The sequence below is a fragment of the Capra hircus genome, chromosome 20 (assembly GCF_001704415.2).
Source record: "Capra hircus breed San Clemente chromosome 20, ASM170441v1, whole genome shotgun sequence".
In the NCBI taxonomy this organism is placed as follows: Eukaryota; Metazoa; Chordata; class Mammalia; order Artiodactyla; family Bovidae; genus Capra; species Capra hircus.
Genome location: NC_030827.1, coordinates 22674903 through 22746991, shown reverse-complemented (window position 1 = coordinate 22746991; position 72089 = coordinate 22674903).

Genomic DNA, 72089 nt, shown 5'->3' with positions numbered 1-72089 from the left:
GTAACCACATGAGCCACAGAAATTCAACCAAAGTTCAGGAGACCCAAGAGGAAATCACCAAGCAAGGTGGGTGAGAAGAGGCTGAAATGTCCTCCAAAATTTCCTCCAGAAATGATGGCAATCAGCCAGCATTTCTGACTGATAAATGATATGCAAAAAACAAGGATCCAAGATTTTCTCATATCTCTTTTTTTCCTTGGACTTTGTAACAACTATCCCCTCGGAGCTCTATGGGCCACAGGAGCATAAAAAAATGTTTATCCACTGAAAGGAGTAAGGGAAATGATTAAAAATTTCCCCAAAGTTCAAACCTGTCCAGAAACTTCCTGTTTCTAAAATATGGTTTGGGAAGCACTTCTTGATACTTTAATGGGGGGAAATCTGCTATTTGGCTGTAGAAACGTGGTACAGTTTGACTTTGGAGTTAAGCCAAAAGTTCTCAACACAGCTTCATTTTAGAACCATACAAGAAAGTTTAAATGCTGACACCAGGATCCAATCCCAGGCTACCAATTAAATCAGAATTTGTGGGACTGGAGTTGAGGCCTATGTAAGTAGGTAGGTTAAACACGTATATGTGAGTTTTCTAAGTTTCCCAACTAGGTCCAGGGGTGAGAATTTGCTGAGTTAAGCCCAGAGTTAAACCCTGGCTCCCCATCTCCTAAACTGCGTGACTACAGACACATTATTTCTTCTGTAGGCCTGTTTCTTCATCTGTAAAGTGGGGGTTACAATAGTATAATAGATTGAATTATGCATGTAGAGGACTTAGCCTAAAACTCGATAGGCCATGTCAAGTCCATCTCTCTATACAGTAATGTCACTGCAGCCCCCTGCAGAGTAGGTCTGCATTGGAAAAAAGAATCAACAGGTGCTAGAAGAGTTCATTAAGAGAAGTGCCACATTAAAAGAAGTGCCACTTTCTCTTATCTGGCCCATCCACTGGGCTTATGAATTCCTGGAAGAAAGCAAGTGTCTTGAAATAGCCACTTAAAATGATTGCATTAAAAAGAATTCTGCACTGAGGAAAAGAAAAAAATTTGCACCTCTTCTCTTCACTGGCAATCATACAGGAAGATGATGAAAAGGCTACCACGCCCTGCTGCTGTGGACACTGGCCAATCTGTTACAAATGTCATAGGCAGTAAACAGCCTAACACAAAATATGCAAAAAAGCAAGGACCCGTGTTCACCTGGCACCAAGCGCGACCAGTGAGGCTCCACTGACAGCAGGCCAGGATTTCCAGAAGATGACAACTTTGTATGCTTGTCTCCACCACTACATTTGGATCCCTGGAGCTGGGGACTGTATTTTTTAAGAATGGTGCTATTGTGTGTTATTTATGCTTAGTTGCTTAGTCTTGTCCAATTCTTTTTGACCCTTTGGACTGTAGCCTGTCAGGGTTTTCTGTCCATGGGATTTTTCAGGCAAGAATACTGGAGTGAGGTGCCATTTCCTGCTCTAGGGGATCTTCCCAACCCAGGGATCAAACTCAAGTTTCCTGGGTCTCCTGCATTGCAGGAGCAGATTCTTTACCCAGTGAGCCATCAGGGAAGCCCAAGCTACCACTAATTGAATCCCTTCCAAGTACTAGGCATATATACATATACATAATTAAATATTTATAGCATTAGGAGGCACTTCTATCCCCGACTGTGAAGAGGAAAAACCTAAGGCTTAGGAAGAGGAATGACTTTTCCAATTCACATAAATAAAGAGGGTGCCAAATCAAAATCAAAATATGTGTCTGGCCTTTAAGATTTTTTTATCTCAGGCCTAAAAAAGTGCCTGGCATACAGAACACCTTAATGTTTGATGAATGAAGCAAGTTGTGTTTGATTTTTTGTTTTTGTTTTTGTTTTTTTTTCCAGAAGAAAAGCAAAAGAACTCAAAGTCAGAACTCACATCATCTTCATAACCTCTACCAGCCTTTATTGAGTTCTTCTGAAACACAGTCAGGAATAAACCCTCCTTAGGGGCAGCTATGGGATTTTTAATCAACCTAAGAAAAATTAGGATTAGTGACTCATAATATTATTTGAAATGTGAAGATAAAATTCACACATGCCTACCTGTCTTATCTCCCCAACTTGATTGTAAGCTCCTGAAAATAGAATTATGTATAATACACTGTGCATTATCCCACAAGCCTAAGCAGAAATATGTGTCATCCTTGGGAAATGTTCAAGGGCTGACTAAAATCCTACTGTGAACTTGGCCTCCTCTCAACATTTTTATTCATGTGGAATCAAATTAGAATGAGCACCCAGGATAGCCTAGAAGAGGAGAAATCACAAATGGCAGCATGAGGCATGCATGTAAAGAGCAGAGCAGCCCTCCCAACCTCTAAGCTGTCATGTGGTAGAAATTTTAATCAATTCCATGTCTAAATGTCTAGTCATCTCAAGCACACCTCACAAAGCACCCCCATCCCCACCCCCAGCCTTCTCTTTTGCTGTCTCTGAAAATCCATCTTTGGTTAAGACGGTTCTCCTGATACAATAGTGCAGTTCAGTTCAGTTTAGTCACTCAGTTGTGTCTGACTCTTTGCGACCCCAGGGACTGCAGTACACCAGGCTTCCCTGTCCATCACCAACTCCCGGAGCAAGGGGCAAGGGGCAAGGGGCAGGAAAAGGAAGCAGGCTATAGTCCATGAACATAGACAAACTTGGAAGCATTGGTCACAGAGAATTTAAACTTAAAGCTCTTTAGAAAGTACAGAGTTAAGCTTCCAATTTCACAGACAAGCAAACTAAGACTTCACATAGAGAACTGATGGCCACACAACCAACAAGTGCCAAGGTTAGAACTTAAGCCCTGGATCCTGGCTCCCAATCCTTGTTCTTTTGACTTCCTTAGGTTATCTCTTTAAAGAGTGAGTACGGGAAGAGCCTACGGGATGACTGCGAAGAGTTGAGAGGCTGTCCAGAAGTTGGATTGGTGAGGATGGTGAGGACAAAGAAGCCTAAGTTACTACAGAAGTGGGTCCAGCATGGCCCTCCTGCGGCCAAGATTTCCCCTGCACACACAAGGTCAGATTAAGGGTCATTAACTGCTCACTTCAAGAAGAGGTATTTCTGACCATGTGACCCTCACTTTTTTAGCTACTTAGAGCACAGAGTAAGCAGACCAATCAAGTCAGGAAAACCTAAGAATTCAAATTTTCAGGAAATGGAGGCCTCCTTTTCCATATAATCAAATCTAGAGAGAAAGATAATAGTTCTTGAACGCTGAACTTCTCAATCAGGAAAAGATATTTATGGTACCAACACACTATCAGGTCTTCTTTACAGCCTCATAGCAAGAAAAAAGAAAACCAAATTACTCATGTGAAAATGTGAGATCAATAGCTTCATAAACCTGAAAAGATAATAGCTGCACAGATTATCCAGAAGAAAAAGAAAGGGTTTTTTTTTTTTCCTTAAGCTTCAGCTACTTAAATCTTTTCTTTATGAAGTTATATTCAATTTAGATCTTTCTTATATTGTCCCAGAATAGACTTCCCTGGTAAGCTGTGCCATATTGGGATGAGTCTTACTTTAACAAATTTCCTCTTTTTTAATTTTATTTTTTAAATATTTATTTTCTTGGCTTTGCCAGGTCTTAGTTGTGGCAGGCAGGATCTTCAGCTGCAGCATATGAACCCTAAGCTGTGGCATGTGGGATCTAGTTCTCTGACTAGGGATCAAACTCAGGCCACCCCCAGCACTGGAAGTGTGGAGTCTTAGCCACTGGGCCACCAGGGGAATCCCAACAAATTTCTTCTAACTAGCTAACATACTTCTCAAGGTAGTTCATTGCCAACACTCTCCTCTCTTAAAGAGTGGATGGATAGTAGGTCCTCAGCCTCTTCATAGGCTTTGCTTCTCATGATGTGCTGCCTTGCTGCTGAGCCATCAGTCTTCTGATAAAGCTAGGCCTGAAGGCACCTGATAAAACCAAGCATATGGCCAGAGTGGTTGGCCTGATTTGCTGCTGTGAGTGCACCCAACTGCTGCTATTTTAGAGGGGAATGAATATCCAAGATGAAGCCCTTGTTACTACCTGCCTGATCTTGAAAGATCTTGGCCAGCCACATGTTTTCTTGCTTTTCCAGCAAGACCAGCTTTCATAAATGATCTTGTAATTTTTATCTTCTGGCGCCACAGCTGTCAAACTTTGCAGCATGAATCCATTCATGTTGCAAGAGCCATAATGCACCCAGTGAAGCTGGCATTGACCCCTGAACCCATCCATCACAGGTGAACTTCATGCCTTGGCATTCAGTTGTAACACACTCACTCAAATCAAATCCTTCTGACATCTCTTCAGAGTCATCCAGTGAAAAATCAGCTTGTGCAGTGGTCCCACTCAGAGCATTCCTACTGGAACAGGAATTTAGGAACTCTCAAATCATGTTCATAGAGGTGTTCTTTGATAGATAAGAAAGACCCACATCCAGAATGAGGGAAGCTGGTTCTTTCAGCTAATGGCATTTTTATAACATCAAGAGAAGGCAGAATATTTTGGATTTGAGGCCAAACTCTTTAAACACTATAGATTCTTTTTGTACATACTTTTACTTATGTTCATTTTTTATAGACGGTTTTGTTGTGTTTTGAGTTTAAGCCATGATAAATGACCCTTCTTGTGTTTTTCTTCCATAGATTACATCAATATTAGGCACTTACTATGTGTGAGGCTTTTTGCTTAGAGTTTTAAAAACAAAAATTTATCTTTTGGGATCAGACTCTTGGTCTTTCTAAGCAAATGCTCTATCTCTATGGTTCCTCCAAAGGGGCAAAGAGTATGTGTGTGTGTGGGCAGGGTGGGTGGGGGGGGGGTGTGCTGAGGGAAGGGAGGTGGTGCAGGACAACCTTAGAGACAGCATTTTCAGAGAAAGACCTGGAAACTCCTTTAGAGAACTCTATGCTATTACTGTCCTATTTTGAATCTAGTCATTTTGCCCTGTTGCACATCAACAACAGAGGGCTTCACATATATGCCACACTTTCTTTAATTGTTTAGAGTCTATCCTCTTATAAGTTTCAAAATAGCGCTTTGGTGATGTGTCCATGTACACATTATTCGAACCTGTCAGATGTTACAGACCATTCTTTCACTAGATATTCCACACTGTGCTCTTTTCTCTGACTGTCATTTTGGGTCTCAAAGGCTGGTTTTTAATCAACAACCCTGGTGGTGCCATTGATACTGAGTTCCTCCATGTGCCCTCACCTGCCTCTTTACTGGGCACAGAAGTAAATGCCACGGGTTTTGCAGTCCTATTCAACCACCACCAACCATGGGATATCTTGTACTGTCATTTATCTTTTGAAAGGATGATCTCAGTCTCTATCTAGATGGGGGAGATGACCAACATGCCCACCTTCCAAGAAGAAAGTCCAGTTCTCCTACCTCTATGAATGCTTATTCCCTAACTCAAGCCCCATGCCATTGTTCTTGATGGTCAAAATGCTAAGTGTTTCCCAGACGTGGACTGCCCTTTCCTCCCTCAAATACTGTGTGTCAAACTCTCAAATCTGAAACCTCCAGAAATATCTCCCTTAGAAAAAACAATTGAAGACCTAGAATATTGTTTTCATTGAGAAGAAGTTAAATTTTTATCTGGACCATCAACTTCATCTTAGATAAGGACACTGAATTCTTCCTGAAAGGACCTTGCATAAAATCTCCAGAGAGTGTTTGGAAATGGGCTCTTAATCTTTGATGGACTTAAATACCTTGGCAAAAAATGTGGAGATGAAAAAAGTTCTAGGCCTTTTTCCTTTACTAAGACTTTACTGGATTATAACGCCAATAAACAAAACCACTATCTGTATGGATGGATTGTTCTTCCAAAGATCTCAAAGTGGAATGCAACTAGGGGAATTTTTTTTCTAGATTTTTAATTCAGGAGCTAATACTGTGGTGATTGGAGAGAAAGAAACACATATGCCTGCAATTCCCTAGTACTGTACAGTGGACCAAACAGCTTCTTTAGGAGTCTTTTTTCTTATAAACACAAGCATTTGATAAACTTATGGCAAAATCCTCCCTTTTAAATTCAAATCAATGGATGGGGGGAAAAGTAGATGATTAACTAACTAAATAGCTAACTAATGGGTTTTAGGACCAGAATCTTATTGGAAGGATTCAGGAAAGAGTTCTTATATATGAAGTTGTACTCAACAATTTCACAATGAGAGTCCAGAGTGATTTTTCAAAACCTCTACATACCACTGTAGTTTTAGAATACATTCTGGTTAGCAGTAATAAAATTTGGTAAACATTTTGGAAAGCAATTGGAAACATGTATCAAGAGCCCTAAAAATATTCATGCAACCTGACTCAGCAATTTTACTTCTGAGAATCCATCATTAGGAAATTAAGCAAAATACAAATAAAATTTTTTTATTACAGAAATATTTACAGAGCCAAAAAGTAGAAAAATTCCCAATGTCTATTAACAAGGAAATGCCAGTAATATATGGTACAAGCGCTCAACTGTCATTACTAAATGTCACAGTTGTAAAGTTTTTAATTCCATGCAAAAATCCTTTTGATGAAATGTTAAATAAAAAGAGCAGGGTGCAAAGCAAGTGTGTGTGTGTGTTGCCCAACACTGCATATGCATATAAACAGACTTGAAGAAGATATAACAAACTAAATAATATTTACACAATATTTACAAGTAGGATTTCTTTCATCTTTATTATACATTTCTACATTTCCTAAATATTCTCCCATTAAAGTGTGATTCTCCTAAGAAATTTTATTTTAAAAAATCAAAGAAAAGAGTAAACTCAAACAGATGATAAAAAGTATGCAAAGGTTAAGTCACAGCTATTGCTTCATGATTCTGTACTTATTTTATTAAATACAGAAATAAATGTAGGGGTGAAGGAATATCTCTATTTGATTTTCAGAATCCACTTGAAGCTATCCCCAGGGAATTATAGAAGCTGTGACCGAATCCACTGTTCTCCACATACAGTGAAGAAAATTATCAACACACCTAGAATAGCAAGTCTGTCCAGCATCGAGCACAGACCATGCTGTCCACCTGAGCTAATGAGCCACAGTATTAACAAAGAAGTTATTGCTTCAGTTCAGTAAACTTTTAACAAGAATCTACTATGCTTATACTAGGCTGGACTTCCCTGCTACTTAGACAGTAGGAAAGAGCAGACATGAGATCCCCCTCAGTAATCTGTAAGTGAGACAGACAGGTAACTCAACACAGGTGAGCTAAGGGCAGCAGCTGACGAAATGATGTGGGAATACAGAGAAGAAATTGGCACTCCTTCATGGCAGTGCGTTTTGTCCATACCTAGGCAACTAGGTAAAAACAACCCATTTATTCAGTGAAATATCTTTTTCCCATTTATGGAAACTAATATTCTGCAACCATGAGAATATTATGCTTTTACTGTGTTGTGTAATATTTTTCTAACATTTTTATAGGTTTTACAAGGACTTACTTTATCTACATATTCACATGAATCCTCAACAGATTCCTTTTAATAAAGGTGAGAACATGTTCCATGTCACCAACTGAGGGACAAGGACAAGACTAAGCCAAGGTTTCCACTGAGTCGTTCTTCTTCTCATTGTTGAATGCCTCTCTGGAAAACAAAGACAGAATGGAAGCCTATTCAAAAGTTTTGTGAATACTTTTCATTTAGGGAACTTTCCTATTGAGGCAATTAGTCTATAAAATCATAAAGCAATTTCTGAGTCTTGATTAAAAAATAAAGCCACAGTTAGGGTCAGTCGGGAAGAATCAGAAGGTTATTCTAAAGCAAACCTACATCTTCCATCTTGAGATTCTGACTTCCTCTGCTTCCTGACAGTCTCCAGCCTTGGGGAGTGTAGAAGGGGAGGGAACTTGGGAAAGCTGGTCTTAATCTGTCTAAGGAGCAGGAAAAGAGCAATGAAAGCTGTCAAAGATCTAGAGTATCATACTCATGTGTCACCTTCTTTTCCCACTTTCCGCTCTTTTCTCATGAACAAATATATTAACACACACACATATATATACATACGTGGAATCTAGAAAGATGGTACTGATGAACCTGTTAGCAGGGCAGCAGTGGAGAAGCAGACATAGAAAGCAGACTTATGGACATGGGCGAGGGGGAAGGAGGAGAGGATGGGGTGAATGGAGAGAGTAGCATGGAAGCATATACACTGCCATACGTAAAATAGACAGCCAGTGGAAATTTGCTGTATGACTCAGGGAACTCAAACTGGGGCTCTGTAACAACCTAGAGGCTTGGGGAAGGGTGGAAGGTGGGAGGGAGGTTCCAGAGGGAGGGGGACATATGTATACCTATGGCTAATTCATGTTGATATATGGTGGAAACCAAGCCACTATTGTAAAGCAATTATCATTAAATTAAAAATAAATAAATAAGAAAAAATAACTGTCAGTTTAGACACAATGAGATTGAAAAGACTCAGTCTATTGAGGAGATGACATTCTAATAAGATAAATCTCAGTTTGTGTAAGAAGCCTTGCAGATCTGTACCCACAAGTACAACAGGACACGACATTCTAAGACACCCACATATTTACTGTTCATAACTGTGTCCTTAAAGGCTTTTGAAAAGGAAGATAGATCTGGTTTGAGCTGAGGCAAAACATCATGTTTATATTAAGTGGAAGTAAAAAATGCTTTATTTAATTCTGGTTGCAAATCAAAGATTCTAAAGGTCTAGCCTTGGTTTCAAGCTAAGCCAATTTCTGTCATTTTAATGATGCACTTTAGGAAATGGGGGGGGAGGGGAATGGAGTAAAAAGGAGGGCTTTCGTCAGTATAAACACAAGTAAGATTGTGTTGCTTGAACAGGGTTCACTGTGTCAAAATCTGCCCTAAATATTTTAATTCTCTGTGTGTTTGAATGTCTGGGTGGTCTGAGCTCGTAAAGTGGCCTCAGTGAAGACACAGTCCCTCTTCCATTTCTCAGAGTTGTGAGCAGGCGCTCACTAGCCATGTTGTATAAATGACATAATGGCTAGATAAACCTTAGTGATTCTGCCCAGTAATTACTTTAAAACAGCCCAATTAGCTTTCTCTCATGTTTAGTTAAAACCATGCCCTTGGAAAGGTCATGTGAAAGACTCAGAAGAAATTAGCAAAGTATTTGATGAAGCCCCAGTTCCCAGAAAGCTACAGAACCTCCAGAACTGAAACCACTCCCTCCTCTCTTGAAACCATGCGTGGAGCTTTATCCACCAAAACATTGCTACCTGGTCAGCCCCAGAGCTAACACAGCACTGTGAAAGGAGGTATAATGATCAGAAAATCCAAAGAGCAATCATTAAGTCTCTATCATGCCAACAAATATAGCCACCCTTGCCTGAGTCTCACACAACCTCAGAGAGGGCCAAGGATTTTCACATCCTGCCCAGGCACAAGCATCAGCATCAGCCTCTGCAACTGCTTTATCCCTGAGCTCCATTTCCAGCCCAGGACGTCGCTCAGTGCCTGGTTTCTTCACTATCTCTCTGTTGTTCTTCCGCATCAGACCCTCCAGAGGGGTCTCTAGGCAAGGAAAGCATGTCCACTCTTCCTCTATGCCTGTTTGATCGTTCCCTCTAGTCTCTCCCATTCTCACTCGTTAATTGCTCTTGTCTATAATGAGTCACCCTCGCAAGCCTGAAGGCTTTCTATTCTCTTGAGAAAGATAGGTGCTTTCTTTTACGGTTCTCTTCCCTAGAAGAATTCCATTATCCCATCAGGGACCGGAAGGTAAAACATAAATTCCTAATAGTCCCCATGGTTCCTCTTTGGTAGGATAATATGAGATAAGGTGATAAGCAAGTAGAAACGCAGTTTGCAAAACAATATGGCTGATAGAGGAACTGCAGCAGGTCAGAATCATCTGTAGATGCAAGTCTTCAAAATATTTTAACTATAGTCTTAATGGATGATTTCCTTTAGGACTGACTGGTTTGACCTCCTTGCAGTCCAAGGGACTCCAGAGTCTTTTCCAGAACCATAGTTCAAAGGCATCAGTTCTTTGGTGCTCAGTCATTTTTTATTGTCCAGCTCTCACAACCAGACATGACTACTGGAAGAAACATAGCTTTGACTATACAGACCTTTGTTGGCAAAGCAATATCTCTGCTTTTTAATACACTGTCTGGGTTTGTTATAGCTTTCCTTTTAAAGAGCAAGCGTCTTTTAATTTCACAGCTACAGTCACTGTCCACAGCGATTCTGGAGCCCAAGAAAATGAAGTCTTTCACTGTTTCCATTGTTTCCGCATATATTTGCCATGAAATGATGGGACCAGATGCCATGATCTTCATTTTTTGAATGTTGAGTTTTAAGCCAGCTTTTTCACTCTCCTTTTTCACCTTCATAACCTTGAATATTCATTGGACATACTGATGCAGAAGCTCCAATACTTCGGCCACCTGATGCGAAGAGCCGACTCATCGGAAATGACCCTGACGCTGGGAAATATTGAAGGCAGGAGGAGAAGGGAATGACAGAGGGCAAGATGATTGGATGGCATTACCAACTCAAAGGACGTGCATTTGAGCAAACTCAGGGAGATAGTGAAGGACAGGGAAGCCTGGTATGCTGCAGTCCACAGAGTAAAAATGAGTCAGACATAACTGAGCGACTGAACAAGTCTTAATGGATAAGTCTAAAGTGAACTTTTCACACTTTTTATACCCCCAGTTAAAACCATTAGAACTCATTAGCACCCAAGGCAAAGAACAGTTAATAAAATAATAAGTAACTTTGTTTCTACTTCTATTGAAAATGCTCATTATTGACTTAAATTATGCTTTTTTACATACTGCAGTAGGCAAAAAGCATTGTTTGAGCCTTGGTCCCTAGTCTGACCTCAGTAAAATTTTCACCTAACTCTTCTCATGTTCAGAGAACTAGGTTAAAAGCTAAAGGGTAGAATTTGCATGTAGGTGGAAACTTACATCCTACTATTTACTTGAGAAACTAGTGATTTTAATAAAGTTTTATTATCTAATCTATCTTAATCTAATGTTTATCTTTAATTAGAACCATTTGCCTAAATGCAGAATTTGAACAGAAGAGGATACTGAACTTATATTCGCTCCTCTCCTTTTTTCTTTACATTCCCTAGATATTTAATCTTAAGAAATAGTGATTTACCTAGCATAGTCTCCTATATCAGAATTATGCCATGCTCGGTCACTTAGTTGTATCTGACTCTTTTGGGACCCCGTGGACTGTAGCCTGCCAGACTCCTCTGTCTTTGGGATTTTCCAGGCAAGAATACTGGAGTGGGTTGCCATTTCCTATACGAGGGGATCTTCCCGACCCAAGGATAGAACCCATGTCTTCTGTGTCTCCTGCATTGGCAGGCAAATTCTTTACCACTGAGCCACGTGGGAAGCCCTATATCAAAACTTTGAGGCAATACACAATCATGGAACTAATATATAGCATCCCAACTTTTAGTTAGTACTCCTACTACAAAAAATTTTAATTATACAAAAGCTGTCATTGCTTTGCAATTCCAGTCTTTCCATTGTCCCCACCTCACTTGGGGAGGCTCAAGAGGAAGAGACTATCCTTGGGCTGGATTCCTTCTGGCTTCTGCTTGAAGCTCTATCCAGAGGCACTCCCAGCTTTCTTACCTCTCTGGGGACTCATCCATGGGCTTCTAACTCAAGCCTTTTTAAGACCCTTGGGCAGATTTTCTATCTGGGACAATTTTTCAGTTATTTGCTTATCTTTCCATTTCTTATGAAATCCAAACCTTAACAAAGGTTAAAGACCACTCTTTGGTTTCTTTATCTTGGCATCATCATTTTTCCTCTCTTATTTTCTTCCCTGGAAACAATGACTGTTGTTCTCCATGTTCCTGAAGATTCTCTCTCCTCTGAAAATCTCTAGGATTGAATACTATACCCCCACCATGGAACTTTCTGTAGTTTAACCGCCCCCCCCTAAACAGTGGACACAACACCAAACCATCAGTCTGCTGTTTCAGGCCAACCAACATGCATACTGGAGACATCCCAACAAGTACACCCTAAATGTCCTGCTGATGTGAGTCCTTGAGGCCAATATGTTAGCTCATACAATTCAGCCTTTTCTAAGTGGAACATCCCCAGCAAAGAGCATCCCAACCCACACAATCCTGTTACAAGCTCAATTCTGAATCATGTGCCTTGACCAGTTTTGGTACTCCATCCCAGTGTCTGTGGGTTCTTATAACGACCCTTCTTTCCACCCATGCTCTTACTGATATCCTCTGTCCTCCTTTTGAGCGGATACCCAGCCAGCACCATCTTCCTGGCTCAGCCTGACAATTAGGCTGATTCTTCTTTAGCCACACTTGCTGGGCAATGTCTGTCTTGCTTCTCCTGATAATTTGGGACTTTCCTAAGTCAGTGCCACTTTCTAGGTCCAGTAGCTTTCTCCCTAACATAGCAAATGAAACAGAGTAAGAAAATAAAATAAAGGATTCTGAATTTACAAGAGAACAGTTGGGGTTCTCATATTTAGCACAGTCAGGATCAGGTAATTGGTTGGTTCATTAAATCTTGGTAGGAGCAGAAGTACTGAGCACACCAGAGTTCTAGCTGCTAGAAGCCTTCTAGCTGCTAGAAGGTGGATGATAGCATCCTGTGCAAAGCGAGTGGTGAGTGTCAGGGAAGCTAGTGGGTTTGCTAAGTGGAGGTCAGTTGCTTTAGCAACCTCTACTCCAATCCTCAGTTTCTTTATAACAACCAGCAAGATTTACCTTCTAGCCTAAAAAAAGAAGAGACAGGAAAAAGCAGTGTTTTTTTTTTTTTTTTAGTTTTTTATTTTTTAAATTTTAAAATCTTTAATTCTTACATGCGTTCCCAAACATGAACCCCCCTCCCACCTCCCTCCCCATAACATCTCTCTGGGTCATCCCCATGCACCAGCCCCAAGCATGCTGTATCCTGCGTCAGACATAGACTGGCGATTTAATTCTTACATGATAGTATACATGTTAGAATGCCATTCTCCAACAATCAGCTTAACCTGGTGCTATTTTCTGGTATGGGGAAGAGGCTTCTTCAGAAGCTCTGTCCCACTCACCCATGACCCAGAACACATTCTGAGAATTATCAGTAACCTCAGCTGAGGCTTTTCCCCAAATGCAGAAGACGCTAGCACAAACAATTTCAATTCAAATTTCAAAGTAGATGGAATGTGAATAATAAAAGTCATATCCTACTAGTATCTTGATAATAGCATTATATGATTGGACCAATTCACAGTGGTAATTGCAACCTGGGACATTATCCATTCAGTATCTGAAATCTTGGAAGAGACCCTACACAGCACAGTCAGGAGGCTTTGAGAGGCTAAAGCCCTCTCTGTTGTTGTTTCAGTGGTGCCAGTCCCAGCATGTTTAAATACTGCTGTTGCTTGCTGGGTGCCAATGTGGTTTCACTAGCAAGTGCGGGCAAGGATATTTTTTAGAAATTGAAAATGATTGTTGCCAAACTGTGAAACCAACTGCTAAATCTATCTACTCCTTTAAAAAAAATACTCTCTTCATGTTTAGTGAATCTGTGCAAAGATCCTTCTTGTCACAAACACACTTAACTCAAGGACCTTCCTAAGAAACTCCTGTGGGGAGCTTAAACTACAATCAAAACTTTAAGTGATCCCTCCGCTCCCCTCCCATCATTCACTTCCAGCCCTGGCAAGTCAACAGGACGGCTTCTCAGGAGCACATCCAGATGAATTAGAGTCCTTAAGAAGACCTAAGTAAAGGCAGACTTTTGGGGAACGACTGTCAACTGAAGGGCATTTATCACTGAAGATGTCTGCTATGGGGGTTTTTGATATTTCACCAAAAGAAAAAAAAAAGAGGGAGAGAAAGAGAGAGAGAAGAAAGGGAGTGAATTTAGACATGCAGAAGGCCAAATCCACAAGTATTTGTGTGGCTATAAATATTAAAAGTATACATAAATCACGTGCATGGATGGCTACTCTCTCTTCCCACACCCAGCCCATAACTAGACTGCTGATTTCTGGAAAGCTAGGACATTTCTGGGCTTCCCTGGTAGCTCAGCTGGTAAAGAATCTGCCTGCAATACAGGAGACCCCAGTTCAGTTCCTGGGTTGGGAAGATCCCCTGGAGAAGGGATAGGCTACCCACTCCAGTGTTCTTGGGCTTCCCTGGGGGCTCAGTTGGTAAAGAATCTGCCTGCAGTGTGGGAGATTTTTGCCTGAAGAATCCCCATGGACAGAGGAGCCTGGCGGGCTACATTCCATGGGGTCACAGAGTGAAAGAGTCAGACACGACTGAGCGACTAAGCACAGCACATAGCACAGGACATTTTCACCATGCTCAGCCTTCATCAAGACTGTACATAATGCTCTCCACAGGGCAGCTGCTCAGTAAGTACAGTGGGTAAGGGCAGGGGCTCAAGAGATGTCTGCCTGAGGTTCAAATCTTTGCATACAAACCTTAGGCATACAACATACTCTTTCATTTACATCCTTCAAATGAATGTGAAGTGCTTAGAAGAAGTGACTGGCACATAATAAATGCCAAGTAAATCCTGGTGATTATTAACTAACTATGGTCTGTTGTGCTTTATGTGTGAATGACTGTATACCCCATGGATTCTTAGGAGGAAAGACTCCAGAATGGAAATAGTTCTCAATTGGTAAAACAGAAACAGATTGTATCTTCAAACTCAGGGACATGGAGTCACTACAATTATGTCCCCAGAAATAACAGATAGATAATATATACCGCCTACAAACTAACCACCAGAGGGGAAGTGCTGTGGAACTGCAGGTGTCATTGTGGCCAAATAGAAACTACCTTGGCATAGAGAGCAAGAAATCTAAACTGTAGTCTAAATCTGTCCTGAGCAAGCTGTGTGACTTCGGTATCATCATCGTATCTCTCTAGACCTCAGTGCTTTCATGTATGTAATGAGGAAATTGATCTAGCAGTGTTACCCACAGAACATCCTGCTCTGATGGAAACATTCTGCATCTGCACGGTCAGGAATGGTAACCACATGTGACTACTGAGCACTTAAAGCACATAAAATGCACTGAGGACCAGAGTTTTAATTTTCATTTTATTTATTGATAATTAAAGTATTTCCTAAGACCTTTTAGATCAAGTATTTTCAAAGACCTTTTCTGGTTCTACAATTCTGTGATTCATTGAGCTTCTCTAGGTAAAAATGTGGAAAGCAAGTATTATTATAGTGGATCATAAAACTTATTCAGTCTCTAGAGTCTGTTTACTTGGTGGGTAACTAAAAGCAAATATATGAAAAGAAACCATTAAGAAGTACACAGATCTTGAGAAATTAGAAATGGTCCTGCCTGGAGGGAGAGGAGTACTCCAGTGATCCCCCAGTGATATTTTCCAAGTCTTTGATTATACTCTGGTGGCTCAGAGGTTAAAGCCTCTGCCTGCAATGCAGGAGACCTGGGTTCGATCCCTGGGTTGGGAAGATCCCCTGGAGAAGGGAATGGCAACCCATTCCAGTGTTCTTGCCTGGAGAATCCCATGGACGGAGGAGCCTGGTGGGTTACAGTCCATGGGGTCGCAAAGAGTCGGACATGACTGAGTGACTTCACTTTCACTTCACTTCACTTTGATTGTACCAGGTTTGAAATATCTCACCTTCTGAAAAGTAATAACCAATAGCAATTGATGTTTATTGAGTACTGTGGATTAACTCTTTGATTCACAACAATCCTGTGATATAGACATATTATTATTATTGATTTACAGAGGAAGAAAATGAGACACAGAAATGTTAAGTAACTTGTCACAAGGTATCCAGCTACAAAATGAATGGATGAGCCAGGATATGAACTTACACAATTAGCTCCAAAGTCTAACTTTGTAAAGAAAAAGAAAACAAACTTCTTAATGAAGAGTAACACACACAGATACAAAACAGTGCTCAAAGTGTATACTTGATGAATTTTCACAAAGTGAACACACCCACATCATTTTCAGAAAGTTACCATTATTATGGCTTCATTCAGTCACTGCTCACTCCACCCCAACTGATTTCTAACACCATAGATTAGCAGAGCTTGTACTTTAACCACTGTGTTGTTTATCCCTGAAGACAGTGTGAGAAGATCATATCCTTGTAACCAAGAGAAACAAACACATACAGCAAGAGAAACAGCTATTAATGATCTCAAATCCATCAGTAATAAAAAGGGGACAGTTCATAGATGGAGTTGCTCATTCACTCAGTACACATTTATTAAGCACCTACCATATGACAACCATTGTGCTAAGCACTGGGTTGTCAGCTCTGATCAAAATAGACAGGGTTTCTGCCTCATACAATATCTACTTCTTGATCCAGCTCATTAATCAATAGGTGGCTCAGAGTGGAGGAGCCTTACTCAGCGGTCTTGGAGGTGGCCAACAGGCTTGGTGGCAGTGCCAAGGGCAGTGCCATCACCCCAGAGAAGAGTTGCCCTGACTTTGGTCCCTGTAATTTTAGCAGAATGCCCTTCGAGCTTCCTGGAATTTTGGAAAGGTGACAACTGGAGCTTATTGCATGAGTTTCCACTAAAAATAACTTTATAAACAATTTCTAAATACTGTCTTTATAAGCAAAAACTTAAGAAAAGTCCACAGGCTTAATGTTACCAGAGAGATTACAACATGAGAAGGGAGATGTGGGAATACTGTGTGGATGAGGCAAAAAAAAAAAAAAAAAAAGGCCACCAGGGAACTCCACCCCAGCTGATGAGGAATGATTGCTCTCTGCCGACAGGCAACTGAGCAACTCTCGCTAATATTTTCCAAAGCAACAAAGATGCTGATGCAACACACTGAAGAGTCCAGGGATATTTCCGACAAACATACCCTAAACCAAAACAACAACAACAACAACAGCTTCTATATGCTGCTAAGAGTTGAGCTGCTTCAGTCAGTGTGACCTCAGCATATCTTAACTGTGCCTGGCCTCAGTTCAGCAACTGTTCTCTGGCTCAGGGAGACTGTACATGCAATTCAAGTCTTAAACACACTCAAGTCTTGCTTTTTCCAAAGCCCTCTTGATCTTCCCCTTGAAATGCATAGGCTAACATGACCCTCGGGAATTGTGCAAACCTACCAACACACCACGAGGTCAGTTGTTTAGATATTGCTGGGTTCTCTTAATGCTGAGAAAATAGCATGGGAGCCCCGCAGGAACAGTGCCATCACTGTGTTTTTCTTATCCAGCCTCAGTTCTCACACTAGCTGGAGCTCTTGCGTCTACTGTACAATGAAAACATACTGTGGGAACAACTGAAATCGCATCTCAGGGGAGGGGAGGGGATGCGTTATCTCCTGTTACCCAAGTCCGTGCTGTCCAACCAGTCTCACCCACCCTCTTGTCAAATCACATAGCTAATGGAGCATGACTGGCCCCGAGGGCCCCACTCTATTTATTGTACACAGTGAATGCAAGTAAGCAGTAAACAGGACTTCCAACCACAGAAAGTTATTGGGGCTGTACAGAGCGCTCACAGGGAAGCCCAAGTCCGGAGAGGGCAGCTGGTATGCAGCGAACTGGTAGAGTGGCCCCAGGTCTTTCCTACAAATGAGCGGCAGGGAGACTCCCAAGAGCTTTGCAGTGCCAACAAGGAGCAGTCAGGCTTAAGCAAGAAACTCTACATGGCTCAGGAAGTTCTAACCTGATGGAAAGTCTGAGCAAGAGAAAAGTCATCCTTTCAAAATGAAATGGTTTGGACATCTAAATCCTTACTCCCAAACTTTCCTTGCATGGAGACCTTAGCTTGAATACAGTGGGACCTGGCAATATTCCTGCTCTGGCCTCATGCCTTTGACAAACCATAGTGTGAAAACTGATGCTTCATTTTAGACTATATGAAGCACACTGAAAGCCACTTTGTAAAAAGCAAAGGTCTGTGCAATGAACTGTTCCCTGGGTCCCTTGCACTAAGGGCCAGTTAAGTTTCTAGAGCCAATAAATGATCATTTCTGCCCCTGTGGTTGAGGGACAGAACTGCAAGGCATATTCTCTTGGTTTTCTCTTCCTATGGCCGAGGTCTCTCTGCCCTGTACCCTGTTCTTTTTCTCAAAGGATTGGAGTTAGATTCTTTCATTTATTCATTTATCTACTCAACATATATTTACTAAATACCTAGTATGTGTCAGGCACCATTTTAGGTGCTGAGGATACAGTAATACAAAAGGCAGCCACCCCCTTCATGGAGCTTACAGTCTAATAAAATAGAAAGATGAAAGACAAACAAGTAAGCAGATGCATCATTTAATATCAGGCAGCAATAAGCAACACAGAGAAGAATAAACCAAGCTAAAGAGATGGAAAGTCATTATAGTTAGGGTGGTCAAAGAAAGCCCATCTCAGCAAATGGCATTTGAGCCAAGACTTAATGATATGTGAAAGCCACATGGACACCTAGGAGAAAAACTGGTTCAGGGGTAGAGTGGTAATAGAAATAGAAAGTGCACGTTGGGAATGTTTACACCACAGAAATTAGCAAATATTACAAATCAGGACTTGACTATTGCTTTTCTGATTGTCTGGACTTAAAGTGATAGAGAAAATGTTAATAATGCAGGTTAGATTTCAGAGTATGTGCCATCTGTTGCTGTTACATTGTGACTAGCGTAAAAATATTTGAGAAAATACCCTTTCAGTATTTAAAAAAATACCTTTCTTCTTTCTCTCTTTCTCTCTGTATACAGATGGATATGTACTATTTGTCAAAAATGTGCTCACTGGATTGGTGAATGAGTAAAGTTCCCACATTTGTTCTCATGATTTCACCCTCATACAACTTAAAAACTAAAATGTTAATCAACTTTCTCTGTTAACTGAAATTGTAGTTTGGCGGTGGATACAAGAGTTCAGCAAAAATCAATGAAAACATCCCATGAGAATGATTAATATGGAGTTTACAATAAAAAGTATTGTGCATTTCATTATTTTTTTATAAAAAAAAAAAAAAGAAATAGAAAGTGCAAAAGCTAGAAGGAGGCAACATGCTTGGCATGCAGGAAGAACAGCAAGCGGATCAGTGTGATTGGACTCTAAGAAGCAAGGGGAAAGTAATAAAAGGTGATATCAGAGAGGAAGATAAGTGCCTTATCATGTAAGAACTTTGCATTTCATTCTAGGGGGATGGGAAATCGTTTGAACACAGATGAGATATGATCTTTATTGCTAAACTTTGTGACTCTCACTGGCCCCACTCAATCACAGAGTAGGACTGAGAACCAAAGTTCAAGCTGGAGAATAGACAGCCAATAAGATGTAGGAAAAGACATAACGGCTACAGCACTTCCAACAGGTCAAGGCTCAGATATGACAGCAAGAGCAGGAGGATTCTTTAATACAATTTCCTGTCCTCTGCCCCTTCTCTTTGGGAGGTCCCCATTGCTGCTGTTGGGATATGAAGAAATGTTGGGAAACACCCACTCATCCTTTAAGAGTCAACTTAAACCCTATCTCTTCTGTGAAGGACAGACTGTGTTTCTGTTAACATGGATCACACTGAAATATAAAGAGGTGATCATGGGTAAGAATAAATACTCCAGACTTAGTGGTAATAGGCTAATTTCAATGTACGTTGCTCTTGCTTGTTGGAGTGGGGAAGATACTACACACCAGTGGTGGAAAAGGTAGTTCACTCTGAAGGGAGTACATGCTTCTATGTCATTCATCAGGGAGTAAGCAACTCCTGGGGTAAGAAGCAGCAAACCCAAGGGGAAAGGGATTTCTTAGGGACTGAGGAAACTGGGCTAGACTCTCAAGCACAGAGAGGCCTAACCTAGTTCCACTAGATAGGACCAAGCTGACACCGGCCACTGGGGTCAGTCAGGGAGTTGACCCAGGAAGAAAATGTGCATCTGGGTTTGTGTACGAGTTCTATCCCTGTTTAGAGTGAAATTAGTGGAAGGAATAAAGTTTCTGCTCTTCAGAGGTGAGGACTGCAGGGAGGGTTGCTCTATCCATGAGCAAGGCACAGAGGAAACAGAAGTGAAGTGAAGTCGCTCAGTCGTGTCCAACTCTTTGCGACCCCATGGATTGTAGCCTACCAGGATCCTCCATCCATGGGATTTTCCAGGCAAGAATACTGGAGTGGGTTGCCATTTCCTTCTCCAGGAGGTCTTCCCAACCCAGGGATTGAACCTGGGTCTCCCACATTGTAGGCTGAGCCACCAAGGAAACTGGCTATTTTGTGTCTCCGATGGCTCAAGTGAATGGCTACTTGTTTCAGGGTTGGTTGTGAGCACAGAATGTGGCCCATTTCTTGGATACATAGCTCCAATCCAACATCCACAAATTTCTTCTATGTATCAAAACTAAGTTCTAGATTTATTAGAAAGACATGAGAGCGTTCCATACAATGTAACCGTTCTGAAACAACAAATACTCTGGAGATACCTGGGCATTTTTGGGGAAAGAAAATGCTGGGGAAGTCTGGACTTCCCACTTTGGTAGACAAATGGAAGTTTAGGGTTGTTCAGTGTAAGGCCACTGATGTAATATTAGCAGCACCTAACACCAGCAAGGCTGATCTCATACATTATTTAAGTTTTGGCTGCTTTGCCTCATTCCTCAAGAACAGAGAAGCCACATCATCCACCTTTTTTCTCCTGCAATAAGCAAGGTGACTGGCATGTAGGAGATGTTCAGCAGATGTACAATAAACAAATAGATGAATGAATGAATGATGAAGGGGAATTGAAATGGCAGGCACTGGTGGGGATCGGTGGAGAAGGAGAAAGCCAGGCAGAATTCACCATATGGGAAGGCATGTGTTCAGACCAAATAGTTGTGTGCTTTCCAATACTTTCAACTCTATAAAGGCAGATGCTTCACATGTAAAATCATATGCCAACTTTGATTTTCCAAGATAGGTCTTTCTACATTATCAATAAAGGAAGTGCTTGCCAACCTGCTCTACCACTACAGAGACACAGTGGACAGTCACGCACCAAAGAATGGAGGGTTTCACTGAATAAGTATGTTAAATAAAGGAGCTACCTGCATTATAGACAGTCCACTCAAGAAGAGGACAGCAATCATAGCCTAACATACGCGATCTGCTGCAATGTCCAAATTGAGGTTAAAACCTAAGAAGCTGTTGTGTAAGATCAAAGTTGTTAAAATTCCAGAAAAGCAACTAAATTCTGAATTTGCCATTGACTCCATCCAGCAGCTAAAAAGATCATAATTACTATTTTGATAGCTGGTGGGAGCACTGAATTTTTATTTAAGAGATATGAGTTTGAGTCCTGACTCTGCCATCATTTGATTGTATGAAACTGGCCAAGTCATTTACCACTCAGAAATTCAGTATCCTCATCTGTAAAAGGGAGATAATAATAGTCAGATTACAGTGTTACTATAAACATTAAATAATGTGTGAAATAACCTCGCGATGTACTGAACATAACATGAAAATAAGTCATTTTGTAATATATTTTTGTTACTAGAATTATAATGAGATAAACCATTACACTTACGTATAACTTATTTACTTAATTTTTGTTACTGAAGAATGTAGCCAAGGAGAAACATTGAACTTTACACAGGTATGTGTATTCTAGTCAACATATTATATATGACAGTTCTTGAGGTGTTTTATTTAAATGTCACTAATCAAAATTATGGCAAATGAAGAGGTCCCTGGGGGAAACATGAAAACTACTAGAGTGAAGAGTAGTTTTATAATTTATTATCTTTCACATTTTGTTTTCCAAATCCACCTCAAAATGTTTGCTTCTTATGGTCATTCAGACTTTGTAAAATATGGCCAGAAGGAAAGACCCTTCCAGGCATGACAAGGTCAGAAACTATAAATATAAAGATGGATAGAGTTGATGACATAAAAATTCTAAATGTTAACAGAACAAGAAACCAAGCAACAAAATTAAGATTTTGTTGAATTAAGTTGAAAGATTAAATACTGGGGTAAAATGCAGCATATGGAAAAGAGAAAGTAGTAAATTCCTGCATTTATAACAATTTTAATTAAAGAATTTTAACAATATAATGGAGGAGAAGAAACACAAATGAGCAATAAGCAAGAATGCCTAATTTGCCTAGTAATTTAAGGAGTGCAAACTAAAGCAAGATGCTATTTTTCACTTATCAGATGGGCAAAGGTTTAAAAGAATGCTAGTGCTCATTGCTAGTTAGGGTGTAGGAAGTGGGCACACTCATTAACTGTTGGTGGGAATTAATTTTGGTACAGCCTTTCTGGAAGGCAATTTGGCAAGGCTTATAAAAATCTAAAATACGCAAACTCTTTGACCCAACTCTTTCACATCAAGAAATCATGAGATAAACACACAGGATGTCCTGGAGTTATTACAGAAAATTGGAAGCAACTTAAATATCCAGGGGATTATTTTTCATAAATAATGGAATATATGTATGGCAGGATATCAAAAACAGTGATGTTGACCTAGTCATCGATGTGAAAAGATGTCCATAACTAATAGATGAAACATATAACAAAACAGTAAAAACTATCAATCAGGTTACTGCCAATGGGTGGGATTATGGGTGATATTTATTTTCTATCATTTTCTCAACTGCTCTATTCATGTTTTTATATATCAAGCATGTAACAACTACTTTTTCATTAAAAGAGATAAAATCTACTTCTGAAATATCTTTTTAAAGTAATATAGCTATTCTCACAATACTTGTTTTGGGGCTTCCCTGGTAGTTCAGCTTGTAAAGAATCCACCTGTACTTCAGGAGATCTATTCTCACAATACTCATTTCACATCACAATATTTTAAGTATCACTTTCTTTTTCTTAGTAGGTTTCAAATGAGATATATTTGAGACAATACAATACGCTCTCAGTGAAGTGAAGTGAAGTGAAAGTCACTTAGTCGTGTCTAACTCTTTGCAACCCCCGTGGACTATACAGTTCATGGAATTCTCCAGGCCAAAATACTGGAGTGGGTAGCCTTTCTCTTCTCCAGGGGATCCTCCCAACCCAGGGATCAAACCCAGGTCTCCCACATTGCAGGCAGATTCTTTACCAGCTGAGCCACAAGGGAAGCCCCAGAATACTGGAGTGGGTAGCCTATCCCTTCTCCTGTGGATCTTCCCAACCCAGGAATCAAACCGGGGTCTCCTGCACTGCACGCGGATTCTACACCAACTGAGCTATCAGGGAAGCCCAATGTGCTCTCAGATAGAACTTAATTTGTTTTCATCCTCACAATCTGATACACTGACATAAAAGCTAAAGTAACGGATCATCCTTTCCCCAACCCTTCTCTAGGGATTTTTGCCTGCTTTCCTACTTTTCTACTGCTAAGACAAATCACAGCTCCAAATCAAAGAACACAACTGTATGGAATATGCTTTTCACACAATGCTGCTGGTCTCTTCTCTGCCTTCTGCCTGCCTATCTCCAAGGTGACCACAGGCTCAGGTTTGGAGTTTCTCAAAAACAGCAGTATAGTTCTGCTTGAAAAAGCAGTCAGGTCAGTGGAAAATGTACTCAGGATGAAAGAGATCAGCTCATATAGCAAACAGAGCATATCATTTAAGCATTTGGGTTCTAGAATAAGACTACACAGATTTAAATTCTGACTTACTAGCTTTGTAATTTTGGCAAATTACTCTAAGGCTTCGTTTCCCCATCTATAAAATTAGCACATGAATCTCTTCTTCATAGAATTATTATGAAACTAAAAAGAGAAATCACAGCCAAAATACTTGGTGCCTCACATGTAGTTAACACTCAGGAACGGTAGTCATTAAAATTATCATTTGTCTTAAATATCTGTTGTTGTGCAATTATTCTAGTTTCTGTAGGCCAGGAATATGGGGGAGGCTTACCTAAGTCCTCCGGCTCTGGGTCTCGCACAAGACTGCAGTCAAGGTGTCAGTTGGAACTACAGTCATCTCACAGGTAAATGGGGGAAAGTGAAAGTGAAGTCGTTCAGTTGTGTCCAACTCTTTGCGACCCCATGGACTGTAGCCTACCAGGCTCCTCTGTCCATGGGATTCTCCAAGCAATAATACTGGAGTGGATTGCCATTTCCTTCTCCAGGGGATCTTCCTGACCCAGGGATCGAACCTGGGTCTCCCTCATTGTAGGCAGACGCTTAACCGTCTGAGCTACCAGGGAAGTCCAAATGGGGGAAGGATCCACTTTTACTGAATTGGCAGGATTCAGTTCCTCATGGGCTATTGGGTTTAAGGCTTTAGTTTCTCGGTGAGGTGGGTCCTCAGTTGTCAGAATATGGCAGCTTGCTTCATCAGAATGAGCAGGTCAGAGAGAAGATGGAGTGACAGAATGAGGGACTGTCACAGTTTTTGATTACTCAGTCTTGGATGTGACTGCCTTTCCCTTTTGCCACATTCGGTCCCTTAGAAATAAGTCACTGGGTTCAGCCTACACATAAGGGGAAGTGATTGCACAGGGGAGTAAATAACAAGGAGACAGAGATCAGTTAGGGCCATTTCAGAAAATGCCTACCACATCAGTGTACAAGCTTTTCCAGGAAAATACTGACTTCTGAGATCTATATTGTGTGACTTCTGTAAACTTCTATAAACCCAGATGAATTGCAAAGTGTCCAACCTGAGTAAATGGATCAAACATAGAACTATTATCTATGTTTATATGAGGATGTGGTAGTTCAAGAGAGTTCCCACAGTGAAGGAAAGGTGGGTGCTATAGAGGTCCTCTTTGGTATTTTTGTTACAAAAACAATGGGAATTTTGTTTGTTTGCTTGTTTGTTTTCCAAATATAACCCAACTCTCCACCCTGTAAGATACTCTGTAACCAATTTTTAAAGATATTAGATACTACGTCAGCAATTGGGATCATTTTCTTCTTAGTGCAAAAACTGGTGACCCCACATTGAGGATCCACTTAAATCACATTCTGCCTCTTACTGTTTTCTGGTTTCTAATGGTTCTGGGGCTTTTTTTTATCTTCATAATATGCCCCAGGTTGGGCGTACTCCCATTTTCTTCAGTCCTCAAAGCACCAGAATGATTTTATTTGATTCAAAGAGCAATTTAGTTCTGTGTGAATCTTTTGATTCTCTTTCCAGATTATGTTTGGAAAGATTATATTTGATTCTCTTTCCAGAAAAAAATCCACAATGTTTTTTTTAAAAAGCAATTCTCTCCCTAAAAAGAATTCCATCTTCTGAATAAAGCAGCCAGTTTGTTAAATCGTGTAATGTCTCACTACACAAATTATATTTCATTATTAAATTAATATTCAAAGGTTATCAACTGACTTTACCACAGAAACTCTGAAGGCCAGAAGGGCATGTCATGATACCTTTAAAGTGATTTAAAAAAAAAAAGGTTAAAACAAACTACAAAAAAAAGTACTCTACCTGGCATGGCTTTCATTCAGATTAGATAGATCAAAAGTTTTACAAATGAGCAAAAGCTAAAAAAGTTCAACACCACCAAGCCAGCTTTACAAGAAATGTTAAAGGAATTTCTCTACATGAAAAAGAAAAAGCCACAACTAGAATCATGAAAATTACAGAAAGAAGCAACTCATTGGTAAAGGCAAAGATACATGAAAGGTAATAAAGTAAACATGTATGGCTATACACAGAGTTAGTAGGAAGATTAAAACAATAGTAGTAAAATCACCTATATCTTCAATAAGTAGTTAAGGGATACACAAAACAAAGATGAAAATATGATGTAAAGACTAGTAATCTTGGGAGGAGAGGAGTAAAAATGCAGCGTTGTTAAAATGTGTTCAAAATTTAAAAATGAGCAACTTAAAATAGTCTTTCTCCCTCTCTTTCTCTCTTTCTATATATATCCATATATATATAGGGATTACTATTTTTAAAATGTCATGGTAACCAAAAGCCAAAAATCTTTAAGAGATACACCCAAAAAAAAGTGAAAGAAATTCAAGCATAACACTAAAGACAGCTAAAAAAGAGGAAGAAAGAAACAAAAAAGAATGATAAATAAACCTAAAAACAATTTACAAAATGTCAGTAAGTTTATACCTATTAATAATTTCTTAAATAAACTAAATTCTCCAATCAAAAGAAACAGAATGACTGAATGGAAATAAAAATAAGACTCATATCAGTTCAGCTCAGTTCAGTCACTCAGTCATGTCCCAACTCTTTTGCGACCCCATGGACTGCAGCACGGCAGGGCTCCCTGTCCATTGCCAACTCCCAGAGTTCAGAGTTCACTCAAACTCATGTCCAATGAGTTGGTGATGCCATCCAGCCATCTCATTCTCTGTCGTCCCCTTCTCCTCCTGCCTTCAATCTTTCCCAGCATCAGTGTCTTTTCAAATGAGTCAGTTCTTCACATCAGGTGGTCAAGGTATTGGAGTTTCAGCTTCAGCATCAGTCCTTCCGATGAATATTCAGGACTGATTTCCTTTAGGACCCATATGTGAAAGTGAAAGTCGCTCAGTTGTGTCTGACTCTTTGTGACCCCATGGACTAGACAGACAGTCTACGGAATTCTCCAGGCCAGAATACTGGAGTGGGTAACGTTTCCCTTCTCCAGGGGATCTTCCGAACCCAGGGATCAAACCCAGGTCTCCTGCATTGTGGGCAGATTCTTTACCAGTGCAGTCTACAAGAGACTCTCTTCAGATCTAGACACACATGCAGACTAAAAGTGAGGGGATTGAAGAAGTTATTCCATGTGAATAGAATCCAAAAGAAAGGAAGGGTAGCAATACTTAGAGCACACAAAACAGACTTTAAGACAAAGACTATAACAACAGGCAAAGAACATGACATGCCAATAAAGGGATAAATTCAAGAAGATGTAACACTTGTATTGCTGTGTGTGTGTGTGTGTGTGTGTGTATGTGTATACACACACACCAAACATAGGAACACAAATACATAAAGCAAATATTAACAGACATAAAGGGAGAAATTAACACAATAATAGTAGGGGACATCAACACCTCACTGACATCAATAGACAGACCATCCAGACAGAAAATCAATTAGGTTTCAGTGACACATTAGACCAAATATACTTAATACATATGTATAGCACATTACATCCAAAAGCAGCAGAATACACATTCTTTTGAAGTATACATGGAATATTCTCCAGATAGATCATATTGTAGGCCAGAAAACAAATCTCAGCAAATTTAAGAAAACTGAAATAAAATCAAGCTTCTTTTTCTTGCCACAATGCTATGAAGTTAGAAATCGAAAGGGAAAAAAGTGCAAAAACACATGGAGGTTAAACAACTTTCTATTAAAATCTAATGGATCACTGAAGAATTTTTGTTTTAATCTGGAGACATGAAAATGAAAACACAACTCAAAATCTAGAAGATAAAGTAAAAACAGTTCTAAGAGGAAGGTTCATTACAATAGAAGCCTACTTCAGGACATAAGGAAAATCTCAAACAAACAACTTAAATTTACACCTAAAAAAAGAAAAGAAAGAATGAAGAATTACCAAAGTTAATAGAAGAAAAGAAATCATAAAGATTAAAGCATAAATAAATAGAGACTTAAAGTTATCAAAAGGATCAATGAAACTAAAAGCTGGTTCTGTAAAAAGATTTTAAAAAACATTGATAAACCTTTAGACAGTCTCATCAAGAAAAAGAGAAGGCCCAAATCAACAAATTCAGAAATAAAATGGGGAAGTTACAACTAACACCAAGGAATACAAAAGATTATACGAGATTACTATGAATAACATATCACAATAAAATGGGCAACCTAGAAGAAATGGACACATTCTTAGAAACATACCATCTCCTAAGACTGATTCAGAAAGAAATTAAAAATATGAACAGAGCAATTACCAGTAATGAAGCTGAATCAGTAATTTAAAAACCCTCAACAAATAAAAGTCCAGGGCCAGCTGGTTTCACAAGTGAATTCTATCAAACATTTACAGAAGAGTTAACACCTATCCTTCTCAAACTATTTCCAAAAATCACAGAGGTAAGAATGCTTCCAAACTCTTTCTGTAAGACCAGCAGCACCCTGACATAAAAACCAAAGATACTAGGAAAAATAAAATTACAGACCAATAATACTATTGACGAACAAAGATATAAAAATTCTCAACAAAATATTAGCAAACCAAATTCAACAATACATTAAAAGAATCATATACCATAATCAAGTGGGATTTATTCCAGTGATGCAAGAATGGCTCAGTTCAGTTCAGTTCAGTCATTCAGTCGTGTCTAACTCTTTGCAACCCCATGAATCGCAGCACGCCAGGCCTCCCTGTCCATCACCAACTCCCGGAGTTCACTCAGACTCACGTCCATCGAGTCAGTCATGCCATCCAGCCATCTCATCCTGGGTTGTCCCCTTCTCCTCCTGCCCTCAATCCCTCCCAGCATCAGAGTCTTTTCCAATGAGTCAACTCTTCACATGAGGTGGCCAAAGTACTGGAGTTCAGCTTTAGCATCATTCCTTCCAAAGAAATCCCAGGGCTGATCTCCTTCAGAATGGACTGGTTGGATCTTCTTGCAGTCCAAGGGACTCTCAAGAGTCTTCTCCAGCACCACAGTTCAAAAGCATCAATTCTTTGGCGCTCAGCTTTCTTCACAGTCCAACTCTCACATCCATACATGACTACTGGAAAAATAGTCACAAATCAATCAATGTCATACATCACATTAACAAACTGAGGAATAAAAATCTTATGATCATCCCAATAGAAGCAGAAAAACTTTTGACAAAATTCGACATCCATTTATGATAAACACTCTCCAGAAAGTGGGTATAGAGGGAACATATCTCAACATAATAAAGGCCATATATGATAATCCTACAGATTATCATAATACAGATTAATAACATCGCACTCAACGGTGAAAAGCTGAAAGCATTTCCTCTAACATTAAGAATGAGACAAAGATACCCCCTCTCACCACTTTTATTCAGCACAGTATTGGAAGTTCCAGTAGTAACAATTACACAAGAAAAAGAAACAAAAGAAATCCAAATTGGAAAGGAAAAAGTAAAACAGTCACTGTCTGCATGTGACATGATACTATATATAATATCCTCAAGACAGCACCAGAAAACTACTAGAGTTCATCAATGAATTAGGTAAAGTCACAGAATACAAAATTAATACACAGAAATATACTGGCATTTCTATACACTAATGATGAGCTATCAGAAAGAGAAGTTAAGAAAGTAATCCCGTGGTGGATTCATGTCAATGTATGGCAAAACCAATACAGTACTGTAAAGTAAAATAAAGTAAAAATAAAAGTTTAATAAAAAAATTTTTTTCAAAAAAAAAACACAAATAAATAAAAGAAAGTAATCTCATTTACCATGGCATGAAAAAGAATAATATATCTAGGAATAAATCTAAGGAAGTAATTTAAAAAACTGTACCCAGAAAACTATAAGACACTGATGGAAGAAACTGAAGATGACACAGACACTTGGGAAATTTTACCATGTTCATGGATTAGAAGAATTAATATTGTTTAAATGACCATACTGGAGAGGGCAATGGCAACCCGCTCAGTACTCTCGCCTGGAAAATCCCATGGATGGAGGAGCCTGGTAGGTTGCAGTCCATGGAGTCACTAAGAGTCGGACACGACTGAGCAAATTCACTTTCACTTTTTGCTTTCATGCATTGGAGAAGGAAACGGCAACCCACTCCAGTGTTCTTGCCTGGAGAATCCCCAGGACAGGGGAGCCTGGTGGGCTGCTGTCTATGGGGTAACACAGAGTTGGACACGACTGAAGCGACTTAGCAGCAGCAGCAGAACATACTACCCAACGAAATCTACAGATTCAATGCAATCTTATCCTTTTCATTATAGGGGACTGGAATGCAAAACTAGGAAGTCAAGAAACACCTGGGGTAACAGGCAAATTTGGCCTTGGAATATGGAATGAAGCAGGGCAAAGGCTAATAGAGTTTTGCCAAGAGAACGCACTAGTCATAGCAAACACCTTCTTCCAACAACACAAGAGAAGACTCTACACATGGACATCACCAGATGGTCAACACCGAAATCAGATTGATTATATTCTTTGCAGCCAAAGATGGAGAAGCTCTATGCAGTCAGCAAAAACAAGACCAGGAGCTGACTGTGGCTCAGATCATGAACTCCTTATTGCCAAATTCAGACTAAAATTGAAGAAAGTAGGGAAAATCACTAGACCATTCAGGTATGACCTAAATCAAATCCCTTATGATTATACAGTGGAAGTGAGAAATAGATTTAAGGGACTAGATCTGATAGATTGAGTGCCTGATGAACTATGGACGGAGGTTCATGACATTGTACAGGAGACAGGGATCAAGATCATCCCTATGGAAAAGAAATGCAAAAAAGCAAAAGGGCAGTCTGAGCAGGTCTTACAAATAGCTGTGAATAGAAGAGAAGCGAAAAGCAAAGGAGAAAAGAAAAGATATTCCCATTTGAATGCAGAGTTCCAAAGAATAGCAAGGAGAGATAAGAAAGCCTTCCTCAGCAATCAATGCAAGGAAATAGAGGAAAACAACAGAATGAGGAAGACTAGAGATTTCTTCAAGAAAATTAGAGATACCAAACAGCTTATACAAATGGATATAAAAAATTTTTTAAATGGGCAGAAAATCAGGCGCATGAAAAGATGATTCATGATGTTGAGCATCAGAGAAATAAAAATCAATACTACAATGAGATATCACCTCACATCTGTCAGAATGACCATCATAAAAATGATCACAAATAATAAATATTAATGAGAATGTAGAGACTGAGAATGTGCAGAAAACAGAACCCTTATACAGTGTTGATGGGACTGTAAATTGGTATCCAGTATGAAAAACAGTATGGAGGTTTCTCAAAAAAACTAAATAGAACTACCATATTATCCAGCAATTCCACTCCTGGGTGTATATTTGAAGAAAACAAAAATGCTAATTTGAAAAGATACATGCACCCCAATGTTCAAAGCAGTATTATTTACAATAGCCAAGATATTGAATCAACCCAAATGCCCATCAACAGGTGAGTAGATAAAGAAGAGGTGGCATATATATGTGTGTATAAGTAAATAAGTATTAGTTGGTCAATTGTGTCTGACTGTTTGTGATCCCATGGACTGTAGCCCACCAGGCTCCTCTGTCCATGGAACTCTCCAGGCAAGAATACTGGAGTGGGTAACCATTCCTTCTCCAGCGGATTTTCCCAATCCAGGGATCAAACCTGGATCTCCTGCATTGCAGGCAGATTCTTTACTGTATGAGCCAACAAGGAATGTATATATATTAATATACATATACAAACACACACACACAATGGCATACCATTGGCCATAAAACAGAATGAAATTTTACTATTTGCAAAAACATGGGTGGGCCTGGAGTGTACTATGCTTAGTGAAATAAGTCAGACAGAGAAAGACAAATACAGTATGTTATCACTCATATGCGGAATCTACAAATAAAACAAATTAATATAATAAAATAGAAACAGACTCACCGATATAGAGAACTAGCAGTTATCAAACACAGAGGCAGAAGGAAAGGGAGGCAAAACAGGGGTAGATACAAATTACTACTACTATTACAAGTTAATAGATACAAACTACTCTGTATAAAGTAAATGAGCTACAAGGATATACTTTACAGTGCAGGCAACATAGTCAATATTTTAGAATCAGTACAACTTTAGAATTTTATGGCTTTCAAGAATAGGCAAAACAAGCCCATGGAGATGAAAATAAGAATAAATGTTACCATAGGCTGGGGAGGTTGGGTAGGAACTTTCTGGGGTGCTAAAAATGTTTTATATCTTAATCCAGTGATGACCGGGCTTCCCTTGTAGCTCAGTTGGTAAAGAATCTGCCTGCAATGCAGGAGACCCAGGTTCGATTTCTGGGTTGGGAAGATCCCCTGGAGAAGGAAATGGCAACCCACTCCAGTATTCTTGCCTGGAGAATCCCATGGACAGAGGAGCCTGGTGGGCTACAGTCCATGGATTGCAAGAATTGGACACAACTTAGCGACTAAACCACCACCACCACCACCAGTGATGGCCACATGGGTAAAAAGTATGAAAAAGTCTTTAAGAAGTACATTGTAAGTGCCTGCCATTTATAATATAGAAATTATATTTCAATATGGGCTGAAAATGGAAAAAATACTGAAAATGTTTTTCAAAATTGAAAATAATTTTTCTAGTTAGAATTTCCCACTCTACTTCCATGGCAGCAGTTTAGTTGCTAAGTCATATCTGACTCTTTGAGACCCCATGGACTGTAGCCCACCAGGCTCCTCTGTTCATGGGATTTCCCAGGCAAGAATATGGAGTGGGTTGCCATTTCCTTCTCCAAGGAATCTTCCTGAACCAGGGATCAAACCTAGATTTCTTACATTGCAGGTGGTCTCCTGCATTGTAGGTGGATTCTTTACCAATTGAGCTGCCAAGGAAGCCCTACTTTCCTAGAACCCTCCAAAAAACTTCAACATTCTACCATGTCTTGTTTAGATAAGTATATCCTCCTGCCTATCCCTCAAAAGTCACTTATTCATCTGTTATTTATGGAGAATTCACTATATTCTCCAAAGAGCAGAATTGTATTTGTGGAGCCACAGATGGGAAAACAACCAGTTTATCCCTAGAGTGCACCTGCCTCATGACAGACTAGAGGCCTGGGCTTCTGAGTGAAACACAGAAGGAGAGTCAAATCTCAGTCATATATACAGGTGTCTGGTTGAACTAGAAATTCAGGGGAGGGCATCTCACCTACAGACAGGTGAGTGAGTGTGGAGACGGGAGCGCCTTGCCCCCATTTAATCTCCTGTCCTTTTTGTAATGAGCCTGTCTGACAGAAGATGTGGTGGAGCATTGGAAGAGGGGGGTTCAACTTGACAAATGAAAGGTTGCCAAACCACCTTCAAAGGTGTTGAGACAATCCAATAGGAATCATTTCTTCCCTTCAGAGTACAAAAGAACTGATGGCATCTAGGATGGGTTGTCTAGTTGAAGGTGGGTTGTCAAGTTGAGGGTGGGGTCAGAGCCCGTGTTGTAGATACAGGGAGGAAGGTTAGAATGACAGGTTTTCCAAGCACAGAACATGGGATGGGGAGGGGGCTTGATAAGTTCCCAGAGTCTGCACCAGCTGAGGGTTTCTGGTACCATTGTCTTCAAGGAAATTCTAAATACCTTCCAAGTTTCTTATTCTATGAAACAGAATTAGATCCATGCTTTGTTGCCAAAGGCACAATCAGCCTGTCATTGGTGTTCACCAAGGACTACTACTACTACTAAGTCACTTCAGTCGTGTCCGACTCTATGCGACCCCATAGACGGCAGCCCACCAGGCTCCCCCGTCCCTGGGATTCTCCAGGCAAGAACACTGGAGTGGGTTGCCATTTCCTTCTCCAATGCATGAAAGTGAAAAGTGAAAGTGCAGTCACTCAGTCGTGTCCGACTCTTAGTGACCCCATGGACTGCAGCCCACCAGGCTCCTCCGTCCATGGGATTTCCCAGGCAAGAGTACTGGAGTGGGGTGTCATTGCCTTCTCCTCACCAAGGACAGTAGATACAATATCCAAAGGAGCCAACAACCAAGTTTCTTTCTTCAGGAATTTTAGGCTTCAATGCAGAGAAGCAGTGTTATGTATAAAATTTGGGTGAATCCCACTGTATTGTTCCCTGTTCATTGTCTCATTATCCTCAGCTTCTAAAGATGATAATATCTTCTTTTACCTCAAACATTTATAACCTTTCACCAAGAAATACCAAATTTTAAAAATATGTATTTTGGTCATTTTTACAACTATATATTTTTCTATTTAAGACTTTTAGGAGAAAACACATGCACGTTTCCATCAGCTTACAGTACAAACCCTTAAAAGAATGTATGCAGAATACCCTAGAGTTTGTTAAAAAGGAAGAGAGAGAAATTATATTAAATACATATCAATTTTAAATAAACATTAATTCCTTTAAAATAGTAACTAGGAAGATACTTATTCCAACAAAACCTCCTCTTTGAAACTATCTCTAGAGTGTCCTGTAACACAGTGATTAAAAGACGCTTACTCCTTGGAAGAAAGGTTATGACCAATCTAGATAGCATATTGAAAAGCAGAGACATTACTTTATGCCTACAAAGGTCCGTCTGGTCAAGGCTATGGTTTTTCCAGTGGTCATGTATGGATGTAAGAGTTGAACTGTGAAGAAAGCTGAGCGCTGAAGAATTGATGCTTTGGAACTGTGGTACTAGAGAAGACTCTTGAGAGTCCCTTGGACTGCAAGGAGATCCAACCAGTCCATTCTAAAGGAGATCAGCCCTGGGTGTTCTTTGGAAGGAATGATGCTAAAGCTAAAACTCCAGTACTTTGGCCACCTCACGTGAAGAGTTGACTCATTGGAAAACACTCTGATGCTGGGAGGGATTGGGGGCAGGAGGAAAAGAGGACGACAGAGGATGAGATGGCTGGATGGCATCACCAACTCGATGGACGTGAGTTTGATTGAATTCTGGGAGTTGGTGATGGACAGGGAGGCCTGGTGTGCTGCGATTCATGGGGTCGCAAAGAGTCGGACACGACTGAGTGACTGAACTGAACTGAACTGAACACAGTGATAGATAAAATAAAATTCATTAATTTATAATTACAACTTTTTTCAGTTAAGAAAGATGTTGGCCCAACTTACAATCAAAACCAAAACTACCCTTAAAAAGCATGATTAAAAAATACCTGCAATTCAAAAGTGTAATTTTTTTTTAAGTGTGGTAAGCAATGGTGGCATTACAGAAATGTGTAACAAGCCTCCCATGCAATGCTTTAATGGAGACAACAGTCATTTTTTTATAATAAGACTTTTTTGTGAAATATCTTTTTAAGAGAGGGAATTCCATGGTGGTCTAGGGTTCAGTCTCTGGTCAGGGAACTAAGATCCCAGAAGAGGTGCTGTGCAGCCAAAAAAAAAAGAAAAAGAAAAAGAAACAGAAACCCCCATGATTTTCGATCTCATTATAATGTCATCATAATTCTTTCAGTTGAGTATACTCCCACATTTGTACCATATATCATCACTTTTTGAATAAATCCTTTTTATTTTTTAAAAGATAATTTGTAAATTTTTCCTATTAATAAGTTAACATAAATTAATTGAAGAAGTCAGAAAATTCAGACAAGTATAAAGAAGAAAGTACAACAACTTATGGTCCCGCCAATAAGATTAATTATTTTAAAACAAGTTTTATATATTACCTTAAAAAGGTTAGAATGAAGTTGAGATGGCCCGGATGGTTGAGAAATAACATTCAGGAAAATTTGTATTTATCTTGTAGAAACTGAATACTGGGAGAGAAAATCAAGTTATAGCATTCTGTCTGCAAGTCAGATCTCAAGTTATCAATGCCAGACATATAAGGGCCTTTGGCATTAAGGATTCTTAGCATATCATCTGTGCCTTTCCTAGCTGAGAAAAGTCATGTCCCACAGAACAGAGGAAGTCAGGGGCTGTTTGTCTTTCCAGGCAAGTTGGCCTGAGTAAAACAGGAGGTGTTATCAGCCTTGCCCTCTGAAGTGTAGAATGGGGCCACTGCAAACTCCCATCCACTGCATGCCTGCATGCACGCTAAGTCATCTCAGTTGTGTCCAACTCTGTGCAACCGTATGAACTGTAGCCTGCCAGGCTCCTCGTCCATGGGATTCTCCAGGCAATACTGGAGTGGGTTGTCATACCCTGCTCCAGGGGATCTTCTGACACAGGGATCGAACCCATTCTTTTATGTCTCCTGCATTGGCAGGCAGGTTCTTTACCACTCGAGCCACCTGGGAAGCCCTTTCAACCACTGTGTAATGTAGTGTCAGCTCCTCAGTCATGTCAACTCTTTGCGACCCCATGGACTGTAGCCCATCAGGCTCCTCTGTCCATGGGATTCTCCAGGCATGAATACTGGAGTGGGTCACCATTTCCTTCTCCACAAGATCTTCCCAACCCAGGGATCAAACCCTGGTCTTCTGTGTTACAGGCAGATTCTTTATTATCTGAGCTACAGGGAAGTCCAACCACTAGCTGTGGCCAAATCCTGCCAACACTCCAGAAAAAAAAAACAAAAGAAACCTACTCTTCTTAAGGGCACCAAAGTTCACCTGTGAAGGCCAAGGTAAAGAAGAAAGCATTCTTAACAAATACCTTCCAGGGTCCTGGAGTCCAAACCTATGTTTACTCACTAATGATTGCACTTGTGAGGCAACAAAGTCTCATGCACCCCCTGCAACTTCCTGCATGCCCTTGGCCATAGTGATGTTTCTCCCCTGTATCTTGGTCCCTGAGCTGGGTGCTAACTCTATGGACCTGGACCAGAAAAGGGACCAGTCTGGGCTGGAGAGGCGAGTTTAGGAGATATTAGCATATAATATGGACTGAAGTAATAGACTGAATTATATCCTCAAGGAAGAGCACATAGAGAAAGAAGAGGAAAAGACCAAGACAGAGATCTGAGGAATCCTTAAAGTCTGGCAGGACATGGTGACTGCCAGAATGTAGGGGACAAGGAACAATGTGGTACTTGTTTGAATGCATACACTGTTATCATCATTGTTATAAAGTTCTCCTTTATATTGAGTGTCTCACTATAAAGACTTTGTCCTGTTTATCTTTGGGCCTTTCTTAGAACCCAGGATGTACTCAATTGATATCCACAGAAGAGACAGTAGAAAAAAGAGAAGAGAGAAGAAGGAGAAAATGGCAGAGATGGAATAGGAACTAGAAAGACAGGAAGGAGGAAAGCAAAGAGGTAATATTTCCACAGTAGTCCACGTCCACCTTGCCCAGGATAAACTTAGAATGTTGGCTCCAAATTTAATTTAGGCACCAGTTAAAGAGACAGAGCAAGAAGGCTGGATACAGAACATCTGAATGCATGTCCTGCAGAGATACTGTTGCAGAACTCAAGACCAGCTCCAAGGAACGAGCCTCCAGAACAAAGATGAGGAGCCCTGCTCCCATTTAGAAAGTACTACAGTGTTTCTAGACCTATAAGAGAAAATAGTGTAACTTCAGCAAGGTTGCTGAAGGCTGCTTTATTGGTTCCTTGGGCTGTTTAAGGACAAAGCAGTAAAATAGATCTGAGGAACTCAGTTGGCCCAATACATGGCAGAAAAGACTTAGTAGCAGCCACATAATATGTGTTTATAATAACCTGTTCACACTGGTGCACTGGCTTCCAGGAGATAAGACTATGAGGTGGAAAAAGGAGTGGGCAGAGTGGCTCTGGTTCCCGTGGCATTCATGCTGCACCAATGGTGGGGTCCCCACAATGATGCCAAATGATAGTTCCCCAAATGATCATGGTCTGCAGCTTTTAAACACACCTGCTTGTTTTCTCCCAATAAAAGATTCTCTCCATTTGACTTTGTAGGTCGTTGAAGCTAATAAATTATGAAACTGCTTGCCTAGAAAAATATTTTTTATGGAAAGAATCAATTGTAATCTAGAGGAAACACTCACTGTCTGCATTCCAACAAACCTGTTCCATGATATGGTTGAGTTCTTGCACTCTGTGCAAAGCCAAGAGACATACCACGAATAGAAACAGTTCAAGGCCCTTGGTCCAGCACTCCTGCTCTGTATTGCAAATTCAGCCCTCTGATAGGAAGGTGGGGTGAGAGACAGGGAGGGTCAGAAAAATCTTTTTATCTAACCATACTTGGAACTTTTTGTTTAGTCTGGAGAAACCCAAACGATACAGTTCTTAGATTCTGTACTTTTTCACTTGCTGTTTGTATATGCTACACGCACCGAAAAAAAAAAAAACAAAAAAAACTGCCCAATTACAAAACACATTTCTAGAGCAATTTAAAGTTGACTTGCTAAATAATGAATTACAAAAATATACTGCTTTACTGTAGTTCTTTTAGAATACAACATTTAGTCTCTGGATACTTACAGAAATTTCCTTGACAACACAGATAATATCCCATTTTTCAAATTAAAAAAAATTTGATAAACAGTCCAGAATAAACTTATTCCTTCTGATGGAGTCCTCATTACCTGTCTAATTTTTCCCTCCAATTTTCATTCCATTCCTCCCCACTCCCAAGAAGGGCACTAGACACCACTCATTTCTTTGCAGCATTCACACACATACAAGCATAAATGCCCATGGCATTCACCAAATTTTCTTATTTTCTACAGTCTTGATGCTCTGGTATTTGGGGCCTTGATCCTGGAGAGACTGCCCCTTCTAGTGCTAGCTATCTCCCAAAGACAGCAAATGACTTCTCCGGAAGCAAGCCTTTAATAAACTAGCTAACCAGTTCAGAGTCTACATCCCTAAGCATCTCCTTTATCAAATTCTCACACACCAAGCCAATATTTCCCCTTGCCCTAAATCACGCCAGGGCTAGATATCAGAAATCTAGGGACCGACCACTCTTACAGCCCAGAATCTACCTAAATTATCCAAATTATTCAATGTACCTTCCCTGCCTCATTCATTTCTCCCCACCCCCAACGTCCCCCAAGAAAACCAGAAAAGGCTCCGGCCATGCTCTGCCCTGCCCTCTCTGCCTCCTGATTCATCCTGCTTCCTGTGGCCCTGCATGGCCTGCTGTGCTGCGTCTCATGTTTCCACAGATCTGCAAGTACAAAACTCTCTCTTTGTGACAATCATTTGTGTCTGTGTGTCTTACCATACCTGATTTGAACAAACTCCAGGTACATTTTTAACACACCGACATTCTGAGAAAACCCAATAATCTAAGTACTTTAGAATTCACTCACTTTTACTAGGCCACCTAAGAAATAGAAGGATAAGGATGAAAAATTCTAGTTCAAGGATCTAATCCCTAGAGCAGAAGGTATCTTCTAAGTCTCAAATTTCATTCTATCTGACAATAAGAACCCTTACTTTGAGTACTAGGCATATGGACCTAGTTGTGTTTTTATGAAACTGTGCAACAGGTACACGTGCATTTATGAGCCTCCCAAAACCAAGCATAATAACTCACACATTTTTGCTTCTGCTATTGCTCCTAACACATGGAAAGATCAGAAGGCATAAACAATACTGATAGTGATTAAGACCTGGTCACTGAAGTTAAAGTTTGGCTCTGTCACTACCTTGAGCAAGATATTACTCAAGGCTCAATTTCCTCAACTGTAAAATGAGCATAATGACATGAAATACCTCGTGGAGAGGGTAAATATTTAAATGAAAATATATGTACTAAATTTAGCAAAATTCCTAGAAAATAGTACACCTTCAATAAATATTTTCTACTACCATCCCTGTAACGGGTGCTTTAGTGTGATAGTTAAATGGCTTTTAAGACAAAGTCTCTTCTTGTTATGGTAAATTAGCTTGTACCTATCCATCAAGTTTAGTCAGAAAAAAAACAAAACAGAACGGGAACATTTATTTAGTACCCTATGAAAGCCAGACTCTGAGCTAGACCTTTTGCGTTATTAATTTTATCTCATCCTCACAACAACACTATGAAGTAATGTCATATCTGTCTTACGTATGAGGTGACTGAGGCTCAGAAACACCAGTATCCTCAAATTAACCTAACTTGTAAGTAGCAGAGTCAGGATTTGGACAAAATTCTGCCCAGCTCACAAGCCTACTGGTCCTTGGTGCTTCTTGAGTGGAACTTGACTCCAGCATCCTTGGGAAGTTCAACTATTTTAGGGATTCCTGGAAACTGGTAGTAAGCAAAGATGACACAGTGATATGCTCCTTAGCAAAGAGAAAATATTCGAGATCGCCACTGCAAACCAAGAACACAGAATAGAGATACAAGCGCTGAGAGAAAACATACAAAGACAGAAGTAGATGAAATAAGAACTGACGGAATTTAGAAAAGAAGTGGAAGAAAAACATTCTAGCATCACAAAAAAACGGGCTTCCCTGGTAGCTCAGATGGTAAAGACTGCCTGGAATGCAGGAGACCCAGATTTGATCCCTGGATCAGGAAGATTCCCTGGAGAAGGAAATGGCTACCCGCTCCAGTATTCTTGCCTGGAGAATCCCATGGACAGAGGAGCCTGGCAGGCTACTATCTATAGGGTCGCACAGAGTCAGACCCAACTGAAGTGACTTAGCATGCACACGCACGCATGGTAAGAAAAGTGAGTAAAACAGCATATTGGAAATAAGCAGATTTTTTTTTTTAAGTTTAAAAAAGAAAAAAAAAAGATGATGAATATGAAAGAGACTAAGTCAGAAACCATGAGCAAAATTGGTATCCCTGAAGAAGAGGACCTAATAATAAAACAGTAAAATATTTCAAGATACAATTCAAAGTGACTTCTGCTCAGGTGGCAGCCCCCCAGGATGAGGAGGTCCTTCTCTAGAGAGTTAAATCCAAAAGAATTCTTTAAATCCAGCTCTACCAGCCAATCCAAGGAGTGTAACATTTTGAATAACAAAATTGATTCTTTGGTTATAAAAGCTATATATTTTCCCCCAAAGGGGAATTACTTAAATTTACAAATTGAAAGATATATCTTGTCCCTAGGGGGAAAACAAAACAAAACAAAACAAAACACAGTACAACTGTTTAGCTACAAAAATTTTTTAAAAGGATCATTTCAGTATCCTAGAAAAACAAACAACCATCAAGTCACTTAACAGAGGTGGAAAAAAAAAATCAGTGCTAGAAAACAGAAAAGCAAAGCCAAAAAAGTCCTCAGGAATATAAAGTGTGACCTAAGAATTTTATTATTGACCAACAGAAGTGTAAAATCAATGGGTAAACTTTTCTGAGAATGTAAGAGGTCAGTGGCCATAGCTTTTCATTTGTGAAAGCTACAAGAAACAAATATTACCCAACCAAAAGAATAAAACGTCCTCATTAAAGAATGACTGGTTGTTTTGTGTATTTCATCCAATTAACTGGAAGGAGAACAACGAAAACAAATGTGGGTATTTATTTATACAGTGGAAGGTACAAATCTGGAGCATGTGTATATAATTAATAATATTTTTAAGGTGAAGAAAAGAAGATGTGTGATGATGACTCAACACTGAGTTTTGCTCTTTCTGTCCAGAGTTAAAGACTCCAACCCAGAGTCCAAGGGATGGACCCTGGAAGCCAGGACCGAGGAGAGCGTTGTAGGCAGCTCTGCCCCAGCAGGCTTCGGTAAGGCAAGAGAACTGTGCTTGGAGGGGCCTTAGTGAGGGAACGCTGAGGAACGTTCGACAGTGTCCCATGAGAGTGTCACTATTTGGACAGTTGCTGTCTTAGGTTATTTCCTGAGAAGCAGACCCTGAAATGTGGGTTCCTGTGAAAGTAAGTGATTTATCAAAGAGCGCACCAAATTATCTGCTAAGAGGGTGGGGGAAACCCGACCAGGAAGGAGAAAGGAAGGGACTATGAGATTTCAGGCATAGTCCCAGTCTCCCAAGCTAATCCCACCGGGGGCTCTAGAATATAAATTACCTCTCAGAGTTTGTTTCGCAACAAGAGGGCTAAGCTTTCGTTATTCTGTTCCATTCAGTCATTGGCTTTCAGGGAAATGTGCTGGTTCAGCCCCTCAGCTGTGTCCGACTCTTGCTACCCCATGCACTGTATGTAGGTAGCCCCCCTGGCTCCTCTGTCCATGGGATTTTCCAGGCAAGGCTACTGGAGTGGTTGGCCACTTCCTTCTCCAGGGGATCTTCCCAACCCAGGGATCAAACCCAGGTTTTCTGCACTGCAGGCAGATTCTTTACCAACTGAGCTACCAGAGAAGCCCCACTCAGGGAAAGGGGGACGATACAAACCCCCAGTCTCCCAGGAACACCCGCTTCTCTACATCTGCAGGTGAAGAGGCTACAGCCCAAAGGTGCTCCTCAAAGGAAAGGTGTAATCCACCCAGTCCACCACTCCTGGGAGAGCCAGAGGTCACAAGGTGAGCGTGGAGGAGCAGTAGAAGAGCAAGGTTAGGAGTTGGTGGAAGGCAGACGACACCCCTGGGAACATCTGAGCCACAGCCAGGCTCCAGGTGGAGAAGGGGAGATGTTTGCACTGGTAACAGAGACTGATGTTTCAATTCCATATTAGTCCAGACTTTTTAGTAAAAGTGAAGCCATCTGTTAACACCAGAAAGTGACAAGAAAAATAAGGATCTACCCGAGAATTCATCTGTGGGCAGGCAAGAAAACAGGAGAGTAAATTTCAGGAGCCAGGGAATGAGCAGAAATAAAGTTACTGCTTATACCCTACGAACTCTAACTCATTCACCAAACTGCTTACAAACATATGCTAGTCACCCTATAAATATGCTTATATTCACACAGATGATCTCAGTAAAACGTGCAACAAATCAGATGTGCAACAGCAGTTGCCCCAGGGGAAGGAACCAGGTGACTTTGGGGCAGAGGAGTGAAGGAAAACTCAATTTATGCCTGACTATAAACACATATTTAAAAAAAATAAAACCACTTCCATTTAAAATCTTTTGAGTGTGGAAAATAAAGCAAATAGAAAATTAAATAGGAAGGTAAGCTGGAGTCACACAAGAGTTAGTTTACAAAACATATAAGATAAATCTTATCAAGTTGTTGTGGAACAGAAGACAAATCTGGCTCTGGGTTCTTGGCTACCAATGTGAAAAAAGTAACACCTCTATTCCCAGCATCTATCAGATGAAAACAAACCACTTGCTCAAGAAAAACAAAGCTATTCCTAGAACTAAGATTAGAATTAAATTTTTCCTATAGTTCTTCTCTTTTGGATCCTAAAAAGGAATGAACAAATTTTCACTAACCTCATTATTATAAACACATGGGCAAAATTAATAGACATGCTAATCTCATGATATTTGTTAGTAACAAGAGCAGAAGGTGATGTTGACCAGGATTATTATTGGCTTCATAGGTGAAGTAATGAAATCACAGCAATTATTTGGCTTTAGTAGGAGAGATGGGAAGAAAATTAAGGGGGCTAACAGCACTGAGTCATTAGGCTGCTGCTACTTGAAATTCATTTAATCTTCTAAGTCAGATGCAACCAACTGTGCACCGAGGATTAAACGTCACCACTGTTTGTCTTCAGATAGTATTTGAGTTTTGTGGCATATTCAGTATGTAATAAATGAACGGTACGAATGCAACACATGAATGGTGCAGAATGTTCACCTATTTTTCAGTGCAACACAAAGCAAATGTGAATCACCATTACACAACCTATTAGAGTGGATGAAATAAGAATGAATGACCATATCAAGGTTGTGGAGCAACTGGAACTCTCATACCCTGCTGGTGAGAATGTAAAGTGGTGCAACCACTTCAGAAATTAGTTTGACCTTTTCCTTAAAAGCTATACATACACTTATTTATGATCTAGCCATTCCTAAGTATTTTGCCTAAGAGAAGAGGAAAACTAATTGTACAAGACTTATACACAAATAGTAGCAGCTTTATCTGTAATAGCCAAAAACAGGGAGGAATGCAAATGTCAAAACAACAGCTGAATGGATGAACAAATTGCCGTAGAGCCACAAGAGAGTCCTACTTAACAATAAGAAGAAACAAACTATTGATACATGCAACCTCGGTGGTTAGGTGGTTCTTATGTGGAAGGCACTTTTTACTGTTTCATTTTAGCCTCACAGGCACTCTACAAGGTAAACATTATTCTCTTTCTAGAGCTGAGAAAATGGAAGCTTAGAGAAAGAAAGCATTTCATTGGGGTCACTCAGCTGGTGAGTGGCCAGAGGCAGCACACAGACCAAGCCAGACTGATGGAAAGTCCTCATACACACTTTGCTCAACAGGAAGTACTTTGGGTTCCTTGGACCCTGCAGGCTCTTTGAGATGAGGCAGTACCATTCAGGAAATGACCTCCTAAAACAAGAAGGGGTCCAGAGAAGGAAAAACAATTTTTTTTTTTCAAATGATACCCAGGTGACTCACCCTTTCTTGTCACTCTGCTCCAAGTTTTCATGTCTTAATCTTGATATATCAGATCTAGGGACCCATTGGAGTGCTCCCCAGGGAGGCTGCCCTTTTGTCTCAAGGCACAGGTCTGTACAAGCAGCAGCTCCACCTGGGCACCTATTACCAGAGCAAGCTGCAATTTTATATTCTCTTACTGTTTACTTCTGCCTTAATTACAGGGTGGGGGAAAAGAGCGTCTAAGGTTTGCCAAAAACTTGGGTGATTTTTTCAAGTTCCTTCCTTTCTTTCTAGTTGTTCAAGTCTGTTGGGAAAGGCAAGAAGAACGCTTTTGGAACTGAGCTTGCTGATGAGTTGCCAGGGTTTAGAGATCTCTGCAAAGGTCGTTGTTTTCTGTAAAGGTCATTGTCTTACATGAAAACCCCGGCGAAGCATGCCAATGCAGGAAAGCCACCAGCTTGCCAAATGTTCAGTGTCCCAGTCACCTGCTCTTCCTGCCCTAGGAAGGATGTGGACAATCTCTGGAGTAAAGGCATCAGATCGGTTTTGTTCCTTTCTTGCTCTTAAATCAGCTGAAAAATGCACAAACAAAGCACACATAGGACTGTTCTCAGAATCATGTGCCGCTGCCTCGTTAAACGACAGCAGCTGCTGGGTGTTGCACAGAGCGCGATAAGCAGTATGACATTCGTGGCCATTCACATCCTGAGCCTGGATCATTGTACTCTCAACGGAATTTCTGAGGTTTCAAGCCCCAAAGAATATCCCACCAGTGAAAACACGGACAGGCGGGTGAGGTCCAGGCAGGGGGTCCTGGGTAGGGTGGGAGCGTGCACAGCAGAAGCGGCCAGAAGAATCAAGCAGCCCAATCACGAGTTACTTGCTCTTCGGAAAAGCGGCTCTGCTGACAGGAGAATTAGGGCAGGATGATTTTGGCAAGCCGCATGTTGTGTTAGCTGCACAAACTTTTTCTTTACTCTTCGGCAGCCTCTTAATAATTGGGTGGGAGCTTCTTTTCACATGTCGTGAAGAGACAATTCCTGTCAGATGTTTTTCAGAGGGGTTTCCACCTTATGTTTGCCAAGCACACACAACTCCAGATGCAACTCTGAGTCTATTCAGTTTGAGAAGATTAGAGTTCGCAGGCATTGGCAGGGTTTTTACTTTCCTGCTGGCCTCATAGTTTCTCACGTAAAGTGAATTTTTACTCTTATTGCTACAGCAGGTCTTAATGCAAACTACGAGGGAGAGGAAAGGATCCAGAGAGTCACAGGGGAAACTGGCACCTCACTGGAAGCTGCCAGACCATGTGAGAGTGTCCTGATGGGAGACATTTCCCTTCCCCCAGTAGGTGCCTCTATTTCACCTCCTTATGGGCAGATACTAACTTCCATTCCCATACGGGGCTTGTTGGAGGAAATTATTTCAATTACTTCCCTTCCATCTTCCTGCCTGTTCCAATAACCTCTATGTCTCACTACTGCAACTGCAATAATCCAGGCAAGAGACAGTGGTGCTGGGACAGGTGGTAACAGTGGCGGTGGCAAGAGGAGGAAGTTTCTAGATATGAATAGAGAAAGTCGCAGGATTTGCTGATGGACTGGGTTGGCTGAATGCTCTCAGTCTTGGAACTTCTGGTAAAGGGATCGTCCCAGCAGTGAGTTCAGAGAGGCATAGGACTAAGCTGTGCATGCTCAGCCATGTCCAGCTCTTTGCAACCCCATGAACTGTAGCCTGCCAGGCTCATCTGTCCACAGAATTTTCCAGGCAAGAATACTGGAGTAGGTGTCATTTCCTACTCCGGGGGACCTTCCTGACCCAGGGATCAAACCTGCATCTCTGGCGTCTCCCCCACTGGCAGGAGGATTCTTTACCACTGCAGCACCTGGTCAGGTTCAGAGAGGTATAAATGCACCTTAAATTCTGGCACGTGGGCAAGGAGCAGAAGTCCCATTTATTGAGTATCTGCTAAGTGCCAGGTGTGACCTTACATACTTTTCACAGAGACTTCCTCCTCACAAGTCTTCGCAGTAGGTTTGACTATTTCCACCCCTATAGAACTTGTGTCTGACCCTAGAGGCTGTCACCCCGAGCCCCTTACAAGGGACAGCCCCAGGGGTGTGCACAGTAGAGTGACTCTGTGAGGATCCATAGGCTCAGCAAGGGCAGGCATCATAGCGAGGGGGCCTGACACCTTCCCTACTGTTCAGCTTTTCAGCAGAGCTCCAGGGTGGAGCTGCAAGACCTGGGTCTGACCCTGCACTGAGCTTCCTCAACGGGATGCAGGATGCAACTGCTGGGGCTGCAGCTGCCAGAGGCAGGAAAGCCAAGCAGGGAAAGGCAGGCAATCCTGTTGACCCTTCCAAACCCCGGATCCAGCTTTCCCATGCTGACAGGGAGGGCACCATTGGGGCATGGCTGGCAGCCCCCGTAGGCAAAGCCTCCCAAATTCAGTTTCCACATGTTGGTCTCCACACCCCAAAACTTTCAGCTAGCCATCCTGGAGGAGTTCCGAGGTCACTGTTTCCAGGCCGGCCAGGGCTGTTGGGAGGAAACAGGCCCACTCAACCCCAGAGCACCTGCGCTGGGCGTAGTGTATTTCTCTTCTGGTTGCCAGAGCAACAGAAACAACAGTGGCTGCCTAAACCCCCTTAACACCACAGCCCAGCAGACCCCGACCAATGGAAGGCAAACTTTGCATCTTGATTTCTCCTATTTTTTTTCCCCACATACCTAAAAGTATCTTCTCTGAAACCAAGAACTTACCCAATCCTCATCCTAAGCTGAAACTATTCTCAAAGCTCGGCATTAAAAAAAACAAACAAAAAAGACAATTGCCTGGAATCTGCCCCCTCCACTATTTTGGATTTCTGGCTAGCCTCATAGATTAAGCCCCTAACTCACGCTCCCCACAGACAAGCTCTTCCTGGCATGTCTAGGTTTCTCTGAATCGCAGACACCAGGGATGGAGGGGGAAGCTTGGATCCAGGCTTGGAGCCGAATACCCTGGGGGAGTGTCCCCTGGAGGCTCCTCTTCGGAATGACTGTGCAAGATGCTTTTTTCCAAACCCAAGTGAAGTGAGCAGTTTCCCAAGCTGCAGCCACAGCTGCTAACTACAGAGCTCGTACCCCAACACATGTGGGTCTGGCTACTGCCCTTACCAACAAACCCCGTCACGTACCCCAGACCCATGTGTGTGTTTTTTTTTCCACAGGATTTTTTTTTTTCCACAGAAAATTCCTCCTCACAAGTAGGTGCAGTCCTTTATGAGAGGATTAGTGTCTTCATTCCACATGAGGACCCGCTTCAAGAGGACAAATGAGTTATAATCATTTATGACACCAACTGACTTCTATGAAAGTGACTAGGAAATGGACAGTTGTCCTGCCTGTTAATTCACCAATGGACATAATAAGTTCAAGACACACTTGCACAGAAGCAGAGAAATATGGCACCAGTCTCCAAGTCCAAGTGTACAAGGGGCACAACCAGCTTACATGCGCTCTCCCAGCTGCAGAAAGAGAATGGAGAGAGGATGCCAGGGTCCTCCACCTCACCCCGTTCCGTTAGCATCCACCACAGGAAGTACCCTGGAGGAAGAGGGGGTAAGGCACCTCCGTGCTATTTCTTGAGTTCTCTCTGAAATCCCACAAGTTAGATATAGCACTTCCCACATGTTACAAATAAGAAAATCCAAGTTCAGAGAGGTCAAGTGACTTGCCTGAGCTCATAGAGCAGGCACATAGCAGGACCAGGACTTGAATCCAGCTTTTCTATTTCACGTTTTTCTTCAGTGGCTTATTGAAAGATTTATGGGAGAGGCTCCTTTCCTTAATTATTCAGTGCAGTAAACCAGGGCATATATACCAAGCTCTACCTTTTTTATTCTATTTTTAACTCTCTCCAAAATGTACTCTGTACTTTAACAGGTACTTGAATGGGTGAAAAAATTAGAGTGAGCTTTTTACTGAAAATCGAATTTTAGTTTCCATTCTGCTCACAGATTTTTCAGAGAGCATCTCCCATGCACAAAGCACTTTGGATATTACAATGCCATGTGATACATAGTTCCTCTACTCAGACTTGCAATGGGCTGGGAAGACATGGACCTAAATAACCACCATACGACACAGACATGATTGGTATGTGCCCCAAGAACAGTGCCCTCAGAGTACTGGGAGGTCCAAGGGGTGAGACATAACTGCTGTTTGACATGATCAAGGAAGGGTTCCTGAAGGAGGTGACTTGGAAGCTGAGCCTTATCTGTCACATGATTTTCATAGACAGAGATTGAAGATTTTAGCTTTTAGAAAATATCGTTGGACTTCAGATTTTTGTAAGTAAAATAAGAATAACATTTCCAGTATCATTCTGTAACACGTCCTTGGCAAGGAGCATTTCCCAGATGAGAAATGGAAAGTGGCAGTGTCCAGAGAAATGGAATCCAGCAGCTCAATTCATCTGACTCTATCCTAAGTCCATGCAGAAATGGGTGACAGGTCTCCCCAGACTTTGTGGCACCTTCTCTCCCCTCACTGTGGTTCCTGCCTCCCTGTGGCAGCCAGCCAAAACCTTAGCACTGTTGTGGCCATGAATAGGGGTGGGCATTGTGTGTTCATCCCTATTTTTCATTCACCATTCAGAAATCAGCAGGATGCTTATCTCCCACGATAGAATAAGGCAGGTCTTATGCAAACTGGTAGTTCCAGGACCATTTGTACCAAGAATAAGGTTTTTCTTCTGTCTTCTATACCAGCCTTGAAACTGACTCTATTTCTTTCATTGTTCTCCTGTATCCATCTTTAATAGAGCAGATGATCACTGAATCCACAAAAGCAGTGTGCTATACTGCAGGAAATCTCAGGGTTCTAACAAGCATGGGATGTGTCTGTCTTGTACTTCTCCCATTCAGGAAAGCCTTTATCCCTCTTTCCGTTCAACCTAGTTACCTCCTACCCAGTCCTTGAAACCCCACTCAAAGGGTACCTCTTCAGGGAAAACTTTTCCCCTTCACACATATATATTGAGGCCAGACTTCCCTATTGTTGTTGTGTAGTCACTAAGTTGTGTCTAACTCTTTTGCAACCCACCAGGCTCCTCTGTCCATGGGATTTCCCAGGTAAGAATGCTGGAGTAGGTTGCCATTTCCCTCTCCTGGGGATCTTCCCAATCCAGGGATTGAACTCATGTCTCCTGCATTGGCAGGCAGATTCTTTACTGCTGGGCTACCAGGGAAGCCCCTGGGCTTTCCTACTACCTACTCTCATTTTAATTCCTTTGAATTTTAATCCTTCCTAGTTGGCAGTTACATTAGTGTGAATCTCCTGTAGCAGATTTTAATCTCCATGAAGGCAGGTATAACCTAGGATTATCATCATATTTACCACATGGAAAGTGCTCTGTCAATAACTGTGGACCAAACATCCTGATGTAGTGATAAGCAGAGTCAGACAGCACTTGACTGGAACACCAGCTTGAATGCTTACTATTTTGACAATTAATTATACTCCCCATATCTCAGCTTCCCCTTCTGCAAAATGAACATAACAATATCTATTTCACAAGGTTATGTTAAGAAAAACATTGATAAAAGCATCTAGCTGGCACTTTGTAAGTGCCCACTCAGTAATATTCATTTCTTTACCTCTCCTGTCACCTAACCAGCTCACCAGGGCTCCCAGGGCATCTTTGACCTTGACCCTGAGCCCACACAAACCTTCCTTCATAAACCCAAAAGTCCACCCTAGAATTCAGATTAAATGTGAATTTAATTCACATTCAGATTTCAGATTAAATCTGAATTCAGATTTAAAATGCTTTCTGGGGCTATCTGGTTTCCACTCATCACCTTTGTCTGTCAGGATTATAAGGCACAAGCAGCAGAAATCAACTTATTCATTTAAGCAGAAAAGCTATAAAAAGCAAATGGGAAGCTCAGAATTCCTAGGACGGTGTGGAATCAAGCTCAAGCTCTCTACCAAGAACAATGCTCTGAGTTGGGCCACAGTGCTATTTCGAAAGTTTATTTTAGTTTCTCTTAGCCTATGGAGAAAAAGAGCAATTCAATGTTTACACAGTAAGTTAGGAAAGAGTTTCTCCTCTTGTGTGGTCACCTATGGCAATGTCTGAAACAGCCAGTCTTGGTGAATATTCTACTCTTAATGTGGTCCCCAAAATAGTATTCTTTGGGCAAATGAATTTGAGAAAAGTTCCCCTGTGAAAGTCACAAGGCACAATAGCCAATTATAGGCTCTGAGAAGTCATGAGATAATGAAATCTATTGAGCTTTTCAACCCAACACTTTTGAAGCTTATTTTACTACAAACCACTGCCGCATTTTATTGTGGCTCTCACAACACCTCTTGACATCCATACCATGCTGCAACACAGATTCCTTGAGATCTACTCAGAAGATTCTGCAAATTTCCTTTTTGCTGTCTGTCCTGCCTCCCTCAAGAAAGTTATCACAAAGTAAGTGAATCTTGATTGAGCCTAAGATCATGGCATCAAGTCCCATTACTTCATGGCAAATAGATGGGGAAAAGTGGAAGCAGTGACAGATTTTGTTTTCTTGGACTCAAAAATCACTGCGGACAGTGACTGCAGCCATGAAATTAAAAGATGCTTGCTCCTTGGAATGAAAGTTATAACAAACCTAGACAACATATTAAAAAGCAGAGAGATCACTTTGCTGGTAAAGGTCCATATTACCATGACTACTGGAATTCATGTAGTCATGTACGGATGTGCAAGTTGGACCACAAAGAAGGCTGAGCATCGAAGAATTGATGTTTTTGAATTGTGTTGGAGAAGACTCTTGAGAGTCCCTTGGACAGCAAGGATATCAAAGAAGTCAATCCTAAAGAAAATCAACTCTGAATACTCATTGGAAGGACTGATGCTGAAGCGCCAGTACTTTGGCTACCTGATGCAAAGAACAAACTCATTGGAAAATATCCTGATGCTGGGAAAGATTGAGAAGGGGGCAACAGAGAATGAGATGGCTGTATGGCATCACCAAATCAAGGGACAAAAATTTGAGAAAACTGGGAGATAATGGAAGACAGAGGATCCTGGCATGTTGCAGTCCATGTGGTCACAAAGCACTGAACACAACTTAGCAACTGAACAACGGAGAAGAGAAACGTGGATGGTGCAGGGAAGCATAATACTTGCTGCTCCAAGTGTAGTCCATGGACCAGCAGTACCAGCATCACCTGAGAGGTCTGGGAAATGGAGGCTCTCAGGCCCTACCTCAGACCCAGGAAAACAAAATCTGCAGTGAAATGAGATCCCCAGGTGATTCGTTTGCACAGGAAAGTCTGAGTGATACTAACATAGATAACTTCCACACCTGCAAGCTTCAATTCCAAGTAATGAACGTTTAAGGAATTCAGTTACCACCCAAATTCCCTCACTAGATAAATGGTGTCTATACCTCCAGGGGATCTGGTTCCTCCCTTTAGCATTTTACAGAGCTCAGCATTCTTTCACAGGGATTGCCTATACCCTTTGGGATTTTGGGACTTTAAGGAAACCTTAACATTTTGTGGTTTGGCCACAGAGAAACTGAGCTGCCTTCTATAATCTTCTTTAAAACATCCTGTGGGAGGCCCTGGCCCCTGGCACTGAGGGATGTGCCATGCACATCACTCTCTGCCAAAAGGTACTATTGTAGCTAGCTGCAGACCACGTGACACTTAGAAATCCAGCTCTGCAGAGCACAGAGGGAATTCAAAAAAGGCACTTCATCTGTTTTCTGCAAAAACTAGGGTCTCTCAACCACCAGTAGATGTGTTAAGTAAGATATTGTTAAGTAAGATGTGTTAAGTAAGATATAAAAAAATGTAAATGTACATTTTTTAAAAAATGTAAACTATAGGGGGCGGTCCTAAGATGGCGGAGGAATAGGACGGGGAGACCACTTTCTCCCTCACAAATTCATCAAAAGAACATTTCAACGCTGAGTAGATTCCACAAAACAACTTCTGAATGCCAGCAGAGGACATCAGGCACCCAGAAAAGCAGCTCGTTGTCTTCAAAAAGAGGTAGGAAAAAATATAAAAGACAAAAAAAGAGACAAAAGAGGTAGGGAGGGAGCTCCGTCCCAGGAAGGGGGTCTTAAAAAAGAGAGAAGTTTCCAAACACCAGGAAACACTCTCACTGCCGAGTCTGTGGTGAGCCTTGGAAGCACAGAGGGCAACATAACAGGGAGGAAAAATAAATAAATAATTAAATCCCACAGATTACGAGCCCAATGATAACACCCCCAGTGGAGAAGCAACGCAGACACCTGCATCCGCCACTAGCAAGCGGGGGCTGGGCAGGGAGGCGCGGGCTGCATTGATTTTTAAAGATCGGGCCTGAAGGCCCCAAGGGTAACCAGAGCAAACTAACTTGGGCTAGAAAACCAGACTGTGGGATAGCTACCATGCAAAAAGCTCTAACATAAGACACCGCCAGGACCGCGCACAGAACAAAGGATGGAACAGCATTAGCCGGCTGCAGACCATCCCACTCCAGTGACAGGCAGCCAGGGCCGGAAGGGGGCAATAGCAGCCCCAGAGAGGCATTAACTACCAAACTGCAAACAGGCTTCTTTGCTAACTAAGGCTTCTTGGGGTTCTGGACAGTCATCATCCACCTGAGAAGGTGTGCCAGTTGTACACCCAGAAAGCTGAGCAGCAGGGACAGGAGAGGCGATCTGAGCTACTCAGACCTGGGAAGGGCACAAAACGCAGGCCCAACCAAGTCTGTGCCTCTGGGGACTACCCGAGTGCCTGGGCCTGAGCAGCTTAGACCTGGGAGGTGCATGCAGCCCCGGGCTGGCCTCAGAGGGAGCAACCTAGAGCCTGAGCTGGGTGCGCCATGAGCAGGGGCAGGCCCAGTGTGGCTGAGACACTGCGAGCACACGCCAGTGTTATTTTTGCAGCATCCCTCCCTCCCCACAGCACGACTGAACAAGTGAGCCTAAAAAAGTGTCCACCACCGCCCCCCTTGTGTCAGGGCAGAAATCAGTCACTGAAGAGACCGGCAAACAGAAGAAGCTAAAACAGAGGGAACTACCTTGGAAGTGACAGGTACAATAGATTAAAACCCTGTCGTTAGTACCAACTACATAGGAAGGGGCCTATAGATCTTGAGAAATATAAGCTGGACCAAGGAACTATCTGAAAATGAACTGACCCCACACTGCCCACAACACCACTAGAGAAAGTCCTAGATATAGCTTTACTATTTTTACCATCATTCTTTTTTTTTTCTTTTCTTTTTCTTCTTTTTTTTTAAACTTTTAAAAAAATTTTAAGTCCTCTATTACTCCTTTAATTTTCATTTTTATAACCTACTATTACGTTTCAAAAAAAAAGACCCTATTTTTAAAGCAAACTTCATATACATATTTTTAAAATAATTCTTGTGATTTTTTTCTCTTCTTCTTTTCTTTAATATTGTATTTTTGAAAATCCAAAATCTACTCTAGATTTTTAATCTTTGCTTTTTGGTATTTGTTATCAATTTTGTACCTTCAAAAACCCAATCTTCAGTACCCATTTTTACTTGAGAGCAAGATTACTGGCTTTGCTGCTCTCTCCTCCTTTGGACTCTCCTTTTTCTCCACCAGGTCGCCTCTGTCTCCTCCCTCCCCCTTCTTTCCTCTACCCAACTCTGTGAATCTCTGTGTGTTCCAGATGGTGGAGAACACTTAGGGAAATGATTACTGGCTGGGTCTGTCTCTCTCCTTTTCATTCCCCCCTTTTATCCTCCTGGCCACCTCTGTCTCCTTCCTCCCTCTTCTCTTCTCTGTATAACTCCATGAACATCTCTGAGTGGTCCAGACTGTACAGCACACATAAGGAAGTGATTACTGGCTAGCTTGCTCTCTCCTCTTTTGATTCCACCTCATCTCATTCAGGTCACCTCTAACTCCCTCCGCCCTCTTCTCTTCTCCATGTAACTCTGTGAACCTCTCTGGGTGTCCCTCAATGTGGAGAAACTTTTCATCTTTAACCTAGATGTTTTATCAGTGGTGCAATATAGAAGGAGAAGTCTTGAGACTACTGTAAAAATAAGACTGAAAACCAGAAGCTGGAGGCTTAAGTCCAAATCCTGAGAACATCAGAGAACTCCTGACTCCAAGGAACATTAATCAATAGGAGCTCATCAAACGCCTCCATACATACACTGAAACCAAGCACCACCCAAGAGCCAACAAGTTCCAGAGCAAGACATACTGTGCAAATTCTCCAGCAACACAGGAACACAGACCTGAGCTTCAATATACAGGCTACCCAAAGTTACTCCAAAACCATTGCCATCTCATAACTCATTACTGGACACTTCATTTCACTCCAGAGAGAAGAAATCTAGCTCCACCCACCAGAACACTGACACAAGCTTCCCTAACCAAGAAACCTTGACAAGCCACTGATACAACCCCACCCACAGTGAGGAAACTCCACAATAAAGAGAACTCCACAAACTGCTAGAATACAGAAAGGCCACCCCAAACGCAGCAATATAAATAAGATGAAGAGACAGAGGAATATCCAGCAGGTAAAGGAATAGGATAAATGCCCACCAAACCAAACCAAAGAGGAAGAGATAGGGGATCTACCTGATAAAGAATTCCAAATAATGATAGTGAAAATGTTCCAAAATCTTGAAATAAAAATGGAATCACAGATAAATAGCTTGGAGACAAGGATTGAGAAGATGCAAGAAAGGTTTAACAAGGACCTAGAAGAAATAAAAAAGAGTCAATATATAATGAATAACACAATAAATGAGACCAAAAACACTCTGGAGGCAACAAATAGTAGAATAACAGAGGCAGAAGATAGGATTAGTGAAGTAGAAGATAGAATGGTAGAAATAAATGAATCAGAGAGAAAATCAGAAAAGCGAATTAAAAGAAATGAGGACAATCTCAGAGACCTCCAGGACAATATGAAATGCTCCAACATTCGAATCATAGGAGTCCCAGAAGAAGAAGACAAAAAGAAAGACCATGAGAAAATACTTGAGGAGATAATAGTTGAAAACTTCCCAAAAATGGGGAAGGAAATAATCACCCAAGTCCAAGAAACCCAGAGAGTCCCAAACAGGATAAACCCAAGGTGAAACACCCCAAGACACATATTAATCAAATCAACAAAGATCAAACACAAAGAACAAATATTAAAAGCAGCAAGGGAAAAACAACAAATAACACACAAGGGGATTCCCATAAGGATAACAGCTGATCTTTCAATAAAAACTCTTCAGGCCAGGAGGGAATGGCAAGACATACTTAAAGTGATGAAAGACAATAACCTATAGCCCAAATTACTGTACCCAGCAAGGATCTCATTCAAATATGAAGGAGAAATCAAAGCTTTACAGACAAGCAAAAGCTGAGAGAATTCAGCACCACCAAAGCAGCTCTCCAACAAATGCTAAAGGATATTCTCTAGACAGGAAACACAAAAAGGGTGTATAAACCAGAATCCAAAACAATAAAGTAAATGGCAACAGGATCATACTTATCAATAATTACCTTAAATGTAAATGGGTTGAATGCCCCAACCGAAAGACAAAGACTGGCTGAATGGATACAAAAACAAGACCCCTATATATGTTGTCTACAAGAGACCTACCTCAAAACAAGGGACACATACAGACTGAAAGTGAAGGGCTAGAAAAAGATATTCCACACAAATAGAGACCAAAAGAAAGCAGGAGTAGCCATACTTATATCCGATAAAATAGACTTTAAAACAAAGGCTGTGCAAAGAGACAAAGAAGGACACTACATAATGATCAAAGGATCAATCCAAGAAGAAGATATAACAATTATAAATATATATGCACCCAACATAGGAGCCCCACAATATGTAAGAAAAATGCTAACAAGTATGAAAGGGAAAATTAACAATAACACAATAATAGTGGAGACTTTAATACCCACTCACACCTATGGACAGATCAACTAAACAGAAAATTAACAAAGAAACACTAACTTTAAGTGATACAATAGACCAGTTAGACCTAATTGATATCTATAGGACATTTCACCCCAAAACAATGAATTTCACCTTTTTCTCAAGTGCTCACGGAACATTCTCCAGGATAGATCACATCCTGGGCCATAAATCTAACCTTGATAAATTTTAAAAAAATTGAAATCATCCCAAGCATCTTTTCTGACCATAATGCAATAAGATTAGATCTCAATTACAGGAGAAAAACTATTAAAACGTCCAACATATGGAGGCTGAACAACACACTTCTGAATAACCAACAAATCACAGAAGAAATCAAAAAAGAAATCAAAATATGCATAGAAACGAATGAAAATGAAAACACAACTACCCAAAACCTGTGGAACACAGTAAAAGCAGTGCTAAGGGGAAAGTTCATAGCAATACAGGCATACTTCAAGAAACAAGAAAAAAGTCAAATAAATAACCTAACTCTACACGTAAAGCAGCTAGAAAAGGAAGAAATGGAGAACCCCAGGGTTAGTAGAAGGAAAGAAATCTTAAAAATTAGGGCAGAAATAAATGCAAAAGAAACAAAAGAGACCATAGCAAAAATCAACAAAGCCAAGAAAGCTGGTTCTGTGAAAGGATAAGTAAAATTGACAAACCATTAGCCAGACTCATCAAGAAACAAAGGGAGAAAAATCAAATCAATAAAATTAGAAATGAAAATGGAGAGATCACAACAGACAACACAGGAACACAAAGGATCATAAGAGACTACTGTCAGCAATTATACGCCAATAAAATGGACAACATGGAAGAAATGGACAAATTCTTAGAAAAGTACAACTTTCCAAAACTGAACCAGGAAGAAATAGAAAATCTTAACAGACCCATCACAAACATGGGAATTGAAACTGTAATCAGAAATCTTCCAGCAAACAAAAGCCCAGGTCCAGACAGCTTCACAGCTGAATTCTACCAAAAATTTCAAGAAGAGCTAACACCTATCCTACTCAAACTCTTCCAGAAAATTTCAGAGGAAGGTAACTTCCAAACACATTCTATGAGGCCACCATCACCCTAATACCAAAACCTGACAAAGATGCCACAAAAAAAGAAAACTACAGGCCAATATCACTGATGAACATAGATGCAAAAATCCTTAACAAAATTCTAGCAATCAGAATCCAACAACACATTACGAAGGTCATACACCATGACCAAGTGGGCTTTATCCCAGGGATGCAAGGATTCTTCAATATCTGCAAATCAATCAATGTAATTCACCACATTAACAAATTGAAAAATAAAAGCCATATGATTATCTCAATAGATGCAGAGAAAGCCTTTGACAAAATTCAACATCCATTTATGATCAAAACTCTCCAGAAAGCAGGAATAGAAGGAACATGCCTCAACATAATAAAAGCTATATATGACAAACCCACAGCAAACATTATCCTCAATGGTGAAAAATTGAAAGCATTTCCCCTAAAGTCAGGAACAAGACAAGGGTGTCCACTTTCACCGCTACTATTCAACATAGTTCTGGAAGTTTTGGCCACAGCAATAAGAGCAGAAAAAGAAATAAAAGGAATCCAAATTGGAAAAGAGGAAGTAAAACTCTCACTGTTTGCAGATGACATGATCCTCTACATAGAAAACCCTAAAGACTCCACCAGAAAATTACTAGAGCTAGTCAATGAATATAGTAAAGTTGCAGGATATAAAATCAACACACAGACATCCCTTGCATTCCTGTACACTAATAATGAAAAAGTAGAAAAAGAAATTAAGGAAACAATTCCATTCACCATTGCAACAAAAAGAATAAAATACTTTGGAATATATCTACCTAAAGAAACTAAAGACCTATATATAGAAAACTATAAAACATTGGTGAAAGAAATCAAAGAGGACACTAATAGATGGAGAAACATACCATGTTCATGGATTGGAAGAATCAATATAGTGAAAATGAGTATACTACCCAAAGCAATCTACAGATTCAATGCAATCCCTATCAAGCTACCAGCAGTATTTTTCACAGAGCTAGAACAAATAATTTCACAATTTGTATGGAAATACAAAAAACCTCGAATAGCCAAAGCAATCCTGAGAAAGAAGAATGGAACTGGAGGAATCAACCTGCCTGACTCCAGGTTCTACTACAAAACCACAGTCATCAAGACAGTATGGTACTGGCACAAAGACAGAAATATAGATCAATAGAACAAAATAGAAAGCCCAGAGATAAATCCACACACCTATGGACACCTTATCTTCGACAAAGGAGGCAAGAATATACAATGGATTAAAGACAATCTCTTTAACAAGTGGTGCTGGGAAAACTGGTCAACCACTTGTAAAAGACAATCTATTTAACAAGTGGTGCTGGGAAAACTGGTCAACCACTTGTAAAAGAATGAAACTAGATCACTTTCTAACACCATTCACAAAAATAAACTCAAAATGGATTAAAGATCTAAACATAAGACCAGAAACTATTAAACTCCTAGAGGAGAACATAGGCAAAACACTCTCCGACATAAATCACAGCAGGATCCTCTACGACCCACCTCCCAGAATACTGGAAATAAAAGTAAAAATAAACAAATGGGATCTAATTAAAATTAAAAGCTTCTGCACAACAAAGGAAACTATAATCAAGGTGAAAAGACAGCCTTCTGAATGGGAGAAAATAATAGCAAATGAAGCAACTGACAAACAACTAATCTCAAAAATAGACAAGCAACTTATGCAGCTCAATTCCAGAAAAATAAACGACCCAATCAAAACATGGGCCAAAGAACTAAATAGACATTTCTCCAAAGAAGACATACAAATGGCTAACAAACACATGAAAAGACACTCAACATCACTCATTATCAGAGAAATGCAAATCAAAACCACAATGAGGTACCATTTCACACCAGTCATAATGGCTGCGATCCGAAAGTCTACAAGCAATAAATGCTGGAGAGGGTGTGGAGAAAAGGGAACCCTCTTACACTGTTAGTGGGAATGCAAACTAGTACAGACACTATGGAGAACAGTATGGAGATTCCTTAAAAAACTGCAAATAGAACTGCTTTATGACCCAGCAATCCCACTGCTGGGCATACACACCGAGGAAACCAGAATTGAAAGAGACACGTGTACCCCAATGTTCATCACAGCACTGTTTATAATAGCCAGGACATGGAAGCAACCTAGATGTCCATTGGCAGATGAATGGATAAGAAAGCTGTGGTACATAGACACAATGGAGTATTACTCAGCCATTAAAAAGAATACATTTGAATCAGTTCTAATGAGGTGGATGAAACTGGAGCCGATTATATAGAGTGAAGTAAGCCAGAAAAAAAAAAAAAACACCAATACAGTATACTAGCACATATATATGGAATTTAGAAAGATGGTGACGATGACCCTGTATGTGAGACATCAGAAGAGACACAGATATATAGAACAGTCTTTTGGACTCTGTGGGAGAGGGAGAGGGTGGGATGATATGGGAGAATGGCATTGAAACATGTATAATATCATATAAGAAATGAATCGCCAGTCTAGGTTCAATGCATGATACAGGATGCTTGGGGCTGGTGCACTGGGATGACCCAGAGAGATGGTATGGAGAGGGAGGTGGGAGGGGAGTTCAGGATGGTGAACACGTGTATACCCATGGCAGATTCATGTTGATGTATGGCAAAACCAATACAGTATTGTAAAGTAAAATTTAAAAAAAGTAGAAGAAACGGGGGGAAAAAATGTAAATTATAAACAGAACCAGTTTTGGCATCTGGAGCTTAGCCTGTCTGACACCTCATTCACCTGCCTTAAATTACAAAATGTCTTACTATTTCCTATAAAGCCCTGCTTTCCTGAGCAGGATTTCAAGGGATTTACAGTAACACAGACCTGGGTTCAAATACAGGCTCTGCTACTTACTAGTTCTGTGGCCCAAGCATTTTGCTTTACCTCTCTCAGCTGTGGATTCCTCCCTAGAAAATGGAGCCATGAGGACCAGTTTCACGAAACTGTTGTAATAAGGACTCTATCAGGTAGTGTGGGGAGCACCAGCACAGTGGCTGCCTTGTGTCAAGGGCTCCAACTTCATTCCATATTGGACCCCCACATGCCCTTTCTCCAAGCCCACTCACAAGTCTCAACTCAAAACCTCCCTGCCCACCACAGTCCTCCAATCTGACAGGACCATCCTCCTAATCCACAAGCTGTGGGAATAACAGCATGGATCTTCCCTCACTCCCCAACTACCCCTCCCACTTATCACAGACCACAAACTCTACAGGCTTCCTAGAGATTTAGCAAATTCCATCCCCCACCTTCCCAGCACCCCTCTGGGGCTTCTCTGGCCTCTGAAGGGCTTGGGGAAGGAGGCAGAGGGAGCTTGGGAGTAAATGGAAGAGGAAGGGCTGGAAGAGTCCTTTTTCCAGAAATCTACAATCTGGAGTCTATTCCCACTGCTTCTGAGACTAAGGAAGGAAAAGGAAAATTCGGCATGTTTTTCTTTTAAGTCATGGGGATAACCTTTCTTCTATTTAAACTTTGAACTGTAGAAGTTGATTCTACTAACCAGTTCTCACACATGGATACAGATTCTATCTTTGCGGGGGAGATATTATGATATATAATAAATATATATTTGACCTTCTTCAACTGTTCCCAGCACTGAATTCCTAAAACCCTTGAAATCTCCTAAGTGATGAGAGCTATAATCCAGTCTTTTGTTGTATTACTGTGGTGACTCAGTAAGGACCTCACCTAAGGATGGGGGTTGGCTGCCAAGCAGATCAATCAAGTGATTAGAGGGTTGAAACTTTTAGCTCTACCCTCCTGGACCTCCAGGGAGGGGAGAGGGACTGGGGATAGAGTTCAATCAATGGCTAATAAATTAATAAAATTAATGGCTAATGATGAAATCAACCACACCTATGAAATGCAGCCTCCATAAAAACCCAAAAGGACATTGTTCAGAAATTGGAGTCATTTTAGGGGGGATAAAGAAAAATTATTTGTAAGTCACTCACTCATCCTTTACAGAGAAGAGACAGAGAAATGACTCCAAGTGACATGTGGAATGAGATGGGAGAAGACCATAGGCCACCAACTAATATTTGTTCTAGATCTATTTGTTTCAGAACATCAGAAACGTAAGGAATTATCCCAGAGGTTATCTTCTGAGGGATAGTCAGAGGAAGGCAGATTCATTCTGTCACAGCTATAAAACAACTATAAGAGATAGTGCTTCTTTGAGGCATTACTCAGCAGGACAGGAGAATGGCACTTTTTTCAGAGACACCTGACACATTCCTACTTTGATAAATCAATAGTCCTAATTTAGAGGTAGACTCTTGAGGCAGGAACAGTCAGCCTACACGCCAATATACCCATGGATCCACATGTCCCTTTCAAGAAGCCTACAAGAATGTTCTATGGTTCACAAGGCTCATGAGGTAAACTTGTTCTTTACAGCCACACTCACTTAACCCTCAACCTTCAACCATATCATAAAATTGATGTTCCAGAAAATACATTAAAAGACTGAGCAACATCAGTGAAATGGAATCATAGGATGAAAGAGGAGGACAGCAATGGAAGGGACATGTTACAACTTCTGTAGGAATCAGGACCAGTAGAACGTGTGGAGTTTCAGGCTTGGGGTAGGGATGAAAACAAGTAGAAAGGGGTCAACAACAAAAATTGTCCTAACTGGCCTCTGGCTTTTATTGAATAAATTCAAATGTGTTCTTAAGTCCCTCTGACTTTCAGAAAATTTCTGACAACTTATGATTACAGTGTTTGAGGAAGCAGTTTAGACTGAGCAGAAGAATGTCTATACCGGAACATTTTTATCAGATTTTTAAAAATGTACCCAAAGCTTGTGTGCAACAGATAAAAATAGGCATATTTATTTATAACGTTGAAAGCAGACCTACTCAATCTGTGTCACCAACAGCGTGCCTCCAACTGCCTCCTTCTTTGCCCCCATTTTGCCATTTTTGAGAACTGCTAGAAAAATTACGATAGTGCATTAGCAGGGTTCTACTTCAAAATCCTGCAGTGAGGGAGAGCTAAATGTCACAGAAAAATGGTAAAAGACTAAAAACTAGAAAGTTCATTTACATGGGGAAAAGAAGTTGAAGGCATAAAAAAGAAATCCCTCTCAGTGGTACTTATTTTATCTTCTATCTGCACTCACATATCTTCCACTTTAAAATCCTCTCCCCAAATTTTCAGAATAAAATTTAATTCTTCTGCAATTCTGTCTCATCCCCACTGGAAGAAAAAGCAGGCTTTTAGAGCAACAGCCCTGAAAGGCCCCTGACTTGGATAAGAGGAAATACACAGTGTATAGTAACCTCTACCATTTGTATGGCCCTTCCCCTTTATGAAGTCCTCTAACATACATCATCTCAAGCCTCTGAAGAGGTATGAACTGTGTTTAATTAAAGTCTGGGTGATGGAAGTGAATAGAAAGTTATTTTGAGGTTGTTCACACATCTTCAGCTCCTCTTATCAAGCTTTCAGAGCTCTATTCTAAACAGTTAGGGGGTGGTAGGAGGCAATTATGTCTCTTCTCTAGCAGCTGCCAGAGATTACTGCCGTCAGAGTAATTATCACCAAATAATTGTTCCCTTTCTTCCTTGCTGATGAGGCAGAATGGGAACACAGACTCATATGAAATAGATTTTATACTCTCTGAATACTAGTTGGATAGCTCAGATCAGTGGACACCCACTGAAGGATTTCCACGTTGTGCCTTACAGAAAATTAAAATTCATCTCAGACAAAAGGAAAAACTATCAGATGTCACCTACATGAAGTTAACCAGTTTTCCTGAAGTTGAACGATTGTGGTTTCAGATGGGACAAAATGCCCATTTTAGCGTAAAATAGATTTCCTCTGCTGAAAATGATTTTGGAAGATGGCAACAAGAGTAGCATTTTCTGACTCTGAACTTTCAGGCAAGTACCTGGTTTACCCCTATAGCGGTATTTGTGAAAAAACAGTGCTGACAATCCCTGCCTTTATGACATTCACAGGGAGATTATTAAAATTGTTTACTTGGCTGGGCTCTGGAGCAGTCACGAAGTCCAAATTCTTTAACAGAGTCCTCAAAGTTGTCACAGGACTGAAGATAAGATAGGCTATGATGTGAGTGGACAGTTCTGCAAAGTTGGCAGCATTATTTTCAGGCTCCCAACTACCCCAGAATGCCCTAGACAGCTGTGTGATGAATGTTTCATACAAACAAATACTTATGGGCAATTCAGTACAAATTAGTGGGCCAGAACAAAGCTGAATAGATTGTCATCAGAATATTTACCGTCTGTGATATAAAAGTGAGAAGGTGGCCATCTCTTTATTCTCTCATCAAAGTTCTTGATCCTCAGTTGTTGTTCAGTTGCTAACTCATGTCCAACTCTGCAACCCCATGGACTGCAGCACGCCAGGCTTCCCTGTCCTTCACCATCTCCTGAAGTTTGCTCAAACTCATGTCCATGGAGTTGGTGAGGCCATCCAATCATCTCATCCTCTGTCACCCCTTCTTCTCCTGCCAATCTCACTCAATAAACCTGCATTATTATTGCCTAATGTGTACCAGACAATGTGGTAGGGGCTAGAGCAGGGGCCTGGGGGAACCAAGATAAGCTCTCTGCCCTCAGTGGGTTCACTGTGCTGTTCCTCATTCTTTTCTGAAGGAGTCAGACTGGCAATAAGACTTCTGAATAAGCAGTCACAAGATCAGAGTTTGAGACTTGGTTCCACCACTTGCTAGCTATTGACCTCTCCTTGCTTCAGTTTCTTCATCTGTAAATTAATGGTAATGATACTCTGGCAACCTACCTCACAGAATTGTTGTGAAGACCAAATGAAATTAAATATGAAAAATCATTGCAAAGTATTATGCAAATGTGAGCATTATTATAATCATGGGTCACAGTGAAAGAGCTATTAGATTCCTAAAAACAATACTACCTCCAACATGAACAATAAGAACTACCCCCAGCAACTCCCATTTTCTAAATCCCCTAAAATCAGCACATAGGAAAAGTCAAGTCTGCTTTCCTTTAAAGGCAAGGGTGTATCATAAGTATTTGGGTGACTCTAGTGCCAAGAGCACAGTAAGTACTCAAATATATTGAAAAACAAAGTTGCTATGTGGTTCCATGGTTAAAATAGACAAAATGGAACCGAAGAGGCCACTCTGGCCACTACTGGTAGGAAAACAGGGCTCAGAATCATACATCTTTATGGTCATGATCAACTTGTCTTCTTATATAATTATGCAATTATGTCAGTAGTAATAGTAAATTTGAAACTGTTTTCTGTAGACCAACTATAAGCCAAAGGTTTCCTCCTCCTGTCTCTCCGCATAACAAGACTCATTGCTAAGAGCTTTGAATGTTGCTTATGTTTCACCAAGATTGTAAAATCATAGTCAGTAGCCTATGAAAAGGGTCTGAGAAAAGTACAGAACCATGACTTCTTAGATAACTGGAAGCTAACTTCATAGGTATAAAGTTTAAGGAGGAAAAGGATTCAGAGTCTAGATTGGGTAGGACCCAGCACAGAGACTCAAGACATACATCAATTTATGGGGCTTTGATTTCCAAAATGATGATAATGGGTGGAGCTGTAGTTAGGGTTCCACTTTTCAGCCTTATGCAAATAGCTTAAATCTGCTCATCTATGTTTTCCAAATCTGAAGGCAGGAGGAGAAGGGGACGACAGAGGATGAGATGGTTGGATGCCATCACCAACTCGGTGCACATGAGTCTGAGCAAGCTCTAGGAGCTGGTGATGGACAGGGAAGACTGGAGTGCTGCAGTCCATGGGGTCACAAAGAGTCAGACATGACTGAGCGACTGAACCAAACTGAACTGCAAACATATATAACATCTTTCTCAGTATACCACAAACACAACAAAAACAACAAGTATCCCTAGGGCCCATGAAAAGTGAATGGGAAAGGGAATTTAAAAAAGTAATACTTATTCACTTAAGCCAGTGCAGAAACTGAGAGGGAAAAATATGGCGAACAGAGTTGGGAAAAAGTACAAGAACTTGGTTGGGGGCAGCAGGAAGCTGGCCTAGAATAAAATTCCCTGCATGTAACTGTGAAACATATACCTATAGTTAGGGGGCTGAGTACAGAATAGACCAAGGATTCTTTATATGGACTTGACAGAAGCAAAAGATATTAAGAAGAAGTGGCAAGAATACACAGAACTATACAAAAAAGATCTTCATGACCCAGATAACCATGTGGTATGATCGCTCACCTAGAGCCAGACATCCTGGAGTACAAAGTCAAGTGAGTCTCAGGAAGCATCACTACGAGCAAAGCTAATGGAAATGATGGAATCCCAGCTGAGGTATTTCAAATCCTAAAAGATGATGCTGTGAAAGTGCTGCATTCAATATGCCAGCAAATTTGGAAAACACAGCAGTGGCTACAGGACTGCAAAAGGTCAGTTTTCATTCCAATCCCAAAGAAAGGCAATGCCAAGGAATGTCCAAACTACCACACAGTTGCACTCATCTCACACACTAGGAAAGTAATTCTCAAAATTCTCCAAAGGAGGCTTCAACAGTACGTGAACCTAGAGCTTCCAGATGTTCAAGCTGAATTTAGAAAAGGCAGAGGAACCAGAGATCAAATTGCCATCATCCGCTGGATCATGGAAAAAGCAAGAGAGTTCCAGAAAAACATCTATTTCTGCTTTATTGACTATGCCAAAGCCTTTGACTGTAGGGATCACAACAAACTGTGGAAAATTCTTCAAGAAATGGGAAAATGAGACCACCTTACCCATCTCAGGAGAAATCTGTATAAAGGTCAAGAAGTACCAGTTACAACCAGACATGGAATAATGGACCAATTCCAAATTGGGAAAGGAGTACATCAAGGCTGTATATTATCACCCTGCTTATTTAATTTGTATGCAGAGTACATCATGAGAAATGCTGGACTGAATGAAGTACAAGCTGGAATCAAGAATGCCAGGGAAAATACCAATAACCCCAGATATGCAGATGACACCACCTTTAGGGTGTGGACAGCAGAGTAACTAAAGAGCCTCCTGAAGAAAGAGAAAGAGGAGAGTGAAAAGCTGGCTTAAAAGTCAATATTCAAAAAATGACGATCATGGCATCTGGTCCCATCACTTCATGGCAAATAGACGGGGAAACAGTGGAAATAGTGACAGACTTTATTTTCTTGGGCTCCAAAATCACTTCAGATGATGACTGCAGCCACAAAATTAGAAGACGCCTGCTCCTTGAAAGTAAAGTTATAACCAACCTAGACAGCATATTAAAAAGCAGAGACATTACTTTGCCAACAAAGGTCTGTATAGTCAAAGCTATGGATGACTCCAGTATTCATGCATGGATATGAAAGTTGGACCATAAAGGAAGCTGAGCACAGAAGAACTGATGCTTTTAAACTGTGATGTTGGAGAAGACCCTTGAGAGTCCCTTGGACTGTAAGGAGATCCAATCAGTCAATCCTAAGGAAATCAGTCCTGAATATTCATTGGAAGGACTGATGCTGAAGCTGAAGCTCCAATACTTTGGCCACCTGATGCAAAGAGCCAACTCATTAGGAAAGACCCTAATGCTGGGAAAGATTGAAGGCAGGAGGAGAAGGGAACAACAGAGGATGAGATGGTTGGATGGCGTCACCGACTCAATGGACATGAGTTTGAGCAAGCTCTGGGAGTAGGTGATGGACAGGGAGACTTCGCCTGCTGCAGTCTATGGGGTCACAAAGAGTCGGACACGACTAAGTGACTGAACTGAACACCTTATAATAAGTCTGTGTACCCTCCTATGGCTAACAGTCCAGCTACATGTGTGAAAGAATCTACCACACCCTGCCATCATAGCATTAAAATATATTAGAGCATCTGAGAAGAACTCCCAAAGTGCAGAAACCCAGAGTATGGGTGTGGGTCAGACAAAACAGGTGGCCCTCACAGGCTTCTCACTTCCCTCGTTCAAAGCCAGCTTATTTTCCCCTCTACCACTCTCCACAGGACATATTTTAAAAGGACAAATTATCTTGAAACCAAAAATATTCACTTACACTTCAACAAAGTTGATTGCTTTTTGAGGGAACACAGGAAAAGAAACATAAGGAGAAGGGAAAGGAAGCATATAAACAGACCTTGTATCAGACCCCAAATAGTTTCAAGTAGGAGGACTTTCAGAAATATTCTTACCTCCTCATTTCAACAGAGGCCAAAACAACTAAATGTGCTGAATCAAAGCTCTCGTCAAAGAATATGCCTGCATAGGCAGGCCTCTTCTGGCCAGCCCTGAATCCAGCCTCTCCAGACCCAATCATCTTACCTGGGGTCCCAGATCTACTCAGGATGGCTTGTCAACCCCTCGTTTTACAGGTGAAAGAAGAGGCAGATGGTGAAGACTTGCCCAAGGCCCCAGATCTGGTGAATTATAACTGAGATCTTCCAATACCATCCACCTGCTCTTGCATGCTCATGAATAATGTTTTTGTTTTATTTTTGCCTTAGGAGGGACCTGGCTTCATTTTCCAAAGAAACTAACTCAATGATTACCAAACTGTCAAACCTAGAGGAGGGATTTGCCATTATTTTTCAAATCTGTGCACCAAAAGTACACCTAACACAATACCTTAAAACTGATTCCAGGAACAGATCTTGTAATCAAATAAAGGTTATTCATGAAGGAACACATATGCACACAGCAGATGGTTCCATTCTGTCTGTTGGCCTTCTCCCTTCTCTTTATCACACGTCCCTGGCTCTGGGATTGTGTCATGGCCAGTCATAAGACTAAGGATGTGTTAAGCTGTTGTGTTGACAGATATGTAGAACACTAGTTTCACAGTTTGGCCCTATGTTTCAGTTGATACAAGTAACATACACATACTTTTACTAAGAAATAAATATAAAGCAGCCAAAACCAGACAAGTTCTAGATTACTGGGGCTTGAAACCCAAGCCTAAGATGGTGTTCCTATCTGGAATACAGCCCAAGATCCTCTTCTACCCATTGTCCCCCACAATGTTGTTGTTGTTCAGTCACTCAGTTGTGTCTGAATCTTTGCGACCCCATGGACTGCAGCGCGCCAGGCTTCCCTGTCCATCACCAACTCCCAGAGCTTGCTCAGACTCATGTCCATTGAGTCCATAAGGCCATCCAATCATCTCATCCTCTGTCATCCCCTTCTCCCTGCCTTCAATCTTTCCCAGCATCAGGGTCTTTTCCAATGAGCTGGCTCTTTGTATCAGGTGGCCAAAGTATTGGAGCATCAGCCTCAGGATCAGTCCTTCCTATGAATATTCAGGATTGATTTCCTTTAGGATTGACTGGTTTGATCTCCTTGCAGTCCAAGGGCCTCTCAAATATGGACCAAGTGTCCTCACCAATCCAGGCTTTAATCCTCCTGTGGCACATGATCAGTGACTCTTTCTCACTCCTCTTCTGAAGATTTCTGTGTTGTGAGTTTGGAAACCCTTTCTTCCACTTTATCATGTTCCTCTTCTGGTCATTTTGTCTAAAACAGAGTGTGGCTCTATTCCTTAGTGAACTCCTCATGTGCTGGTCTAAGCCTGAACTTCTACTTCTCTACTCTGAGCCCCTCTATGAGGCATCAACTCTATTTCCTGACCAGAAGTAGAATTTCACTCTTCCCCTGTTCAAAAGCTCCAAAAAGCTTTAGATTCATTCACAGAATCCTGTTTTATGTACCTCTTTATTTTCCTGGGCTCCAAAATCACTGCAGATGGTGACTATAGCCATGAAATTAAAAGACGCTTGCTCCTTGGAAGGAAAGCTATGACAAACCTATACAGCATGTTAAAAATTAAAAAAACACCACTTGACCAAGAAATGTCCATATAGTCAAAGCTATGGTTTTGCCAGTAGTCATGTATGAATGTGAGAATTAGACCATACAGAAGACTGAGTGCAGAAGAATTAATGCTTTTGAACTGTGACGTTGGAGAAGACTCTTGAGAGTCCCCTGGACAGCAAGGAGATCACACCAGTCAATCCTAAAGGAAACTGTCCCTGAATATTCATTGGAAGGACTGATGCTGAAGCTGAATCTCCAATACTTTAGTCACCTGATGTGAAGAACCAATTCATTGAAGAAAACCCTGATCCTGGGAAAGATTGAAGGCAAAGAAGAAGAAGGTGGCAGAAGATGAGATAGTTAAATAGCAGCACCAACTCAATGGCCATGAATCTGAGCAAACTCTGGCACAGTGAAAGATAGAGGAGCTTGGCATACTACAGGCCATGAGGTCGCAGAGAGAACATGACTTAGCGGCTGAACAACAGCAAGAGATTATCATTAAATGAAGCAAGTCAGGAAAAGAAAATATCATATGATATCACTTATATCTGGAATCTAAAACCACAATACAAATGAACTTCTTTAGAAAACAGAAATGGACTCCCAGAAAACAAACTTATGATGACCAAAGGGGGAAGGGGAGGGGAGGGATAAATTAGGAATTTGGGATTAACATATATATACTAGTATATATAAAAGAGATAAATAAGAAGTACCTACCTACTGCATAGCACAGGGAACTATATTAAGTTTCTTGCAATAACCTATAGTCGGAAAGCATTTGAATTTAAAAATATATAACTGAATCACTTTGCTGTATATCTGAAAAGTTTTAAACCAACTATGCTTCAATTAATACATTAAAAAAAACTACTGTCCTATCAAGATTAAAACAAATAGATCAAGGGAACAGAACAGGAAGCCCAGAAATAAACCCATGCCTGTATGGTCAACTAATTTATGAAAAGGAAACCAAAAATATACAATGGGAAATGACAGTCTCTTAAAAAAATAGTGTTGAGAAAACTGGACACCACACATAGAAGAATGAAACTGAGCCGCTATCTTACACTATACACAAAATTTAACTCAAAATGGATTAAATATTTGAATGTAAGACCTGAAACCATAAAACCCCTAGAAGAAAACATAGGTGGTAAACTTCTTAACATCAGTCTAGGCAATAATTTTTTTGTATTTGACACTAAAAACAAAGGCAGCAAAAGCAAAAATAAACAATTGGGACTATATCAAACCAAAAACCTTCTGCACAGGAAAGGAAACCAAGAAGAAAAGGAGAAAATATTTGCAAATCACATATTTGATAAGGGGTTAATATCCAAAAATGTAAAGAACTAATACAATAGCAAAAGATCTGAATAGACAGTTTCCCAAAGACCTTCAGATGGCATACATGAAAAAATGCTCAGTATCACTAATCATTCAGTTCAGTTCAGTTGCTTAGTAGTGTTCGACTTTTTGTGATCCCATGAATTGCAGCACGCCAGGCCTCCCTGTCCATCACCAACTCCCAGAGTTCACTCAGATTCACGTCCATCGAGTCCGTGATGCCATCCAGCCATCTCATCCTCTGTCGTCCGCTTCTCCTCTTGTCCCCAGTCCCTCCCAGCATCACAGTCTTTCCCAATGAGTCAATTCTTCACATGAGGTGGCCAAAGTACTGGAGTTCAGCTTTAGCATCATTCCTTCCAAAGAAATCCCAGGGCTGATCTCCTTCAGAATGGACTGGTTGAATCTCCTTGCAGTCCAAGGGACTCTCAAGAGTCTTCTCCAACACCACAGTTCCAAAGCATCAATTCTTCGGCGCTCAGCTTTCTTCACAGTCCAACTCACATCCATACATGACCACAGGAGAAACCATAGCCTTGACTAGATGGACCTTTGTTGGCCAAAGTAATGTCTCTGCTTTTCAATATGCTATCTAGGTTGGTCATAACTTTTCTTCCAGGGAGTAAACATCTTTTAATTTCATGGCGGCAATCACCATCTGCAGTGATTTTGGAGCCCAAAAAAATAAAGTCTGACGCTGTTTCCACTCTTTCCCCATCTATTTCCCATGAAGTGATGGGACCAGATGCCATGATCTTCATTTTCTAAATGTTGAGCTTTAAGTCAACTTTTTCACTCTCCTCTTTCACTTTCATCAAGAGGCTTTTTAGTTCCTCTTCATTTTCTGCCATAAGGGTAGTGTCATCTGCATATCTGAGGTTATTGGTATTTTTCCCAGCAATCTTGATTCCAGCTTGTGCTTCTTCCAACCCAGTGTTTCTCACTAATCATTAGGGAAATGCAAATCAAAAACACTATGAGACATTACCTCACAGCTGTTAGAATGACTATTATCAAAAAGACAAAATAAGTGTTGGCCAGGATGTGGAGAAAAGGGAATTCTTGTCCTATAAGCGAGAATCTAAATTGGTATGGCTGCTATGGAAAACAGTATGAAAAGTCCTCAAAAAAAACTTAAAATGAGCTACAGTATGATCTTGCAATTTCATTCTGGGTATTTACCCAAAGAAAATAAAAGCGCTAACCCAGAAAGATATATATACCCCCATGTTCATTGTAGAATTGTCTACAATAGCCAAGATATGGAAACACCCTAAGCGTCCGCCAACAAATGAATGGATGAGGAAGATGTGGAGTGCATGTGTGTGTATAAGAGTTGCTGAACTCCTGCCATTTGCAAACTCATGGATGGAATTGCGAAGGCACTATGTTAAGGGAAATAAGTGAGACAGAGTAAGACAAATATTATACGCTATCACTTATATGTGGAATCTAAAAATAAAGGAAGTTCATGGATATAGAGCACAGATTGGACCATATGGAAGCTCTATTTTTAGTTTTAGATGTATATCAGAGAAAAAAATAGAAAGGATACATGTACCCCAATTTTCATTGCAGCACTGTTTACAATAGCCAAGACACGGAAGCAGCCTAAGTGTCCGTTGACAGATGAATTAATAAAGATGTGGTACATATATACTGGGATGGCCAAAAAGTTGGTTTGAGTTTTCAATAAGGTTTTATGGAAAAGCCCAAATGAATTTTTTGGCCCACCCAATACAGTGAAATATTACTCAGCCACAAAAAGAATGAAATAATGCCATTTGCAACAACATGGATGGACCTGAAGATTATCATAATAAGTGAAATAAGTCAGAGAAACACAAATATCACATGATATGGCTTATATGTGGAATCTAAAAACAAATGCTACAAATGAACTTATTTACAGACTTAGGAAAAGAACTTATGGTTACCAGGAAGGAAGGGTAGGGGGACAGACTGGGAGTTTGGGCTTTACATGTATATGCTACTATATTTAAAATACAGCAGTGACCTACTGTATAGCACAAGGAACTCTGTTCAATATTCTGTAATAACCTAAACAGGAAAAAA